Genomic DNA, 72,089 nt, shown 5'->3' with positions numbered 1-72,089 from the left:
AACAGCAATAACTGAGAGTTTCCAGTACTGTTCAAAGGAAGGGCCTTTTCATCAAAAGGTTAAACATACACACCCTTTAACAAGTATCTCTCTATTTTAAAGACAGTTATATCCATTGATACCCAGAACCATTAAGATACCTTAACTGCAGTAAGGAAACTCCAAATTTACTTGTCTTGCTGTTTCAGCAAGAAACAACTTCAGAAGACTCAAAGATCATATGCTGTGGGTACCCAGTGGTTGCATTAGTGTCTTCTAATTTATTCAGCCTGGACGCACATCATGAATAAACCAAATTTCCAGATGCAAAAACTCAAGGACCAGATCCCAGAGCCAGGAAACAAGCCACACATTGGTGTGACGACCCCAGAAGCCAGGGTCCTCAGACAACAACTCTTATCAACATTTCACAATACATCTACAAGGACAAGACTTGCCTTTGGGGGAGTTATGTTGAGCCAGTGATTATTGAAGCTTCATGGAACAATACCAGCTAAAAACAAAACATCACTGGGCTTTAAACTACTCAAGATATCAATGCTTCATTCAGTATCATAAGTACTACCAACAAGGAACCAACCAAGACATTTGCAAGTTCATGTGGAAGAGTAATTAAGTCCCTCTCAAGAAGTTGAAGAACTAATGTGGAAACTACTAACATCTGTTTAGACTTCCTCTGATATTGTTTGGAAAGTCACAGAAACTTTGGATTAAAAACAAACAAATGCAGGAACACCCAAATCTGTCATAACACAGTGAGGGTGAAAATGACTGCAGAACTACTATCTAATCCTTGAGACTTTTCAGGAGTTGAGAAGAAGTGGAGGTCTAGAAATGAAGGATTTTAAAGCCAAGCATAACTCCAGTCAACCAATGGTCCATCTGAATGATCATGGGCTACTTTCTTGGCCTCTCTGTGCTTTAGTCTCTTCAAATGCAAGACAAACTAATAGTGCTTACATTTCTTCATCGAGTGGTCAGTAAAAATCTTGAAATTGTAGGTGTTAAAAATGCTCTAGTTTTCTTTGACTAAATTAAAAGATCACCTGTTAATTTGATGTCCAGTCTGCCAAAGGCTGGTAAGATCTCATAAATTCCATTGACTGGCTGGCTGGCCATGGCTCAGAATTGGCAGGTCCCGTTACATATTTTAATGAAATCTTTATGCAAATTTTGACATAATATAATATAGCAAAACTCTTCTTTCCATTCCATGACATTAACCAATATATCTTAGGGTGATTACAATACCCAATCTGCTAACTAATTAGGGACTAATTAGTCAACTTGTATATTTATGAATGTTTCCAGTTTCTTAATTGCAGGTTTGTAGAGTCCTGGGAAATATCTGTGCCTGTCAACAGGTTGAAAAATACCAGAGCATTGGATTACAAAGCAGTAATATTAAAGATTGGATAATAATCATCCTTCATGTCTTAATAGCATGTCAAAATATACATATAGCCTTTCTATCTATATTAGCTTATTTGATTTTCACATCTCCTGGGATAAGCATATTGGGACTTTTTTAACCTGGCATTAATGCCTGGCATGTGGTATGCCCTCAAGAAGGGTTGGCTGAATGAATCGAATGAATGAATATTAAGTGAATGTTGGAATGATGGATGAATAGATGATGGACGGATGGATAGATGGATGAATATAATTTACTCAGGAGAAAAAGGTTATAAAGCTTAATCTGCTAGTACTATCTTCACTACCCAACTTGATGACTACCCTCTTTGCAAGGACAGATTGAACTTTATAGCCACTACGTATGCCACAATGCTTTGGTCTCAATAAACTGACAGGGCTAATGTGAGGGCATTTCCTTTTTTTTTTTTTTTAAGATTTTATTTACTTACTTGACAGAGAGAGACACAGTGAGAGAGGGAACACAAGCAGGGGGAGTGGGAGAGGGGGAAGCAGGCTTCCCGTGGAGCAAGGAGCCCGATGTGGGGCTCGATCCCAGGACCCCGGGAACATGACCTGAGCTGAAGGCAGACGCTTAATGACTGAGCCACCCAGGAACTCTGTGAGTGCATTTCTATACTCATTTCCCCAAATAATAATACTCACAGAAAATTTTAAGTTGGAATACTTTGTTCATCTTTTCCCCAATATTTCTGGAAATATGGGAAATGCACAGCATGCACTTTTATCCAAAATCACATAATTTTTAACACAAAACAATACTAACATGGTGACTGATATGTGAAAGCAAAAGACCTACTTTTCTTCTCTATGCTACCAATTTCCTGTGAGGATATCGTGGTTGTACTACATTGATTGAACATATAGAAAATCTCTTTTTTTGGTCTTTCTTGATGTCATAGGTCTCCTTGCTGCTCAGATTAGGATGGATTTCTGAGGGACCTACTTCCCACTTACCTGAAATGCATCACCTTTTTTTTTTTTAATTCAATTAGCCAACATATAGTATATCATTAGTCTCAGATGTAGTGTTCAACAATTTATCAGTGGCGTGTAACACCCAGTGCTCATCACATCACACATACACCAGCTGCCTCTGCTGAATTCAAGCTGTCTCTTTATGGCGAAACTGACTTGGGAATAGGGACTTCCTTCTCCTTTCTTCAGTGGTGGTGGCAGTGTTTTATTTTTCTTTTTCCCTGGAAGTTTCCTGCTCGACGCTTTTTCTGTCGAGTAGATGGTCTATCTCAGTGACCACCTTTATTCCTGGAGAATGACTTCTCTCCCACTAAGCAATGTTCTTCACTCACTCTCCTGGCTGCATTTGACAAGCCCCTGAAGAGTTCCTTAAAATGCCAGGGCATAGAACCTACACCCAGGGACTCTAATCCAATTGATTCAGAATGGAGACTGGGGATCCATGTTACACCAAACATACAGGCTTTCCTCAGATGATTCTAATGGGTAGCCAAGGTTAAGCACCACTACTATAATGGAGAGCACCCCACAGTGCACAGTCCCAAGTATTCTAAGAACTGTAGTAATAAATTATTGTTCTTGCTTAACTGAGCAAAAGAAAAGTCATAGGTCTAACCTACTGCATCAGTCAGCAATGTATAAGTCATGCAATAGGAACCAATAAGCCCCCAAATATCTCAGTGGCTTACAACAATAGATTTATTTCTTACCCAAACTGTATGCCCTTCACAGGTGAACTATGGCTCTGGTGTTTGCCTTCTTCCTTCTAGGACAAAGGCTGAAGGTGCATCCTCTACCTAAGACTTGATGGTCTAGGGACATAGAGAATAGGATATAGCAGAACCTCACTCAGGGCTGGTCTATGTGCTCTATCATGTTTCACTGGCCAAAGTAAAGCTAAGTCCAGCCTAGGGAGCAAGGAGGGGCAGTATCTCATAAGAAAACTTCAGACACTGAAGCCATAATTGCAACTTGACTGAATGAACATTTGGTTTTTCAAGAGAAAATGGATCTCTGCACTTCTGAAGGCAAAAAGCAGAGGGGAAGGTTGAGGAATAAACTTCTCTGCATCCATCATAGCCTCACAAAGATTAGTCACTCAAGTCATATTTCATGATGAATTTTCAAGAAGATGTCAAACAACTGAGGTTGTGGCAAGAGCTAAGTATGTGAAGCCCAGGCAAAAGTGGAAATTTATTCTCTTCTTTCCTCAGCCTTTTAAAAGTTGGAAGTCCTACATGGTTGCAGGCAGATTTCAATATGTCCATTTCTTCACGGATGCTGCTTAAATGGAGCGCCAGCATTCTTGCAGCAGGTAACATGTATGACAGAATGAAAGAACATGAACAAGAAAGATGAAAACTTTGGGAAGTTGATCCTACAAAATGAGAGGAGCACATGTTTGCTGCTAATACACCATTATCCCCCTGCAGGGAGAATCCTGTAGGGTTCACACAACACAGTGCTATGAACAGGGCATGGACACCCAGCTGATCACCTGCTCCTGTGCAGCTCGAGGAAAGCCTCAGAACATCTTTAAGCCTCAGTTTCCCCATCTGGAAAACAAGACCTGACCCACTTTACTGGATTGATAAAATACTCATAATAAGTGACAAAATATGTGTTAGTCTTCTCAATGGCAGCAATTCATTATTGCTGTTTTTGTTGACCCTCCCAATCCTGTAAGGTAGACAGGGTAGATATTATGTCATGTGCATTTTACAAAAGAAGGCACTGAAGCTTTAAGAGGAAAAGCAATTCACCCAAGGTCACATGTCTCTGCACTCTTTGCAAAAGGAATAAAATGACCCTTCTCCATCATCTGTTGAAGTAACTATGTTTGTTTTAAATTTTCTTATTTTTTCAAGGATAAGTGCTTGTGATAAAATAGTAACTCAAACAAAGCAAAAAATGGGATATACATTATAATTTTAACATTTATGCATGTAATATATATCCCTATCTTTAATTATATCTATCTACTGAGTACAATAATTCATTTAAAACACTTAATAGAGTTCCCAGCACGTTATAAGCATTAAATGAACCAGCCAGTATCTTTATCACTGTTATTATAACTATATGCATAGAAAAAGACTGAAAGGAAATATCCATGGTAACAAGTTAATAATGATTATTTCTCGATAGAGATTAGCCGTAATTATTTTTATGCTTTTCAGCATTTTCCAATATTTTAATAATGTGTATTTCTCTTATAATAAAAAATACAGGCATATCAGTTTTATAACATATATAAATTACCAAATTATTCCTATAAAACATGGAATGAGCACAGATAAGATGAAGGATATATATTTCACTTCAGGTTAAGAAATGACTTTCTGTCAGAGTGGTCCAGAGAGAAAAGGAATTGCTAAGAAGGCAGGAGTACCCAAGTTGGGTAAGGAGCCAAGAGCAGCTGCAAGGCTACTGGCAGGGAATTTATAAAAGGAAAGTTTGAGCTGATAACCCTGAGGTGGTATGATCTTATGAATTATATTTAGACATCAGGGTATTTATACTTCAGAGAAGGATCAGTTTCATAATTTGCAGGGCCCAGGGTAAAATAAAAATGTGGGTCCCTGTCCAAAAAATATCAGGAATTTCAAGACAGGGAGAGCAGAGCATTAAACCAAGTGCAGGACCCTTCTGAGAGCAGGGCAGTGAATGACCATATAGGTTGTACGCCCAGGAAGCTGGCCTTAGTGCAGAGTCCACAGAGTGAAAGGCTTGTTTACTCAGTATGATTTGGACAGGCCAGTTGTCTCCTAAAAGCTGATTAAGAGGAAAAATTCAGTATTTCAGGACTTAAAGAATCTAAAGCATATCCTAACCATCAAAAATTCTTTTTTATGATCTCCTTTACACTACACAAAGTAAATCAAAAGAAGATACTTTCCTGAGGGAGGCTTCTGGTGAAAAATGGTGAATAGACCACAGACATTTATCACTTAGATTCCACATAAAATCCAGCCAGAATGAAAGCAAAGGAATGACAAGGATACAGGACAAATCGATCAAGAGAGGAAACAACAGCGTATCAGCAATTTCGGCTACATTCTGGAAAAGTGAAAGTAGGTAGAGAGCTAGTATCTGACTCAGGAAGTTAGAACAAGTTACAACCTAAAGGTCTATAGATGAAAATACCACCAAGAAGTGACCCAAGTTGGCCGGCAGAATTCCTGAGTCTCAGCATTTAGGAGCACTAGGAATGATGGAAGGCCAGTACAGTTGGGTGCTGGTCTAAAGACAGTAATACTGGTGGGAAGGCAGAAAAGAGCGTGGTAGAACCTACACACCCCCTTTTTCACACCCAGGAAGACCAGAGGTTTATAACTGAACCAAAGAGGATCACTCTGGATTCAGGATCATCAGGTGCAGCCTGGGCTGGTTAAGGTGATTTTAAGTTAAAGTCTAAATACTCACCTGTGAAACTTTTACAGAATATCTGGAGAGAAAGCATAGAATATATACTGGCTCCTTGAAAAAAGAACAACCTGCCACTGAAAAGGAACACTCAGAAAATGATGAAGGGCCCTTAGGAATTAATAACATCATAGTCAAAATAAATAACTTAGTGGGAGACCATAAAATAAAACCAAATGAATGTACAGGACAAAAGGACAAAGACAAAGAATAAGAAATGGAAGAATTTTTTTTAAATAGAGGCTCTGTGAGAAAGTTCAGCACACCATGAAAATGAGTTCCAGAAACAAAGAAGAGAAAATTGTTCATAGGAAATGCTCTGAAACACAAGAAAACTCTCTGAAACTGAAGAACATGAGAATCTAGAGAAAAAAAGGCAACTCACACATAAAGATCAAGAATTAGAAAGCCACTGAATTTTTCCATAACAATACAATAAAATAGAAGATAGTGGAGAAATGATCAAAATTCTGTTTTTAACAGATATATACTGCAGACATTTAAGCTCTGAGTCAAGTATGAGGGAAAAGTAAAGATTTTTTCACATATGCAAGGTCTCAAAAATTTGACTCTCCAAACATCTATTTCTAGAAAGTTACTTGAGGATGCACTCCAGCTAAACTTTACATGGCTGCAAGAAAAGAAAGATGTGGGATCCACAAAACAGGAGATCCCACATGGGAGAAGAATAAAGAGAAACCTAAGGAAGGTGACTGTAGCCTAAAAAGAAATCATCCAAATTCTACTGCAAAGGCTGAAGGCTTTAGGGGAGAGATCCTGAGAAAATCTTTCAATAATTGATTGTTTGAGCTTAATAGTAGGCCTGGAGAAGAGATGTTCTAGCCTTCAGAAAAAAAAAATAATAAACACATCTCAAGATGTATATGTCTTAGTAAGACCATAGGAGAACCAAGGCAATGTGGGGAAATACCACAGAACCAGAGAGTTACTGACCAAGGAAACAGGAAAAGTCATATAAAGGAGGAGACAAGATTATTCTGCGCTACCTGGATTAGCAGTGAACAGTATTTGCAGAGTGATCACTGGAGGAAACATATGTTACCTAGGAAAAGGGAGATGGTGGAAAGGAGAAGTGTTCAGTCCTCAACCACCAGAAAGCATTTGTGGAGCAGAAGGTTATTGTTAAAATTTTTATTTGACCTCTATTATGTATATGCATTACTATGAGGAAAATTAAAATGGAGACATTAAAATATAAATAATTAAGAACAAATGTCATTCTAATACTCAGGGTATGCTAATTTCCATAATAAACAACTCCCAAATTTTGGTGATTTTAACACAAATGAAGGTTTCTTTCTCATTCAAGTCACAGCCCCATGGAGTCTGACCAGTGCTCTGCAACCTCCAGAGCTCCAGGAACCTAAGACTCTCCCTCCTCTTGGTGTCTCGATCTTTAAAACATGCACCCCAAGCCTGCTGCTGAGTGGAAAGAGAGCAAAATAGAATCACTCAGGGGGTTAGTGACTAGGCTGGAAGTGGTGGACATCACCTCTCATCTGAATCTGCCACACGATCCTAATCCACTTCAACAAGGTTGGGATGTGCAATCTTTCTCCATGCTCAAGGTTTGGTGAGCACTCCATACTTTGCTTGGGCATTTCAAAAAATAAATAAATAAATAAACGAAAATGCTGTTTAGGAATGCTCTAAGGCAATGGTTCACAACCAAGAGGTGATCTTGCCCTCCAGGCACAATAGACATAGTTGGCTGTGTCTGGAGACATTTTGGTTGTAATGACATGGAGAAGGGGGGATGTCCGGCATCTACTGGGTAAAGGCCAGGGCTGCTGCTAAACCTGCCAAATGCGCAAAATAGTCCCTCCCTCCGCAACAAAGAACTATTTGGGCCAAAATGTCAAAAGTGCTGAGGTTGAGAATTCCTGCTCTAGACCCCCTATTCTCTGGGATTTCTGATAAGTGGAGATTAAGAGCATCAGGAGTAAAGAGTTCTTGTCTAAGAGTCAGAAGTTCCTGCTTCTCCTCCCGGCTCCTCTGTATGACCTTGTCTGAGTCATCAACACTCTGACACTCACTTCCCTCCTTGTCCAGTTGTCCTCGTGCTTCTTGGAAGGGTCTCTTGTAGATGTCTGGAGGTTATTTAAAAAGGCAAGAATTCATTAATGCTGTAGTTTCAGGGGTCATAACTAAAAAAAATGTCTTTAATGGAAAATTCATCAACAACGATTATTCAATGGTGTTACTAAATAATAGAGTCACTGAAAACAAATGCTCAACAGTAAGCAAACAGAAGAAATTAGATCCAGCTAATATATATGATTACTACAACTGCATTTCTCAGATTTTCTGGGGTTGTCTCATGACACATGGCAATCCTTTATGTCATTCACATGTTCTGAAAATTACATTAATTCAGTTTACAAGCTAAAATCCCAAATGGCCTTTTGTACCAGACTTAGCCTAGAAGCCTTTTATCAAACCTGGGTCTCTATTTTTAGTTCAAGGCAGGATCAATCATAGATATGGGGAGAAATATGCTTGCCTTGTTTTTTATTCTACTCCTGGTTTCAAACAGAGTTACTGGTCTGGAGTTGGTGTTGAATAATTATTTGCTGGTTGCACAGCTGAATGAATATAAAAAGAAATACACAAATATGCTACAATTTAACTCAGCCATGTTGTGAGATCTTAGAAGAACCCTACATCCTTTTCTTTGTATATTTGCAATGACTAGCACATAAACGACACTCAAAAATGCTGAATTAACTAATGATAATTACTAAAATTAATTTCTTGAGCAAAATTTGTGCCAGACGTAATTTATGATAAATATAGGGAGGTATTTATGAGATCATTTAATGAGAAGCATAGGAAAAAGTACAGATTTCTTCAGGCTTGCATCAGACAATATTTAAGCACCTGAAGCACTAAAGAGGACAATGCACGAGCAAACATACAATTTATCAAAGTCATATCACTGGTCAAGCAGGGATACTGTGGCTTTCATAAACGGATGTGTTAAAGCTATCTGTGGTCATCCAGAATGTTGCATGGAAGAGGCAGGCCCTCGGCAAGGGTTCATAAGATTTGAAGAGATTATGGAGAGGTATGGGGATTTAGGGGAGCCAAACCCGAAGTTAGGGGTATGGTGGGAGCAAACTCATTCAAGTATCACTGCATTATTATAAGTCTACAATTCTCAAACAGACCAAAGAAACTGCATTCTGTTTTTTACTAAAATATTTCAAACAGAGAGAAAAAGCATAAAGAAAACACTTGGGAATCTTATAGCCCAGACATAGTATATAATTGAACATTTTCTATATTTGCTTCAGAATTGTAATATAAAGAACCAAAACAGGACACACACTGTTGAAACCCGTGTCTCTCCCAACTCCGAGCTGATGAGTCCTCCTCTTTCCAGGTTAGTATCTTGTAAGGTTAGTGTCTATCTTCAAGTCTGTGTTTGTATACTTTTATGACAGTTGTACATATTCAGAAATAAAATGTATAGAACTTTTTCCAGTTAAAAAATAATTAATGGCATCATACTGATCATATCCTTCTGCAATTTGTGTTCTCTCATTAAACATCATATTCCCAGGTTTCCATATTGATATATGTCATTCTAGTTCATTCATTTTTAGAGCTTCCTGGTATTCATCCCATAAATATGCTACAAATGCTTTATTCATTCTCCTGATAATGAATATTAAGGTTGTTTCCAAGTTTTGTTAGTTTGTTGTCTTCTGCTTTAACAAATAATGTTGCCAGGAACATTCTTGTGTGACAGTTACCGATGGTAAATTCTTAAAAGTGTAATTGATGATTTACAAAATGTGCGTATCCTCAAAGTTACAAGATACTGAGAAAACATAATTCAAAATGGTAATGCTAGTGAACATTCTCACCAGCGACTCTGAGTTTATGTTTGCTTCACATGTTTGTCAATACTAATATTATCAGCATTTTAATTTTGCCTATGGAATGGGTTCACAATCTCATTTTTCCCTACTGAGATTAATTTTTTCATGTCTACACTGGCTAGCCCAGTTTCCTCTTCTGCAAATCAATGGACCATATTCTCCAGTGCTCTTTTATTGATCTTCCTTTTTCTTGGTTCTTTGTATTGGACACAAATCTTTTATTATTTGTAGGGTAGATAACTTGACAGAATTTGTTCCCTTTTTATGTTCTTAAAGTACATCTTTTAAAGGTTTCATCTATTTGAGAAAGAGAGAGAGCATGAGCAGAGGTGAAGGGCAGAGAGAGAGGGAGAAGCAGACTCCCCACTGAGCATGGAGCCTGATGTGGGGCTTGATCGCAGGACCCTAAGATCATGACTTGAGCCAAAGTCAGATGCTTAATGGACTGAGCCACCCAAGCACTCCTAAAGTAAGTTTTATTTACTTGGGATTTTTTTAACTTTCTATTATTTAATCATAATTTTCCCAGTCAAAACAAATCTAGTTCTCAGAAGCAGTTGCTGGGAGAAAGGGATAGGACAAAAGAGTACGAAGTAACGACCTTTGCTGCAGATACCTAACAAGCTATCTCTGTCAGTTTCCCTAGGAGAGAGCCTGAGATGAATATTTTTAAGGTGATAATTTATTGGAGGAGTTCTTTCAGGAGATACAGAGGGAAAAGTCAGGTAAAGATGTGTTTTTGGTGAAGGTACAGCCTCTGCCTGATCCTATGGAGTAGTCTGAAGTATGAAGGACATAAGAGCGTTCTCCCACCTGAGAGCAAGAAGTGTTCTGAACACCCAAATCAGTTAGTCATTAGCTGCAGGCTACTGCTCACCTTCTCCAAACCCAGGAAGAGAGAATAGCATCCCAGAAATTTCCAGACAGGGCAGTTCCCATCAGCAGAGCACAAAGGGATGCAGTAACAAAGCTTTAGCAGCCAAAAGTCACAAGAGCTGAAGGATGGGAACCCGCCAACAGCATAAAGTGGAGCTCTGCAGGATACCAAACAGGATCTCCTACACGTGAGCTAAATCATTTAATGTCACTCCAACCATGTAGCACAGGAAACATCATCTGCAATTTAGGTCAATGTGAACGGATGCTGAGATGTGCTGACACACTTGCTCCAGGACCACACTAATAATCAAAGAATCTCAAAATTCAGACCTACTTGTTTCTGACTCCAGAGTCTGGACCCCACGTAATTTGCCAGACATTTCTGTTCAGGACCTTCATTGGTTAATAACAGACTAAGCCAGGGAAGCTTTATTTCTGCCTAATGGTGATTGCAGTGGCCTTCAATTGTCACCAGGGAAGGAACTGCAGTGTGAACAAACTGCCGGCGGGGGGGGGGGGAGGGGGTTGCACCACCAGGCTCACCTTCTTTGAGCACCCCATTTGCACCCCATGGCAGTGTCTTTTCCTGGAAAGTGACAAAGGATCTCACCTCCCTGCAAACAGGTTAGGTACCCGAAGGAATCCAGGCTTGCTTTAAGGAAATAAGTTGTGAAGAAATTCAATTTCATGACTTGATGTTTAGGAAATCCTCTGCTTTCCTATGTGACTCTTTTTTTCTAGTGTCGTAAAGACATGGCTAGGGGAAAATAGCACCTGTACTCCTTATAAATTAAAGGTCAATGGAGCTGAGGATTTAGCCCTGTCATCTTGCTACAAATCGAAATTGTCGCGGAACTTTGAACATGTATTGTTACAGCTGAAGGTCTGCACGGTTCATCAAGAAACTGTTCATCTTTGCGCTTAATATGACGAAGATTTAAAGGGGCCTCACCATGCATGCCACTGTGAATACCACTCCATGCTCTCTGCTGGGCTCACATGTGTTCTCTCGCTTACCAGAGCAAATGATCTAGGAGCATTCTGTGTTTGCTGTCAGCTGCTTTCTCTCATGACAATTTACTCATGAGCCAGCCTGCCATTTGTAAAAGCGAGAGACAAAAGATTTGCCAGATGGTTTGGGGATCCGAGAGTAGGAAATGTTTCTACACAATATGTTCTATTGGGTTACTGACGACACAGGGCACCAAAGCAAGAGGACTGAGATGTGAGCACTTGCAGGGCTGCGAAGAATTCCATTTGTTCACCACAAACAATGTCCCCCAAACCACCATGAAGACTGCAAGATTCTGAACTACCCTTCCTTCTCTAAACGACACTTGGGTCCCTGTATACCAAAACAGAGGCCATGGAGGCCACGTGGTATTTGTAAAGGGGGCCGTTTCATTGTACCCACGTGCTGCAGCGATCAGTCTTCAGCACTCCAATTAAACACTGCAAAGTTAAGTGGTAGTAAAATTAAAATGGAGTCACAGAATGGAAAGGAATCTCAAACCAGGTGCAATTACACTCATTTTTATATCAGTCTCTTAAATTTTAATGCTTTTTATGGGCCCCTGAATAAATGAATTATACAAGATTCATAACTTTTGAAATGAATTTCAGCTTTCTCCAAAATTCCCTAGTTTCCCAGAGATGGTACAGTGGACAATATAATTAAAGAATGGAGTTGAAAAGCCTATCAGTAGCTATTACACTGAAGAAACCTCTATGTAAAAATTGTTGCATGTAGAGCAGATCCATAAAAATCCAGGCTGAGGAAGAAGATGTTGAATGAAATTTGACACATCAGTTTTTCTGGCACCCTCAGGAACACCTCTGCTTCCAGGAATTCCCATCACTGGATCCCCATGCTCTCCGCTGAGGACCACATATGTTAAGTAACTCTTTATAACACGTATCGGTCCAGCTAATCAAGACTGCTTCATATTTTCAACCAACTTACACCTGCTGTCACAGTGGAAATAAATTCTTTACGTCTTCATTCACTTATTCCTTTGTTCCTTCATTCTGCCTTGGGCTGAGTGTGTGGACTCTGCATATTAGCATCAAGTTACTTAGCCTCTCTGTGCTTCAGTTTCTTCATCTGTAAAAGGTAGTCATGAATACACTAATTAATATGAATTCTGTATTCATAAGATTATTGTGAAGGTTAAATACATGAATCAACGTAAATCTATCCAGACAAGGTCTGCTATATAATGATCACACAAGGTAAGCCACTGTTATATTCATTCATTCAACAAATATTTTTTGAGCCTCCACCATGTGTCAGGCATGGCCGCCTAGGTGTAAAGTCCTAAGAACAACCGGAGGAAGCCCCATCTCTGACCTCAGAGGGCTCACCTGGGTCCCAGCTCTCTTTCCTGTTTCCACCCCTCAGAGATGCTAGAGAACAGAAAAGCAAGGGGCTAATAGTTTATGGACAAGTTTCATATCAAGTAAGTTAGCAGGGCAGAGTCTATGCATATGTTACTATTAGTAATAGTAGGCCTAATAATTATAATACTTTTCCCTTAATGAGCACTTACAGAAAAATATGTGACAATATTTACTTTTTATTTTAATTGTATCAGTGCTACTTTCATGATAGTTATTTTTTCTATCTTCATATTTTTACCCTTTCTCTCCTCAAATTTGGTATCCCAGTCTTTCTATCTATTCCATATTTATTTGAGGCAGCTTACAATAAAGACAGTCAGGCTGAAAACTTTCAAATAAGGCCACACACACACACACACACACACACACACACGAAGCGAAGAGGAAAAACTGTATCCAGAGAGTCAGTTAAGGAAGACACAATAGCTATGTGCAATACTTAAGAGTTCCACTATCTCTAGAAGCCAGGGAAAACGAAGAAAAAAATGGTGAGTCATCTGACTCATTATACAGATGAATACCCATATGAGTCATTGAGTGGAACAATCTCTCCTCTGTTATTTTATAGCCCTCAACTCTGAGATTAATTTAGCATTGGAGGTGGTCTTCATTGAAAAGGTTTGGGGTAACAAAGCAAACAATGTCCTCCACCCTACTCCATTAAGGGGCATTCCCCAAATGTCCACACTGTATCTCCCCTCTTGCTCCATCAAATCAATCCACCAGGGGTCTGATGGACATGAAGCAGGTAACCTGGTTTTTTGTGGTTTGGTTTTTTTTTCTTAGGTGACCTGGATTTTTAAAAAGATTTTTTTTTGCCTAGAAGATCTTGAGAAGAGGAGCGTGAATCAATCCCTCAAAGTTACCTTCCCCAATGGCAACATCTTAGCTATATTTATAACAGGAGCGGTTGGTGGTCAAATCAAGACTGATAATGCAAGAGAGAATTTAAAGTGCTTCTCTTCGACGCGATCCTTGTAAGAACAATGATCTAATCTCCATAGGCCAAGTACACAGAGGGCAAAGTGAAGGTGTAAATGAGTGACATTTACATCCAACCCTGGGCTAAGAATGCTGCACACATCATCTTTCATTCAATCATCCCTACAGGTTTTTTTTTTTTCCGTCTTTTCTGTTGACATAATCGTTATCAGTCCACTACAAGTAAGGAATACAGAGCAAAGGGAATTTAAGGAACATGCCCAGCGCCATATAGCTCATATATGGCAGAGCTAGGGTTCGAATCTTGCACTCAGATTCCAAAACTGATACTTTTTTCTACTGTTAAACTTTCCCCAGGATTTTATGGTGACCATTAAAAAAGTACACAAGTTTGTGATCATGGCCTTAGTGTGACCGCATCAGTACAGAGGAGCATGGGCTTGGAGGACCTGACTTCAAGCTACCGAGATCTTGAGTTTACTAGTTATCCTCTCCAAACATCATGTTAATTATCAATAAGGTGGAAAAATAATGAGTCTTCAATGATGTCATGAAGGTCGGAAATCATATAGAAAGTGCCTGGAATACAGTAGATATCCAACCAATGGGAGCAAGTACAGTTATGATTTAAGATGACTCGTGGTCCACATTGTAGGAGACATTACTATTCTCAGAAAGTAGCAATGAATCTACTTCGTGATGCAAAGACACATGAAAAGATGTGTAAAACATCCTGGATGAAGAGAAAAGGGGGAGCAGGAAGGGAAGGAAGCAGACATTTGTTGAACATCAAATATGATGCTAAAAGATTTACTGATACATCCTAGTTAGCCCTTCCAGCAACTTGATACACAAAATACTGTGCTTTGGAGGGGGGAGGCAGAAAAGTAAAGTAAAGCTTAGAGAAGTTCATCAGTTTGTTCAAACTCACCATATGGTAAATGGCAGACCTGAGATTTGAGTTCAGGTCCCTCAATCCCACGACCCTATGTGGCATCGCAATTAATCAGGAAATAAGCTCCCAGGCATGTCAGTGTATCTTTCCATCTCTTGCTAATATCACTGGCAATCCTGGAGAACTAGATTTTCCCCCATCTCTGCCACTAACTAGAGATGCAGCCACGGCCTCCTCCTGGTCTCAGTTACCCCATTTCTAAAATGAAGCTGTGAGTCTACAGGATTTCTGAGGCCCTTTCAGCTTTCACATTTTATGATGATTCTTTCCCCCAAAGAACTCTGCTGGCAATGCAGAGCGAAGACACAGCACATATGTATGAAAGTTACTCCGTTTATATTAAATTCCACATTCCTACAGGGATATGTAATGTCTGTTGCCCTTCAGTCGACTCTATACTCCAGTGTTTGTTTACAATCATTGGAGCATGAACAGCTATTTTTAAACCTGGCTTTTCATGTAAGAAGGTTAAAACTCAAACTGAATTTGATTTGTTGGAGAATTCAAATCCTCGGGATTATGGCAGGGAAAAAGAGAAATGTAAGTCACTTTAATTACCCTTTGACTGTCCTCCCCGCACACCCACCCCCCATAATTCCACTAACAAAGATGCCATTGGTTGAGCTGACTGTATCCAGGGCAGAAAAGTCTTTACATTGGCGACTGATGACCAAAGGTCTTGGGGGCTGTTTACTTTATATTTTTGTTCAAAACAACAGGAAGTAATGTTTAGGAGGCAGCTGGCTTGGGAGTCAGCAAATCCAGGGATTTGCACAGCTGGGCAAAGTGAAACAGAGTAGTCTTTTTCAACTGAGTATTTTATCTGTCACGCTCTTCTTTAAAGAATACAGGCTTTGAAGTTAGACAGATGCCTGTTCACCATGTCCTAGGAGAATGGCCCAGTAGAGAGCATGGCACGTAGTAGGAATAGAATACATATGTCTTCCTTCTCTCTTCTGTTACTAACATGGGTTTTGTTCTGCTTTGTTTTTGGTTTGGGCCCATCTGCAGACTTCAGTAAAGAACATAAGGTCCCTGAGAGCTGGGACTGCTTGCTTCTCTCTCTTGGTTGTCTCCCTATCACTACAGCCTGGAAAGAGTATCTCACTTAGAGTGGATTCAATAAATATTGGGTAACTTACTGATGGTTTACATTCCTGGAGCACTTTACAGAAAAATTAGAGAAGTATGTTACCAAGCTGTTGCATAAGATGGAGAGTGACTGCTAATGAGCATGGAGTTTCTTTTGGGGGTTGAAGATGTCCTAAAATTGATTGTGCTGATGGCTGCACAACTCCATGAGTATACTAAAATTCAATGAGTTATATACTTTAAATATGCGAATTATATGGTATGTGAATTATTTATCTCTATAAAGCTATTTTTAAGAGACTTTCTTTTTAAGTAGGCTCCACACCCAGCACGGAGCCCAATGCAGGGCTCGAGCTCACAACCATGAGATCAAGACCTGAGCCAAGATCCAGAGTTGGACACTTAACCCACTGAGCCACCGAGGCATCCCTAAGAGACTTTTTAAACGCCCCCAAACTGCACACGTTCATGACCATCCATATTTAGATGAGAAGTTGACACCAGTGATCTGAATAAACAGGAGCAGCTTGTAGCCAAATGAACTGGGAGAAATGGGTCAAGAAGGAGAAGAAATACAGCATTCCATTCAGGAAAGAGATGCCCCTACAGTTCTGTCCTAATGAGGACATGCTCTTTCCCTTGCTGCACTTAGACTCTTCTCAAGATGAGCCTGATAAAGATAACGAACACAGGTGGAACAGCCAGGAGTCAGAATTTCAAGCCTTTTCATTATATACTAACTCATTCCAAACAGTAACGTGACAAGCTGTCAGATGAAAATCTCTTGGCTTCCAACATGGCTCCCAAACTCATGAGTTTTCAGGATTGCCAGGAATTCTTGAGTCCTGATTATCTGATCAACTCTTTCGTATCAGAAATCACACACTTTGCATAAGGCACACACTCTCCAAGCATATTTTTAAATGATTCATTCATATTCATTTACTGCTTAGTATTCACCAGACATTGGGCTAAGTGCTGGAGACTGAAAGATAAAACCTAGGACTGAGAGTTAACACTGATTGAGCATGCCACATGCTTCATGAGGATTGACCTAGTCCATTATTCTAAAAACCGTTTAAGGCAAAGACTAATATCATCATGAACCCCGTTGAACAGATGAGAAAACTGACACCCAGGAAGGTTGAGTAACTTGCTTAAGGTCACACCACAAGGAAGTGAAGGATCTGACATTATGTCGAGGCGAGCTGTCTCCAAAGCCTGGGCTGCAAACCTCTATTCTTGCTGCCTCCCACACTGAAGCTGGGACATACCGAAGCAGGGAGCAAAAACCTAGGTACAATACAACACGCTGAGTGCCCTGTGTTAGGGAGGAACAAGGTATAGTCAGAGGGAGCATAGTGCTCACGTAGCAACTAAATCTCAGAATTTTAGAGCTGAACGCAACAGAGATAATTTTCTCCAACTCTTTTGTCTTTCAGATGAGGAAAATGAGGTCTGGACAGAAGCAAGGACTTACTCAGTGTCTCGCAGCTTATATTAGTCATTGAACTTGATCTCCTGCCTCTTAAGTTCCAATACAATATTCATTCATTCACTTATTCAAAAGTATTTGTGCCAGGCACTGTGCTATTTTCACTTCACCCTACTGCACGCACCAATTATAAAGCTGAGAAATTACTTTAAGCAACATTAAAAAACAGATATAATTTCGTATTTAATCATGCAAAGATCATATTATCTGATGACAACTTTGCAAATTCCTCAAATCACTCTTATGAGGCGTAAGAGTGGGGAAAAGAGAAAAAGAGAGAAGGGGGTAGATTACTACATGTTGGGCTGATTTATTCCCACTATTTCAAGTAGTCTTCCAGATAATCCTATTGGATGTCTAGATTTTGCCATTTTTTTTAAATGATGAAACAGGCTCCAAAAAAATCTAAATAATTTTGCACAAAGTTACAAGTCTAATAAGCAGGGGGGAAAATCTCCATTTGAGCCCAGCCCTTACTAACTGCAAAGCCCAAATTCTTTTCTCTCCCATGCTGACTTCCAAGCTCAATAACTAGGTAAGTCAAATCTCTCTGAATAGTATGGATTCTTTGCATTAATCATTAGATAAATTATATTAGGTTTGGAGTTCCATAAAGGCAGTAAAGTGGATGAAATGACCTTTCTTCCTTCCAGCCCTACTTGTCCACGAATATAGAATGTCATCTTCAAACTCTCTATTTCACTTCCCTCTCTCTCTCATTTTTTCTTAAACACGCAACTTTAAAATGTCTTCTCCTGCAAAGCCAGCTGCCATGCAGACTTGAAAGCAGATGACCTGGCCAAGAGATCTTATCAACTGATTTTTAATGGTTTCTTTCCTGAATGCCAAGTATAGGAGGTGAGTCGAAAATGGGCATTTCCAAATGTTAAAGAAAGCCACAGACATCCTAAGGCACTTAGATTTCTCAATCAGCCCTTTCTTTGTCCATGCCAAAGGTCACCCTGAGAAGCTGCCTGATGACAGACATTATTTTGCAGCGATTCAAGGCTTTCAATGGTCACATGTGTTCTTTTTCTCCTTTCCCAAGGGTTTTCTTAAGTCAGTGGCCAATGTAGTTTTGCTCACATCATATACAAAGGTGGTGAACTTACATTCTGTTCATAATTTTTGAACAATAATGTTCCGATTAAAACTGGCAGTCGATTTTTTATTTTTGGTCTACTTCTGTTATCATTTAGCTCAGTGGTTCCCTAGCTTGTCTGCACACTGGAATCGCTGGAGAGCTTCAGAAACTATCACTACCTGGGTCTCACTCCCATAGATTGTGAACTGAAATAGTCTGAGGGTGGCCTGGGCTTTCTAATTTTTTAAAGATACCCAGGTGATTCTAATGTGCAGACAAGTCTGGGAACACTGGACTCATCATTAATTAAGTAGCCAAGTCCAGGGAAGGATAATCTAACCTTCTCTCCCCAAACCGAACTTGCTCCTTTCATAGCTCCCTAAAGTTTAAGGCAGGAAAGGAGGGAGAGTCAATAAGCCATTTACTGAGCTGACCACCACCGGGTGTCTAGCACAACTGATGGATCTTTTGGGGCTATACTAAGAGAGGCTGTATGAACAACTATATCCCAGCACAGTGAATGGTTGGGGAAAGAATTTATCCTCCAGCTTTGTGTTCCATAGACCCTCAGTTTCAAAAAGGAACCCAGAGGCAGGAGGCTAGAGGGATGCAGGTGGGACATAAGGTGAGGTGCTGTTGGGTTGTGCCCTGTGGTGCTGGTAGGAACCCACACAGAACTGGTGGTTTCCGCAAGCGTGGCTTGGTTACATCCATGACCAAATACCCCAAAACAGGCAGAGCTGAGGGAGTCTCAAGTGGTCCATTTAGAGGGATCTAGCTCTGGCAAGAAAGTTTGGCTAACCTAAGCAGTGAATACTGGAGCCACTGATTGGTGAGCAACTGCAGTTATGTGGGATGACGGTTAAAATTACAGTAGTGAGGGGCCACTTTTCTTTTAGGCTCCTATTTCAGACCTAAGACACAGGGGCCACCAGTGGGTGGTTAGTTTTTTTCTCTCTTTTCCATTCATTCCACCTGCCCAGCTGGGTATTTGAACTCAGGGATCTTCTTGGGGCCTGGCCTCGGCCCTTTGGACACAGATGAATGCTCTAGACTCCACATTTGAACTTAGCGTGTGATTGGAGGTATGCAGGTGAGAGCAAGAGGTGCCAGACTGGCCTCGATTCTAGGTCACCTACTTCATTCCAGCGTTGGCCAGAGGACCCCTACTGAGGGCAATCAAGTGCTTATCCAGCTAAACACAGTAAGATTTCAATTTCTGTTTGTTACTTAGAGAGAATCCTGTGGGTGAAATGGTGATTGGTTGGCATGATTTGAAACTAGTTAGGTCACTGACCATAATAGGACTGGAATCTCACCCTTAAATTGTTCTGCAAACATGTGATAGCATCTACTATGTTTCCAGGGACTGTGCTGGTTGCCAGGGATTCAATAAGAACCAGGCCAAGTTCTTGCCTTTAATGAAATTAGAAAGTGATGGAGAAGACAGACATGTAAATAGATCATCAGAATATGAAGCCGGCTTTTTCTATCTGAAGAGAGCATGAGGTTTTGTGAAAGCACAGAAAGGATTTTTCATTTTCCTGGGAGAGTCACGGATAGTATCAGAGATCCAACATTTGAAGTGAATTGTGAGAGATATGTTCTAATAAAGGCTATATTGTAGGACATTCTAGAAAATATAAAGTACTTCTAGGCCCATCCTTTTAGAATATAAAAGCAAGGATGTGTCCATCTTATTCACCACTGAATTCCCAAAATATCCTGGAAACACTGAATCCATTATCAGTTTTGATCCCCATATCCTCCCATGCTTGGGAGAAGGTAGAAGGAACATATTCCAGAGAGAGAAAATAAATGCACAAAGGCAGCAAATTCATAGTCCATGACGTCATGGAATTCTGACCTGTAGACGTTCCAAGAAAAGAATCTCAGTAAGCTTTGCCAATGGCTATGTTGGACACACCAAGGGAAAAGGCAAGAGTCTGCCCTACATAATACCTCACAGTGTTACATTTAGTACCTTAGCAAATTCACCATAGCTCAGAGTCTGGTCCACATCTTTATAGGTTTATTTTTTTTAAAGCCTCCATCACTCAAGACTGTGCATTAACCTTGCTTGTGAGACTGCTAGAACAACAACCTGATTAATTTGGAATGAGAAACTACCATTACAAAAACCATAATACTCACCTTTTCATGACCAGCCTGTCCTACCTTTGCCAATTTAGTAAATTATAGTTATAAATAATTGTCGTGGTGACCAAAACACTCATGTCAGAAAACTTTCTTCTCCCTATGTAAGAGCAGAAATTATCACCAGATAGCTTACCCTGGACTCACAGGTAAAAGAGTTAGGGTCCTGATGCTTAGCAGAACTCAGTTATAATAGCCTAATACATTCCCCTCTCCACTGGGACAGTTGTACCAGTGGAAACAGACTTCACAACATTATTTGCCACTTTACCAATGGCCTCGTAGAAGGAACCAGAACAATCAGAGACCATTAGCCAAACTGGACAGTGTTTCCTCTTTGTTTCCAACTGTCATTCAAACCTGTTGCAATCAACTCCTGCAAGGCTGGAGGTCATTATATTTTTTTCAAGATGACAGTAACAACATTCTTTGAGAGCCCAATATGGGGTAAACACGTGCGTTTTCTCATTTAATCTTCACAATTAAGTGAGACAGTTTTTGCAGAGGCTTAAACTCAGGTTAAATGACTTGCTCCAGTGAATACAGCATTAGATGGCAAGGTGAGGATTCTTCTATCCGAGTCATTTTCAGTTCATTTCAGATTTCCATTGGAAGTCCACTTCCAACACCATCCATTTGGGGAGACAAAACATGCATGCCTGCCCAGATGACTAAAACACCTTAGAAAGCTGTGACAGAATGGGTCGGACAGTACATGCTGCAGGAATTCTGAGAAGAATGACATCATTGTGGGCCAAGAGGGCCAAAAGATTGGGAGTGGGGTGAATCTGAGTTGGGAAACATTTCTGGTCCTTAAGTGTTAGAACATGAAAGGCAAATAAATGGAGCATATAAGCCACACTTCCCTCTTCCCACAACCACAGAGGAACTGTTTTGCATTGATCCCAGATACAACCTTAGTATCTTTCAAAACAGAAATCCACTCGCAGCAGAACACAGCCTTTAGCATTCAGGTGCATTTGGCATACAAGACAGAAGGTACATTAGCCTCCAGGTTGTAGGCTGAAACTACAAGACACTAAAGGGGCTCAATGATTTGGTCTCTCTCGTGGAAAAATAAATGACAAATTATAAGTGTGTGTGTGTGTGTGTGTGTGTGTGTAAACTATCCAGAGATAGTCAAATAATCACAAAATCAATATGTGATGATCTTTGAACAAAAGAAGGAATCTTTTCAGACTCACTGCTTCATGGTTGGTGCTCCACTCTTGATTAAAGGTGACATTAGAGGATCAACAGTTTTAGATAGTATTGTTAGTGAATAAGATCTGCAAAAACTCATTTATGGTTCTTTAAAAAAAAAAATTCAGTGCTTGATTCAGCCTCCAGAAGAACAAGCAGACCCTAAGCAAAATGTAAAGGAGACATTCTTGCTAAATCATGTCTCTACCATACCATCAATCCTGAAAGAAGAAAGGAAGTCTAACAGAGGAACTAAGCCAGCTCATTTGACCCACTGGATGCCTCAACTCTGAACCCTGGGAAGGAGAAGTAAGATCTTGGCCTCATTTAGCCCTTCCGTTTTGGAGTTTGAGAAACCCAATGGAGTCATGACTCTTATTTGTTCATTCATTCAATACCCAACAAAAACACATGACTTTATCTTGTGAATATATTCATTCACACATTTAGCAATTTAGTAATTCATTAGCAAGCATTTGCCAAGAGCCTACACTTCTCCAGGCATTCTGCTAGCAACTAGGGATTTGGAGAGAAAGAAAACATAATTTCCACCCTCAAGGAGCTCACTGTACTGTTGAGCAGATGATGACTGAACAAATTATTTCAATATAGTGTCAAACACAGTATGCAAAATGGGTAGCAGGGGCACAATGAAAGAGCCCTCAGCTCTCTGACTGGCCAAGGTGTTTTTTGTATGCAGGACACTTTTCAAGGTATCCGAGCTTCACCAAACCATGAAACAATGTATTTCCAGGTTCCTGGAAGAAATCCCATGTGGTCTAGTTTTACAAGGATTCTCCCATATACATCACATCTCTCCCCACAGTTAAGTCAATTTGATGCTACTTCACCCCACTGCAGCTAGCTCTGCTCTGCTCCAAGATCACTGAACAGGACTGACTTAGGAAAGGAGGAGATTAAAAGCTCAGATTAAAAGAAGAGGCAAGATGAGCATTATTTATATGTATTACTACTACGTACCTGGAAAACCTAAAAGAATCAACTGAACAAGTCTTAGAGTCAGTAGGAAAATACAGTAAGATCGTTGAAGAGCTTTCTATTGTACAACCACCAGATAGAAAATATATTGTAAGTCTCCTTTAAAATATAGTTATAGTAAATTAACAAAATGTCAAGATTTATATGACAGAATTTCTGATGGGCCAAAGTTTAAAGTGGTGCCTCACAGACACTCTCAGTGAGAGGAATGGTCTTCTAAGAATCTGAAGAGCATTGACCCATAAAACCCAAGGTAGGGAGGGCCTGTCTCAAACACATATGGATATGATCTTTGTCTAAAAAAAAAATAACATAAAATAACATATATAAAAGAGTTGCCCCTCCCGGGACTGAATGGGACAGGGATCATTCAAGAAGAAAATAGAAGCTTTATGGGAACAGACCCAGCTGAGGAAACTAGCCCACAGCAAACACAGGATATTTCTTATGGAAAAGGAGGGATTGTTGTTATGCAACAATAAATATCCAAAACAGAGTGCAAAGAAGTATTATTCAAGGATGCTGACTGCAGGGGCGCCTGAGTGGCTCAGGTGGTTAAGCGACTGCCTTCGGCTCAGGTCATGATCCTGGAGTCCCGGGATCGAGTCCCGCATTGGGCTCCCTGCTCAGCAGGGAGTCTGCTTCTCCCTCTGACCCTCCCCCCTCTCATTAAGGGCAGTCGTTAAATAAATTGTAATACATAGGTCCAGTGGAATCCTATGTGGCTTTATACAACACATTTTTTTATCCACATGCCCTAATAGGGCAAGATCTCTGTGATGATATATTATTCTTACATTTTATTTTGAACTTTATACCTGGTGCAGGTGGCATGCTCTCAGACGTAGGCTCTATGGCGACAGGGGTACTGTCTCTTTTTCTTCACTGCTCTGTTCCCAGCACTCAGCACAATGCCTGGGACATAGTAGATGGGTTTAGTAAGTATATCTTCAATGAATGAATTCATTTAAAATGCTTCATAATCATCTGGCATCTAGTATGTTTTTAATAAATATCAGCCAGGACTGTTGTTCTTCAGAGAAATTCAGCCTTATAAAACTAACAAAAGAGATACCACCCCATGAGCTGTTACACCAGCCAGAGAAAGTTATTTTCAAATCCTGTGCTGCAATGTTTCCAGGCATCGGTTCGGTGAACTTCCTCACTCGGGAAGCTCTTTCCTGGAATATAGCTCTATTAAAAGATTACCCAGTCAGCATCAATGCTGACACCCCATTTCCTCTCTCTGCCCATTCCTGATGACTTTTTTAGATGTCAGTCCTCGCTGACTTCTTGTTTCCCATCCATATGTCACCATTCGGCTGTTCTTCCTCCATTACAAAGAGTGACCAGATCGGTTACACCATTGGCCTCCTGCCTTTCCTGGCAGCCCTGCAGCAGAGACAGATTCTGGTGTCTTCCTCTCTGGGACGCTGTTAGAGAGCGGGCTGGGCCCAAAGAAATTGCTCAGGCACTTCTCTGGAACGGGTGGAGAGGGTGTCTGCTTATTAAGTCAGAGGCATGAATCTGACATTCTACCGTGAATGCCGTACATTAATGCATTTGTGCTTCACAATGATCGCTAAAGCAGACACTGGGTAACTAACTAGCCTCTATTTCCAGATGCAGAACTGGAGGCCCAGAGAGTTCCAAGTCAGGGCAGGTAGGACTTGAATCCCAGGCCCCACCACTCCAAAGTTCATGCTTTAAGCCTGCACAGAATTTCTGCAGTGATCTCAACTTCACTCCAAATGCTTCCCCAAGGCTGCTTATAATACCTAGCATTCCCTTCCTGGAGAGGGCTGGAGGCGAGGAGAGAAAAAGTGTAAATAAGAAGCAGTGGGTATAACCTGTAATTCTGTGACAGAGAAAAACCAACAGCCTCCTTAGCACAGGCTGCTGGGGGATACGCGCTGTGGGTCTGATGCTGCTCTTCTGAGATATGTGAATCTTGACTGTCACTGTTGGGTTGGATCCAGTCAGTCCTACGATAGCAAAAGAGGCAGTTTCCTACATCTCTGGTGGAAATTTACACCAGTACAAACTCTTTTGGAATGCAATTATGCAGAATATGTTAAGAACCATATATTATGCACACCTATCAACATAGTTATTCTAATCACCATAGAAAACACTTCAAAATATGGAAAAAGCTTCCATTATCCATTCACTCAACAAATATCAGTTAAGCATCCTTTATTGAGACAGACATATTCTAGAACTAGGGAAGCAAAGCTAGCAAGAGAGACCAGAACCCTGTGCTCATGGAAATTATATATTATATATAATAACACCAACTATTTATAAGTGCTAAAATGAAAATGAGCCAGAGAAAAATGATAATGAATGGAGAGCCCAGGACAGGCTCATCAAAGCAGGTGATCATCTAACAAAGACATGAATGGAATGAGGAAACAAACAGAGCTCCCATATAATGGAGCAGACAGTTCCAGCCTAAGGAACATTAAGTGCAAAGCCCCTGAGGCAAGAGCTGAGCTTGATGTGTTTGAGGAACAGGAAGAAGATAATGTGGAACTGGAGGGGTAATCAAGGCAGAGATTAGCCCACCTCCCAAAAATATTTAGTCATTTGTCATAGGGTGTAACTGTAAACTAAATAACTGTCTAATATCCAGGCCTGGGTAAGTAAATTGCTATGTATCTACTTTGTAGACAAACAAATGGCGGCCCTAGAGTTAGCCCAATGAAGGTTTGAATCCTGATTCTGCCATTTTTACCTGTGTGACCTTGGAAATTTACATAGTTTATCCATTCCAGTTGATAAATAAAGACAATCATGGGCCCTCAAATATAGATAAAAGTAAATGAGACAGTGCAAGAAAAGCATTCTTCACAGTTCCTGGCAAACTTTGATGCAATAAAAAAATGTGGTAGTGGTGATGATGATCATATTTCATAACTGGAGGACATTTTTAACCTGTGATTTTATGAAGCCAGCAAAAGGTTGTATTATGCACAAATAAATTCTCACTCTGAAACTATCACTCTGAAATGTGCCATTTATTATCTTTTAATCTAAACATACCTGTAAATGACATACCACAGGCCATATATAAGACATACTGATCTTATTTCACTAATAGAAGACTGAGATGAACATTAATTAGGTAAGAATAGAAGATCTATCTTCATCCAAAGTTGGGTCAAATTTTTCTTCTCTTGTTTTCTGCTGACCAATCTCTGGATATTAGACTTGACTTATCCCAAAGGGATTCAGGGTGGATTATCACTGTTTTGCATCAAGATCTTACGCTCAATTTCTACCAGATTCCACTTAATTAAAGTCCTCACCAACTGATTCTTATGGAAGTTTTATTTCTCCGATGTGCTCAGGAAATTTTACAAATAAATTGCCTTTCAATTAGCACCATTTTTGGCTGCAGAAAAGGTGATGTCTCTTTTTTTAACTCTTTAGTGCTCATGATAAAGTAGATTATACAAGTTAAATCCCACCCTGGTGCACAGGTTCTTTCCATGTAAGATAGTAAAACAACGTCAGACTTGGAATCCAAAGATTTTAGCTTGACTTTTGATTATGCCCTTTACTACAGTCCTCCTTAATTGAACTGTGGGTATCTTAGGGAGAAGGGAAAGCTGCCTAATCTATGCTGAGCACAGAGATGTGCTCTAATGAAAAGAGCACAAACCTGAGAGTCAAGAATGATCTCTACCCTAATCTGGCCCCTTATGCAAAGATCTTGGGCAATTCCCTCTGAGCCTCCATTTTGCCATCTGTAGCATGAAAAGAATGGTATCTACCACAGGGTTATTGGAAGGGTTAAAGGTAGGGCACGAAGAGAGTCTGGAACAAAGTAAATGTGAGAGGGTGTAATTTTCTTAATAGAGAATTAAATCTTCTTAGTATTTCTTTCAATGAGTTAACCCTAGTTGAGCATATGTACATAAACTGAAAATGAAGGAGAAAACACTATGGTGCCAGGGAGCATTAAGATACATCATGCATATTCAAAATTTATTAATTAATTTCTTACTGTGTGACAGCACTCCATCTGAGTGAGAACTCGTAATTTTGTTCAAAGCACACATCATGCCCATTGACATGGATTTGTCCCACCTTTGATTCAGGGCTTCAGATGAAAACCCACAATGTCATGGTGGGTCTATTTGCCAGCTACTCATACAATAATGCTAAACAACAAACAGCTCCAAAACCTAGAGAAGTACAATATTCAGGCTTGTTGAGAGACAATTCCCCAAGGGTCTTTTGTGTTTCTGCTTATCTTGCAAGCAATCGTACTGACTGCCTTTTTTCCAGACTTTCTTCTCAAGGACGTTTGCAGAATGAACAGACTTCGATATAGAGACCATACCTCCCTTAGGAGTAAAGGGTGGGCATGCTTACTGTCTAGTATAACACAGATAATATCTGCCTTCAGAGCAAATGGGAAGACATGCTCACTGCCTAATATAAAAAACTTGAGTTCTTTAAGCTCAGGGATCCTCTCCTGTAGCACAACCCACTATATATGTAGCCGTCACCCACCCCTCTGTGTATCACCCTGTGGGAAATGAGGTGTACGGAACCAACACGGAGAAATGCTGATTATCTGATTATTGCTACCGCTCTGAGTAATTAAGTTTCTGTCTCTGACCTAGGAGCCTCATGTCTTCTGTCAGCATCCCTGAAACTGTAGCAGGTTAACTTGTTAGCTTGCAGTTATGTTAAAATCTCAGTTTTCTCACATTTTTTGACAGACTTTATTTCTCACTCATGGATCTGTAGGTAGACTCATCTAGATTCAGATGAGATTGGTTGAGCTGATCTAGGCTCTGAGTTTGGTCCATGTGAGTTGTCCATGTGTCTCCTCCTTCTCCTTAAACTGAAAGCTACCTGGAGCATGTTCCTTTCACAGTGTGCAGTAGATGTGAAAAGTTCAGACCAAACCACATAGATCTATCTAGAGCCCTCACTGCTTCACATTCATCCATATTCCATTGACCAAAGAAGTTATGTGGCTGAGACTAGTGGACAAGATGGGAATACATATTCCATCTACTCCTCTAGGAAACCCTATAAGCACATGTGGCAGAAAGGTGTGGACCATTAGAAAATGAAAGGCTATCAGATGCCCAAAATTCTACAGGAAGAAAATAGGCTTATGGGACTACTGAGCAGCAACATGTGCCACTCTCATGGAAGAAGAAAGATGGCACCAAGGAGGCAGTGGTGAGCACTGAGAGCAGAGCCACAAGCCACAGAGGTTATTCCCAGGCCTTGACACCATGGACTCCGCCAGGCTGAATTCTGGAATTGCTTGGGAGTGGTGCTTTCTTTTTTTCTCCTTTTTAGAATGGGAATGTCTATAACCATTTATCCTATCCTGTCCCATCATTATCTTTACCAATAACTTGGTTTCTGGTTTCATATATACACAAAGAGGAATTCTGCCCCAGAATGAAGCAAAAGAGACGTTGCCAATATGATTACGTTAAGGAACTAGAGATGGGGAGAATATCTTGAATGACCCAGGTGAACCTTAAAAGGGTAATCACAAGAGTCCTTAAAAGGTGGAAGAGGGAGGTGGTTGCAGTCAGAGAAGGGATGAGATGCAATGGAAGCAGAGGTCATTTGAAGATGCTCTGCTGTATCTTGGACCACAAATCAAAGGACCACAAACCAAAGCATGCAGCCTCTGGAAGCTGGAAAAGGCAAGGAAACAGATTCTCCCCCAGAGCTTCCAAAGGAATACAATCATGTCAGCACTTTGATTTTTGCCCAGTAAAAACTGTTTCAGACTTCTGACCTCCAGAACTATAATAAATGTGTGTTGTTTTGAGCTACTCATTTTGTGTGAATTTGTCACATCAGCAATAGTATAATAATGCAGTTCCAGAGTCCCAGCTCTATACCCCCGTACTTCCATCTCTAGGCACATTCATACTAGGATCTCAATATTGATCTCCTCTCACACTGAGCCTCATGAATTACATCAGAGGTGTGTACATTGATCCTCAGATACTCACCCCTAAAGGCCCTCAGAGCCAACAGATTGACCCTAGGACAAGTGTCCTGGGTATCAGTCACATTTGTAGGATGAGACACATCCTTCTGGGATAGGGGGAGGGAGTGAAACAATAACTGAGAAGGAACCTAGAGGTGTCTCTTAGGTTCAAACTGTGATGTCATAAGAAAGGGTCTTCCATTCTTTTCAGAGATATGACAACATGGTCCATTAATGAAGTACCAGTTTCAGACAAGATCACAGAAGGGAGAAACTTAGTGAGAAACAAGCAGATGGGAAGAAAGGAGTCCATCAAGGGCCTAAAAGCACTGGCCCAGGTTTTGGACATTAGAATGTAATTGCACTTAAAAATAAAATTAGTTTCTTTATAATTCTATTTCCTGTATTTTTAAAGTTATTTCAGAGAAACAAATTCTACACTATATGCTGGGGAAAAGTATTTATGTTAATATGAATAACAAAGTATTAATAGTCTCACTACATAAAAAGCAGGAAGAAACCAAGGCCTCAATAGTTAAATAGACATAAATAAAAAATTCACAAAATTTTATAGAAAACAACTGCAGTTGGCCAATATAATAATTTATTTTAATTTTTGTTATCTGGGGTGCCTGGGTGGCTCAGTTGATTAAATGTCTGCCTTCAGCTCAGGCCATGATCCCAGGGTTCTGCTCAGCAGGGAGCCTGCTTCTCCCTCTCCTCCCAGCTCATGCTGTCTTTCGCTGTCTCTGGCTTCTGTAATAAATAAAATATTTAAAAATATTTTTTTGTTATCAGGGAAATACTAGTTAAAATAGGAAAAATACTTTTTTTGCCTATTAAATTAGCTAGGAAGGAGGTAAAACAGACATCTACTGCTATTCAGAGTAACATATTAATAAAATAGTTAACATTTATTGAGTATTAAAGTAAATCTTACGAGTTGCCTAAGTGCTTTGCATATACTATCTCATTTTAATCTCATATCAACCCTATGATATAGCTACTATTCTAAACCTCACTTTAAGATGAAGGGGAAAAAAGTACCTAAGGGCTAAAAATATTCAGTAATTTACGTAGGGTGACACAGATGTAAAATGTCCAACACTATTATGGGGCAATTTGAAAATATGTATCAGAAGCTTGAAAATGTAAATGCCATTTGACTAATTCTAATTTTAATAATTATTCTGTACAGACATAAACTGTAGGAAACACTACTTGCACAAAAATGTTTATTAAGGTGTAATTTACAGAGGTAAATGTTTGGAAATAAAGTGTTTAAAATAGTTAGGTAAATTGTGTAATATTCAATAAAATTTTATTGTCTTTAAAATGTGACTAATGAAGAGTTTTTAATAACATGAGAAAATACTTCTACTATAAATCAGGGAGAAAAAATTAATACAAATTATATTTACATTATATTGAACATGTATACCAGCCACTGTTCAATTTTATATAAAATGTGTAAGATCTGGGGGGCAGAGCAAGATGGTGGAGGAGTAGGAGACCTGGATTTCGTCTGGTCCCAGGAATTCAGCTGGATAGGGATCAAACCATTCTGAACACCTACAAACTCAACAGGAGATTGAAGAAAAGAATAGCAACAACTCTCTGAACAGGAAAGTGACCACTTTCTGGAAGGTAGGACGGGCAGAGAAGTGAATCCGAGGCGATATTCGGGAGGACAAACGGCGGGGGAGGGGCCTCCATCAGCCGCTTCTGGCAAGTGATAGAACCACGGAGCACAAAATCGGAACTTTTAGAAGTCGGCTCCACTAAGGGACGTCACTCCGGTGGCTAAGCAGGGGTGGAACCCTCGCAGGACAGTGTCGTTTCAGGACCCTCGGGGTCACAGGAAGACTGGGGGTGCCTGAAAGCGGCAGAGCTCCCAGGTATCAGAGCGGGGAAGCCAGCTGAAGAGACGGAGCTGAGGAGTGGGCTCTCAGGTTGGGGTTGTCATAAACCGTGATCTGCGGCACAGTCGGGCCACTGCTCCTCCAGCAGGGACCCAACAATTGGCAGATCCGGGGAGACTCCCCTTCCTCCCCTGGGAGGAGAGGCACGGGAGCGCACCGCAGGGATCTGCTGGGTTTGGAGGCCACACGGGGTCAGGTGCCAGAGACAGAAACACCCGGTCACAGGCCAGGAGAGCACGGAGTGCGGCTGGAGACCGGGGAGATGGGAGTGATTGACTGCTTTTCTCTGGGGGTGCACTGAGGAGCGGGGCCTGAGTTCTCAGCTCCTCCGGGGCAGAGAGTGGGACGCAGCCATTTTCACTCTCGGCCTCCTAAGCTGTATGGAAAGCTCACAGGGAACAAAAGCTCCCGAGAGCAAACCCGAGCAGATTACTTAGCCCGGACCCAGCAAGGGCGGGGCAATTCCACCTCCAGCAAAGACTTTTAGGAACCACGGCAACAGGCTCCTCCCCCAGAAGATCAGGGAGAACAGCCAGCCAAGACCAAGTTTACCAATGAGAATGGCAGAACTCCAGCGCTAGGGGAATACTGCACATAGAATTCATGGCTTTTTCACCATGATTCTTTAGTCTTTCAAAGTTAATTTTTTTTTTAACTGTGTTTTCTTTTTTTTTTTTGAATTTTTCTTTTTCCCTTTTTCAACCAACATCTTATCAATCCTTTTTTTAAAAAATATTTTTCATTTTTAGAGTCATATTCTATCCCTTCATAGTAGTTACCCTTATTTTTGGTGTATATATATATACACATATATACACACACACACACACACATAGGTTGTTCTCTCTTTAAAATTTTGAGATACAGTTTTTACCAACAGATCAAAATATACCCTAAATCTCTAGTGTATGGCTTTGTTCTAGTCTCCTGCCTGATCACATTCTCTCCCTTTTTTTTAACCTCTCTTTCTTTTTTCAACCAACTTCTTATCAATTCCTTTTATAAAATCTTTTATAATTTTCATCTTTACAATCACATTTCATCCCTTCATTGTATTAACCCTTATTTTTGTACATATATGTTTTTCTTTCTTTAAAATTCTGAGAGGCACTTTCTTCTAGCAGAGCAAAATATGCTGAAAATCTAGTGGTGTGGCACTGATCTATGCACCAGCCTGATCATATTTGATCATACTCTGTTTTGTTTTGTTTTTGTTTGTTTTTATCTTTTTCCTTTTTTTTTTTTCTTTTTCTTTTTCTTCTTTCTTTCTTTCCCTTTCTTTTACCCTGGTTTCAGGTCTTTTCTGATTTGTTTAGTGTACATTTTCTGGGGATGTTGCTAACCTGTTAGCATTTTGTTCTCTCATTCATCTAGTCTCCTCTGGACAAAATGACAAGATGGAAAAAATCACCTCAACAAAAAGAACAAGAGGCAGTACCGACTGCCAGGGACCTACTCAATACAGACATTAGTACGATGTCAGAACTAGAGTTCTGAATGATGATTTTAAGGATACTAGCTGGGCTTGAAAAAAGCATGGAAGTTATTAGAGAAACCCTTTCTGACAAATAAAAGAACTAAAATCTAAGCAAGTCGAAATCAAAAAGGCTATTAATGAGGTGCAATCAAAAATGGAGGCTCTAATTGCGAGGATAAATGAGGCAGAAGAGAAAATCAGTGATATAGAAGATCAAATGATGGAAAATACAGAAGCTGAGAAAAAGAGAGATACACAACTACTGGATCACGAGGGCAGAATTCGAGAGATAAGTGATACCATAAGACAAAACAGCATTAGAATAATTGGGATCCCAGAAGAAGAAGAAAGAGAGAGAGGGGCAGAAGGTAAAATGGAGCAAATTATAGCAGAGAACTTCCCTAATTTGGGGAAGGAAACAGGCATCAAAATCCAGGAGGCACAGAGAACCCCTCTCAAAATCAATAAAAATAGGTCAACACCTGACATCTAATAGTAAAACTTATGAGTCTCAGAGCCAAAGAGAAAATCCTGAAAGCAGCTCGGGAGAAGAGATCTGTAACCTACAATGGTAGAAACATTAGACTGGCAACAGATCTATCCACAGAGACCTGGCAGGCCAGAAAGGACTGGCAGGATATCTTCAGAGCACTAAATGAGAAAAATATGCAGCCAAGAATACTATATCCAGCTAGGCTGTCATTGACAATAGAAGGAGAGATAAAAAGCTTCCAGGACAAACAAAAACTAAAGGAATTTGCAAACACAAAACAAGCCCTACAAGAAATATTGAAAGGGGTCCTCTAAGCAAAGAGAGAGCCTACAAGCAACATAGACCAGAAAGGAACACAGACAATATACGGTAACAGTCACCTTACAAGCAATACAATGGCACTAAATTCCTATCTTTCAATAGTTACCCTGAATGTAAATGGGCTAAATGCCCCAATCAAAAGACACAGGCTATCAGACTGGATTAAAAAACAAAACCCATCGATATGCTGTCTGCAAGAGACTCATTTTAGACCCAAAGACACCCCCAGATTGAAAGTGAGGGGGTGGAAAACCATTTACCATGCTAACGGACACCAAAAGAAAGCTGGGGTGGCAATCCTTATATCAGACAAATTAGATTTTAAACCAAAGACTGTAATAAGAGATGAGGAAGGACACTATATCCTACTTAAAGGGTCTATCCAACAAGAAGATCTAACAATTGTAAATATCTATGCCCCTAACATGGGAGCAGACAATTATATAAGGAAATTAATAACAAAAGCAAAGAAACACAATGACAACAATACAATAATAGTGGGGGACTTTAACACCCCCCTCACTGAAATGGACAGATCGTCTAAGCAAAAGATCAACAAGGAAATAAAGACTTTAAATGACACACTGGACCAAATGGACTTCACAGACATATTCAGAACATTCCATCCCAAAGCAATGGAATACACATTCTTCTCTAGTGCCCATGGAACATTCTCCAGAATAGATCACATCCTAGCTCACAAATCAGGTCTCAACCGGTACCAAAAGATTGGGATCATTCCCTGCCTATTTTCAGACCACAGTACTTTGAAACTAGAACTCAGTCACAAGAGGAAAGTCGGAAAGAACTCAAATACATGGAGGCTAAAGAGCATCCTACTAAAGAATGAATGGGTCAACCAGGAAATTAAAGAAGAATTTAAAAAATTCATGGAAACCAATGAAAATGAAAACACAACTGTTCAAAATCTTTGGGATACAGCAAAGGCAGTCCTAAGGGAAAGTATACAGCAATACCAGCCTTTCTCAAGAAACAAGAAAGGTCTCAAATACACAACCTAACCCTACACCTAAAGGAGCTGGAGAAAGAACAGCAAATAAAGCCTAAACCCAACAGGAGAAGAGAAATAATAAAAATCAGAGCAGAAGTCAATGAAATAGAAAGCAAAAGAACAGTAGAACAGATCAACGAAACTAGGAGCTGGTTCTTTGAAAGAATTAACAAGATTGATAAACCCCTGGCCAGACTTATCAAAAAGAAAAGAGAAATGACCCAAATCAACAAAATCATGAATGAAAGAGGAGAGATCACAACCAACACCAAAGAAATACAAACAATTATAAGAACATACTATGAGCAACTCTATGCCAGCAAATTAGATAATCTGGAAGAAATGGATGCATTCCTAGAGATGTATCAACTACCAAAACTGAACCAGGAAGAAATAGAAAACCTGAACAGACCTATAACCACTAAGGAAATTGAAGCAGTCATCAAAAATCTCCCAACAAACAAAAGCCCAGGGCCAGATGGCTTCCCAGGGGAATTCTACCAAACATTTAAAGAAGAATTAATAACTATTCTTCTGAAACTGTTCCAAAAAATAGAAATAGAAGGAAATCTTCCAAACTCGTTTTATGAGGCCACCATTACCTTGATCCCCAAACCAGACAAAGACCCCATGAAAAAGGAGAACTCATACAGGAATTCAGTAAAGTGGCAGGATATAAAATCAATGCACAGAAGTCAGTGGCATTCCTATACACCAACAACAAGACAGAAGAAAGAGAAATTAAGGAGTCGATCCCATTTACAATTGCACCCAAAACCATAAGATACCTAGGAATAAATCTAACCAAAGAGGCAAAGGATCTGTACTCAGAAAACTATAAAATACTCATGAAAGAAATCGAGGAAGACACAAAGAAATGGAAAAACGTTCCATGCTCATGGATTGGAAGAACAAATATTGTGAAGATGTCAATGCTACCTAGAGCAATCTACACACTCAATGCAATTCCCATCAAAATACCATCCACTTTTTTCAAAGAAATGGAACAAATCATCTTAAAATTTGTATGGAACCAGAAAAGACCCCGAATAGCCAGAGGAATGTTGAAAAAGCAAAGAAAAGCTGGCAGCATCACAATTCCGGACTTCCAGCTCTATTACAAAGCTGTCATCATCAAGACAGTATGGTATTGGCACAAAAACAGACACATAGATCAATGGAACAGAATAGAGAGCCCAGAAATGGACCCTCAACTCTATGGTCAACTCATCTTCGACAAAGCAGGAAAGAATGTCCAATGGAACAAAGACAGTCTCTTCAACAAATGGTGTTGGGAAAATTGGACAGCCACATGCAGAAGAATGAAACTGGACCATTTCCTTACACCACACACAAAAATAGACTCCAAATGCTTGAAAGACCTAAATGTGAGACAGGAGTCCATCAAAATCCTAAAGAAGAACTCAGGCAGCAACCTCTTTGACCTCAGCAGCAGCAACTTCTTCCTAGAAACATCGCCAAAGGCAAGGGAAGCAAGGGCAAAAATGAACTATTGGGACTTCATCAAGATAAAAAGCTTTTGCATAGCAAAAGAAACAGTCAACAAAACCAAAAGACAACTGACAGAATGGGAGAAGATATTTGCAAATGACATATCAGATAAAGGGCTAGTATCCAAAATCTATAAAGAACTTCTTAAACTCAACACCCAAAGAACAAATGATCCAATCAAGAAATGGGCAGAAGACATGAACAGACATTTTTCCAAAGAAGACACTTCCAAATGGCCAACAGACACATGAAAAAGTACTCAACATCGCTCGGCATCAGGGAAATCCAAATCAAAACCTCAATGAGATATCCCCTCACACCAGTCAGAATGGCTAAAATTAAAAAGTCAGGAAATGACAGATGTTGGCGGGGATGCGGAGAAAGGGGAACCCTCCTACACTGTTGGTGGGAATGCAAGCTGGTGCAGCCACTCTGGAAAACAGTATGGAGGTTCTTCAAAAAGTTGAAAATAGAGCTACCATATGATCCAGCAATTGCACTACTGGGTATTTACCCCAAAGATACAAATGTAGAGATCCGAAGGGGTACGTGTACCCCGATGTTTATAGCAGCAATGTCCACAATAGCCAAACTGTGGAAAGAGCCAAGATGTCCATTGACAGATGAATGGATAAAGAAGAGGTGGTATATATATACAATGGAATATTATGCAGCCATCAAAAGGCAATGAAATCTTGCCATTTGCAACGACGTGAATGGAACTGGAGGGTGTTATGCTGAGCGAAATAAGTCAAACAGAGAAAGACATGTATCATTATCATATGACCTCACTGATATGAGAAATTCTTAATCTCAGGAAATGAACTGAGGGTTGCTGGAGTGGTATGGGGTGGGAGGGACAGGGCAGCTGGGTGATAGTCATTGGGGAGGGTATGTGCTATGGTGAGTGGTGTGAATTGTGCAAGACTGTTGAATCTCAGATCTGAACCTCTGAAACAAATAATATGTTATATGTTAAAAAAAAAAAAAAGAAGAAGAAGATAGCAGGAGGGGAAGAATGAAGGGGGGGAATCAGAGGGGGAGATGAACCATGAGAGATGATGGACTCTGAAAAACAAACTGAGAGTTCTAGAGGGGAGGAGGGTGGAAGGATGGGTTAGCCTGGTGATGGGTATTAAAGAGGGCACGTTCTGCATGAAGCACTGGGTGTTATATGCAAATAATGAATCATGGAACACTACATCAAAAACTAATGATGTAATGTATGGTGATTAACATAACATAATAAAAAAAATCTAAAAAAAAAACACGTAAGATTTAATTATGTGTTTTGTGTCTATAGATCCATAATTCTCAATTCACTCCATGAGAAAGAGATAAAGGAGTTAAAACTCTGAAATGTAATTATCAACGCAAAACTATTAGTATGAGCCTGAACCTAAGTCTGTCTGACTCTAGGGCCAAACTCTCTCCACTACTGGAAATTTTTTAAATCTATGACTAAAAAACAGAGTGGATAAGCACTGACCCAAACTTAACAATGCAGTCCATAAATACTGAATTACAGGCAGGATGGCTTTATCTTGTTTATTTATTGAGGTATGAAATATTTCAAATGGCACCACGGACTCACCACTTGATTTTTATCACTTAATATTATGCTATATTTGTTCTTCATATTTTAAAATAAATTTAAATTTTAGCTGTACCTTTCTATATAACTTTTTCCCACTCAGTATTACATTTCTGATACTTACCCATGTTGATGGATATACCTCTATTTTATTTAACTGCTGCACAGTGATCCATTTGTATCACAATTTATGTATTCATTCCTCCATTCATGCACATTGAGTTTTCTTGTCTTTTATCCCATTCATATTCCTTTCACAAATATGTAAGGTTTTCCCTTGCGTGTATATACAGAAATGGAACTGTTGGGTTATAAGGTATAAACACCCTCAATTGTCTCGATGGTCTATTTTTCTTCTATCTGTACTAGTGAGAAAACACTAACTGCAAAAATGAACCACCTCAGAATTACAGTGACTTAACACATAATATGCTTCTCCTTCTCCTGCTCATTGTCTTTTTCTCAAAAAAGAATATAACTATTCCTCAGCATCTTTTTTTTTAAGATTTTATTTATTTATCTGACAAAGAGAGCACAAGCAGGGGGAGCTGCAGAGGGAGAGGGAGAAGCAGGCTCCCCACTGAGCAGGGAGCCAGATGTGGGGTTCGATCCCAGGATCACGACCTGAGCCACCCAGGCACCCCTGCCCCTCAGCAACTTCTATCAAGTGGCCAGCAGGGACTGACTGGCATTTTGACTCCCAAGGAGTACAAGTCTCCAAAGAAGAATACGTGGCAGGCCATCCCAAGTCAATCATCCAGCACTGATCCAGTCAGCGAGGGCGGGGTGAGTAGGTTTGCAGTTCACCATGGGCTATCGTGAACCCCCTTTTTATGGGGGCCTGGGGAGCGGGCAGTTCTCAGAGCATGGCAGCTGCAGCTCCCAAGAAGTCAACCCTCAAAGAGCATACACAGAAATCCTCTCTGTCCCCATCTCTGCCGAACATTACCAGCTTTCTTTTATGTGTGTTTTCTAGAGCTACAAATATAGAAATCCTTCATTTAGAGATTCTGCTTCTTGGTTATTATATCGTAAGTACTTTTCAGACTTTCATGGGATCATGAATTGTGACAAAGATCATTGAGTTTCAGATCTCGAGAAGAGAGAAAAAAATAAAAGTTCAAGTGGAATAAGAGTAATACATCTGACCTAAAAACCTCTTTCCCAAGCCTAAGCAATTTTAGACAGATGGCCTTTCCAGGGTGATATATAACTTGAAAGACTTTATCTTGGAATGGAGAAAAATAGGAAGTTGTTGACACGTGGCCTTTTCTCAGCCTGGTGCCCTAATGCTCTGGTTTCAACAGGGCCGTGTAACCATTATGGTACTTGTCACTTGCACTGCCAACCAGTCACAAACAGAAACCTCATTTGCTGAGTATATTGCAAAATCCAACATTCCCACCGAATTTTTATATACATATAGAGTTGAAAATAAATAGCATAATTCACAACCTCAGCATCTAGCCATTTCCCAGGTATGTGACCATAGGCAAGTTAATGTCTAGTGTCTCTCTCTGTAAAATGAGAGAAACTGTAACAGCATTTCTAGAGTCCCACAAAGATTACACACAATATGAATACAGAAGCTCACTGAGACACCTTCAATCCAATAATGACCATGATCATAACTAATGAGACAGGGGAGGAGGGAGAGGAAGAGGAAAAGAAAGAGTCAAAACAATGGGTAACACAGGCCGAGTGCTCCTTTCATGTCAGGTGTTAACTATAATCTCTTTATGTCTCATGAGCCCAACCAGCCACCATACAAGGAAAGTGCAGTATTGCCTTCACTTAGCAAATCAAGACATTGAGGCACAGAGAGTTGATAGTGGCAGATGAAAGATCGGGCATGTGCTAATAAGCCAGTTCCTCATTGTCTGGGGCTGCAGGACACAGCATACAAACCTTCTTTGTACGCGTCACCCTCTCACACGAGCCGGGTAGAAGACTTCTGATACAGATACTACCAACCTCCCTTTCAAAGCTGAGTAAAAGGAGGTTTTTAATGGTTTAAGAACCTTCCCACAGGGGTAATGAAGTCGACTCGGAATCAGGTAGATGTCTATCTATCTTTCTACCTATCTATTGGGGGGAAAAAAGAGTGGAGCAAAGAGAAAGAATGTCTTCCTCATTATAATATCGTGTGTAGCAGGTAGCATGGAGAGGGACAACAGCCCAGACTGTCCAGATGGAAGAATTCTGGGAATAAAATCCTAGTTCCATTACTTTAAAAATAATAATAAAAATAATAAAAATTTAAAAAATAAGAAGTTGCACACGGGCAAGTTATCTCATTCTGCTGAGTGGACTCAGAGAGGTGCTCAGTAAGTGGTAATTACATTCCCCTTTGCAAATAATCCCACAGTTCACTACAACATTTTGCTTTTGATGATCATTAATAACATGGACTCTGTCAAACAAACAAACAAAGGAGAAACAGACCCATAAATACTGAGCACAAACTGGTGGTTGCCCGAGGGGACGGGAGGCGGGGCGGGTAAATTGGGTGAAGGGAGAGGGAGGTACAGGCTCCTGGTTATGGGATGAATAAGTCACGGGGATGAAAAGTACAGGGTAGAGAATGTTGTCAATGGTGTGGTAACAGTGTTGCACGGGGACACATGGTGGCTACTTGCGGTGAGCACAGCATAACACACAGAGTTGTGGAATCACTAGGTGGTACACCTGAAACTAATGGAACACTGTGTGTCAACTATACTTCAATTAAAAAAATAATAAGACGGACTCTGTCATTTTTAAGTTCTAAGCCATTCAGGGTCTTATCTTGCTAGTTCATTTTAAAGTGTTTTCGTTCATTCTATCCAGCAGCTTAATTTTTTCTACAAAAACAAACAAGTAAAAAAACATGTTTCCAGATTGGCAGATTTATATTTTTTCTGGATTTTGTTTGTTTGTTTGTTTCTGAGGCTGACAACCTCACTCACGTATCTAACAGGTAGTCTGACTACTCGCAGAGGCTGTAGTCGTAATGTTCCCAAGAGCAGCAACATAGGGAAGGCCACAAGGCTCAAACACTTTACAAGGCTCTTCATACCTCACACTGGCCAAAGCAAATCGTGCCTTTTGTATCAGATGAAAAATTTGATGAGAAGATCTCTGTTCCCTTTCTTGGTTCATTCTTTTAAAAAAAATTACCAATTTGACAAACATCCTTTTCAATTCATATAATTATTTCCAATTGTCCAAGAAATAACCCTAATAAATGGACAGAGGAGTCATCGGTGGACACTGGAGTAGAAAAGAAACTAAAAGATGTTCTCACCAAACCTCTCACCCAAAGCAAAAGTCATCTTGACAGATCCCTCACGTAATCAAGCAAAGGCTTGAATATCTAGAGGAGGTAACTCAGTACCTCACAAAAGAGCTCTGAACTGTTCATTTACACAGCACTCAAACAACAAACATTTATTGAATACGTACTGCATGCACATCAGGACTATCAAAGGCATTATGGATAAGACAATAAATAAGATAAAGTTCCTACCCTTACAGAGATTATATTCCTGGGTAAGAGAGACAATAAAAAACCACGCCAATATGCATATAATAAAAACAAAGAAAAACAAAGCATGATAACAGAAGAGAGTACAGTAAGGGAGCTTTAATAGGGAGTCAAGGAAAGTCTCCCGGAGGAGGTAACATTGAGCAAAAATATCACCTAAAGTGAAGGAGTGAGTCATGTACAAATTTGGAGGGAAAAACATTTACATGGATTGGAAGGAAAAGAGAGAGAACATAAAATGTGAAGAAACCAAAAAGTGAACAAACTTGCATTGCTCCAGTAACAGAAAGAAAACCAATATGGCTAAAACAGAGAGGGAGAAATTTCTTCGGTAATATTTTTTAGTTGAATCCTTCTCATAACTTCTACCTAATAAATTTATTATCTGTTGATTCTCACTTAGTTCAGTAAGTAATTAAGCAAACAAACAGATGCATGGATACATTATCCCAAGGCAGGTAAGCTGAAAGGATTTTCACCCCAGAAGGTGAAACTCCGCAGACCAGAAGAAGGACACCTGAGCCCCACATTCGCACAAGCCCTAGATACTGAGACTAGGGAGACTTTCTCAAGCCTTGTAACCATGAGCCTTCATCCACTGTGCCTAATGCCCACCCTCCACAAAGAAGCCATCAAGAATAACTCCACCTTGCCTCTCGTATCAGTTTTCATGTGTAAAAGTTCTAAGTCAAAGCAATGCTTCTGACTTCCAACCCTAGCAACTACCCTAGGCCCAGCTCTTGATTTCTTGTTCCCCTCCATATATTTCTGCTTTGCCCTCTGGAAATGCAAGTCCATAATCGTCAAACTCCTCTATAATGTAGACTCCTTCTCAGGTCATTCACTCCAACTTCTTTCCTGAATGGAAATCTGGCTCTCCTCTAGACAACACTTCTTTTTACAGTTCTTACTAAAGCCACTGGTTTTAACACAGTCATGAAGTAGGACACTACCCTCTATCTCCCTTGGGATTTCCTGTCACTTTTCTGAAAACCCCTTTTGAGGCTCAAGATATCTGGTTGAGCACTATTCTCTACCAGCTTTGGCCTTCTACTGCACCCCTAGTTATTCCATCTTATTCACTAAAGAACTTGGCATCTGACTCAGAGCGTTCCCCTGAAACTCTATTCCTACCTTGTCGTTTCTGATGTCGGTGACAATACAGATGAGTTATCCAGTAAGCTGGCTTCTCGACAACCTGGACCTTCATCTCGAGGTACCTTCTACTTTCCCGACCTCTGCTACTAACTCCCAGGTTCTCCCCACCTGACACTGTTCTACTTCTGAAGTTACTAATTCAACCACTCAGATCTCAACTTCTGCCCCAGCTTCCTCATCACCTCCTCAAATTACTCTTAGTTTCCAACATTGAAACTCACTGTAAATTGACCTCACTGCTCTAAACCAGGAGCAGTTCACTTCCTGCCCTAAGCAGTTCATATGACCTATCAAATTTCAGTAAGTTTTGGATAAAAATATTCCAAATTCTTCTGTCCCTCTCTCTTCATCTGTCCCTTTTTCATATTTAACTACAAAAACCCTATTCTTGAACTTTTTTCTGTCTATATGCAAGCAGCCAAGCACTGCTGGAAAGAAAGATATAATAGGATATTTCAATCAAGGTCCTAGCAAGAAATATAGAGCAAATTCAAATTGGGGAATTCAGGAAAGTTTTAACAAGGGTACTATTTACAAAGCCATAAGCAGTGTACTGGGCAACTCAGAAAGGATCTTGCCGTACGGGGCTAGCAACAGCCAAGGTGAATTGATCACTCCAAGACCTAAGAGGGGATAAAGGAGGGGCAGCTTACCAAACCCAGAGACAAGGCTACTTGGCAGGATCTATGATTTTGGTTGAGAGGTGCATCTAGACTCCGGCAGCTCCTACGAAAGAGGAGTCGACAGAATAAACACCACAACCTTCCTCTTCTCCTTTCCTCTAATCTCCTGCTATTGCTTTCCATGGACAAAACTTCCTGAAGATAGAAGAGGTGGTGGATATAGCCATATAGGGCATCCCCTGGAGGGTTAGGGGTGCATTTTGAGGGGCAAGTGGAAATTGTCAAGCACAGTGAATATATGGGAATAATCCACAACTATACATTCATGATCATCACCCCAACTGGACTTTGAAAATATTTACACGTTTCTCTTGCTAACACTTTCTCCAACTTTTCACAATTATTTCAAAACTTCCATTCTCTTTAGAACTCCACACTTCACCCCGTGTCCCATTTCACTATTAGCAGATGACCTGGTGTCTAGTTTCTCAGAGAAAACAAAAGCCATCAGAACACTCTCAATTTCCTTGCTACAAATCTACAGAACCCATCCTCTCCAGCTCTCATCCTGCTATCACAGATGAGCAGTTTCTCTTATGCAAATCTACTCCCTCTTCTGCTGTGGATCCTATCCCCTCCCTCCTTCTCAGAAGACCTTATATTGTCCACATTTGTTTTCTCCCTACATAAAATCTCATTCTGCCAGAGCCTTTCCCATCAGCATTTGAACATACTTGATATAGCCCGTATTTAAGAAACTTATTCCAGCTCCTCATGCTCTTCTAGTAAGGACGCATTATCACTCTTCCCTTTTGTAGCCAAGTTTTCCCCCCTAAAACTGTGTATATTTTGTATGTTTACCAATAATAAATAACAAGTCATTCCCTTGAAATAGACTAGTCCAGGGAGGAGCAGAGGGTGAGCTAGATAGATAACCCATTCCCTTCGTTTTACAGATGAAGACCAGAGATGAGCAGTGACCTGCTCAAGGTCATACAGCAAGTTTTAGGATTGAAATTAAATCTGATGATCTAGGCTCACCAGCCCCAGTGCTTTCCCTGCAACAAGCAGCCTCCTTCATTTGACTCACCCCAATAGTAGTAAAAGTATTCACATTTAGAATGTATTCCTATCATAAATTACATTTAATAGCTTGTATAAAATGGAAAAAGTAGTCAGGAAAATGACCCAGGTACCATAAATCTGGCCACATCTCAACTGCCGAGGGCAGAGGAGGCAGGAAGGACCAGGAGGGACCAGAGAGCATAGACACCATTAAAGTTCAATTTTTAAAGGGCAGTGCTTGACTTCAAAAATCTTTAGGTTCCTCTCTTACTGCCTTGAGATCTGCCATCATTTAAAACATTTGTGTCTAAGAATCTTCAATCTTATTAAAATATTTGGCTATATTAAAGTCACATGACATTAGCTCATGATAAATATTTCTACTCCCCAACCCTGATTTATGAGAACCAGCTAGTAAATAGTCTCTGATTCAAACAGTGATTAACCATTATTCACAAAGCAAAATGAGCCTGCCCTGGCACATCAAAATTTAATGTAATCTCATCTTGCTTCACATTTTATCCATAGTTTTATTCTACTTTCCATCTTCTCCCATCTTGCCACAGACTCCAAGAGATGTGCACAAAGGAACGTCTGAAGAGACGTCTCCTGTCAAACCATATCCTGGGGAGATGGCAAGGAGGACTCAGGGAATCATAGTAACTGACTGTTACTATCAGAACACAATTGGAAGTGGTCTTCAGGGGAAGGTGTGAGATTTGCCATGAGTCCCCTATCTTGAATCAATTCAAGACTAGACGTTAAAAGGCAAACCCCAGCCTTCCTGGAAAAGAAGGAATTTGACTGTTGAGGACATAATATGGGCAGTATGTGTTTGGTAGATCAATGGTAATTTGTCAGGCTTTCCAACCATAGTGATGGTTAATCCAGGAAGTGAATCATTTCTCAGGGTGATTGCTCTTAAGAGAGCCATATAGTCAATTCCTCCCTCCACCATGGATTTCCAGTCACTAAAGTCATCGAGTTGCCCTGAACACCCCTCAAAATAATGTGCTGTTACTGTAAAGGGCCTCCTGTGGCTCACTACAGACCACATCTGGTCCATGCCTTCAGATTCCCTTTCCACCATGCCCTGCTCACCTTACGTTCAAAGTTCCTACCACGCCAGTTTCTCTCAGCATTGCTCTGTCTGCCGGGGTCCCAATCATCTCTCAAAATTCATCTCAACTGTCTTCTTTTGGGAAAATGTCCCTAAGTATATCCCTCCCCATGTCCTTTATAGCAACTCTTCTCAAACTTGAATGTGCAAATAAATTACCTAGGGATTTTGTTAATATGCACATTCTCATCCAGTGGGGCTATGGTACAGGGTCTGCCTTTCCAGCAAAGTCCTAGATGATGCTGATGCTGATGCTGATGCTCTATGGACACCCTGGGCACTAAGACTCTGTAGCATAAGAGCACCTCTCCCGAGCTCTGACAACACCCCGGGCACTAACCTCTTTCCTACAACTCTTTTGCAACCGTTCAATTGCAGTTTTATCTCTACCAGTCGACAGGGGCTCTTGAGGTCAGAAACTATGACTCTTTCAGGTGCAAGTGGCAAGAATCCAACTAAATGGAGAACAAGGGAAAAGGTAAGGGATGTTTTGGCTCAATCATCTGAAACAAAAAATCTAGAAACATCCAGGTTCAGACACAGCTAGATCCACATGTTCAAATGATATTGTCAGTACTCAGTTCTCTCCCTCTCTTGACTCTGCTTTATTTTGTTTGGCTTCTTTATTAGGAAGTGAAAGTGCTGAGCTTAGCAACTTCAAGAAGAAGAAATACACTCCTTTCCAGGTAATCAGAGACTAATGAAACAGAGAGGTTAGATAAGCAATATCTAATCAAAGATATTAAGTCCACTAACAGAGACATGTTCGGGGTACAACAAGACCTGAGGTGATAAGGGACCTACTCAACCTGGAGAATCCAATGAGGGTAGATGGGACAGGCCTTCCAGAAGAGATGATGTCAAATCTAGGTCTTATAGGTCCATTATTAGGGAAGAGCATCCAGGGAGAAGTCACCCTAAATGCTCCCCTTAGCAACTTCAGTAATAATGTACATCAAAATCAGGAAAGCCAGTCTGATACCCAGATAGCTGAGATTGACAATGCCATGTATTAGGGTGTTTGGAAATATCTAAATAGTCTGAGCAAGATCCTGAAATCAAAATGCTGGTAAGTTAAACGCCATGTAATCTTTATTTTACAGTAGAGAAAATAATTTGAAACTCAGAAATTTGAAATGACCAAACGTTTACTGACTATTTTGAAGACATTAATAATTCCACTGCTTATTCCCAAATACCCAGGTGCATGAAGTAATACTAATACAACCATAATTTCAGAGATCAATAAAATAAGTATTCCAAGGGAGACAAATTTCCGTCTAATCAAGCTTTTTACAAAGAAGAGAGAAGCAAAGAAGGTTTCTAAGAAATATATCCATGCACATGCTGAAAAGACTGTAAAGATGATAGTAGAAAAAAGTGTCATAAATTCACCTAGCAAATATTTCATGCACACAGAGTATGGGGCAGACACAGAGACAGGGAACCTAAGAAAGGTTACAAAAACAAGTAGTTGCCTCTGCCCTACGATGGGAACCATTATTGAGAAAATATCTTCAGGGATATTAAAAATTCCCAATGCTAGACAGGCACCTGGGTGGCTCAGTCAGTTAAAAGTCTGACTCTTGATTTTGGCCCAGGTCATGATCTCAGGATCATGAGATCAAGCACCATGTTGGGCTCCATGCTGGGTGCGGAGCCTGCTTGAGATTCTCTCCCTCTCCCTCTGTCCTTCCCCCCACTCACGCACTCTCTCTAAATAAATTTTTAAAACTTAAATCTTTAAAAAAAAATTCCCAGTGCTAGGGCTTCAAGAAAAAGAATAATAGGATTGAGGTAAAGGTCCATTATCAGTACATTAAACTTGTTTAATTCAAACATACCAGAGAACATTCAAACACACATGCATACATGTATGGGTACACCATATGAAGCTGCCAGGCTCATTGGTTATGCTTATTAACCCTGAATCCAGATTTTCTGGATGCAAATCCCAGCCCCACTGAGTGCTAATTGTATGCCATGTGGCAAATCATTTAACCTCTTTTGCCTTAATCCTCACATCTAAAAAATGGAAACAATTAAGTACATGCATTTGATAATTGCTGTGAAGATTAAAAGAGATCATGCATGTAATGTGTTTGGAGCAGGCCCTAGAATGCAGTTCTTCTAAGAGTTTGCTCTCATAATGGTAGATGGCTGTTCCCTCCACTCCCTTGAGTAAGGATGAGGTGGGCTCTGGGAATCTGTATATATAAGCCTTTCTCAGCTCCAGCTCTTCTCACTGAGGATGTCAAACCTCTCAGAGTATGTTCCTTTGGGGTCCAAGAATACATCATGCCCTTAAATGCAAACCATAGGGACCCAAGACTTTTTGAGTATACACGATATCCCCAATGAGGGCTCACTTTAGAATCTTACTACCTGCAAGGTGTAATTCTAATGTCTAGAGTTACATGCCAAGATGGAGTGTGCTTACTGGAAGGGCCAAGGACCAGGAGTCAGAGACTTCTGTTCTCGTTCCAACTTAGCCATGGCCATTTTCTGTGATCTGGATACATCACTCAACTCGGTCTCGTTTTCTTATGCAATAAAATGAGGATAATATCGAGGCTGTTGCCAAGATCAAACTAATGTAAATGTGCTTTGAAAATAAAGGAAGGAAATTAGAGAAGAATAAAGGAAAAAAGGAAGAGAAGAGGAAGGGAAGGAGGGAATGAACGCAAGTGTGGTCCAGGGCAGGGTTACAAATGCTGATGGGTTGATGGTACCCTGAATTCTCACTGCCTGTAAATAAACTCCAAACATGACTATTGTGATATAAAGAAAAGAGCAATGATGGGGAACATTGAAGAAACATTGGTAAGGGAAATTACAAATCCTCTTCTCTGGGGTTTCCTGCACTTAGAAGGGGGATCCACTGTGGGATATTCCTGGCCTCTCTCCTCTCTCTTTCACTTTCCCCTCTTCTCACCATCCCCCACCCCAAAAGAATGGTAAGTTTGGAAGGAGAAAGAGGGCCTACATAGCTGACCGTCCTCCATTCTTCCTCATGGAAGTCTTGCTTTTCTCTGCTTCGAAAGCACGTGGGGAGACACCTCTCTCCTGGTCCACAGTTCAAGGATCAGGTGAGTAAGTAGGCCTCAGTGTAAGGAAGCCCATTAGGCCTCACAGAAAGGCCACAGTTCCAGCCTTCTCATGTTTCTCTTTTAGGGTAAAATGCCTCAGCTAATGTGCATTCTGCTGTGCTCCCCCTGGTGCCAGAAACACCAGCCTGTAAAGGCTGCTTGCTTGGGAATGGGTAAGCCAGTCTCTGCTTTCTCTCTCGCCTGTTCAATAATTAATGGTTCATATTAGTCAACACTAATGATTATATTATTATTCCTTGTCTTTGACATTAAATAAGAATTGGTCTTATATATCTTCTATAACATTAATAAGAGCAAAAACAAAAATTCATTTTAGAATATCATTTTACAGTTATGAAACATTTCCCATTTATTAATTTATTCAGATCTCAAGTTGCCCTATTCGGTGGTCAGGGAAGTTATTATGATCCATATTTTAGATGAGGAAATTGAAGTTCAGAGAGATGATCTTTAAGAGCTATTCAGCTGAAAAAATACAAAGCAGGGCTAGAAGCCAGACCTTCAGACTCTTTTTTAATGTTCGTTCTCAAATGACAAGTCATTCCATTATCCCCTCCTGGACTGAACAAACTGCACCTCACCGTATGGAGTACAGGAATACCCACTAAAGCACTCTTAGACTATACAGTCCTAATTCACTGGCCTTTATAAGGATCACAGGGCATTTTCACATATATAAATATAAAGGGTATTTATAAACTGAAAAGTGCTGAACAAATGCAAGACATTATTGTCCCATTGTTCTTACTTCAGATGTCCCATGTTCCTAAGTCACTTCACAAGTCTTTACAATGCTGGTGGAGTTTGGGTTAACTGATCCATTGTTTGTCTGTGGATTTCACATTTGTCAAGTATGAGGGAAACCAGACTTCATGAAGCAATTAAGCAGTCCAAGCCAGATCAGAGAAGATGTTTTGCTAGAAGCGATGGGAGCCAGACACATCCAGCTCTGTGTAAATTATACATGTATCTGCTTCAGAGATTGTATCACCACTCTTTGTCTGTTCTGCTTGTCCCTAACCCCGAGGATTTCACTTAGCCTTGGGCCGATAGCCCTCACTTGTATCTTCCACAGTTCTGGCCAATATGGCAATTCCTCCTGCCTGTTAAGGAGTCTGGTCAACTTGACCTGGGCCAAGCAATTTATTGAATTTTATTTAAAGGTAGATCATTTGTTTTCCTCAATATGCAAGTCTAATTCATGGAAAACCTTCAACAAGAAGATTATACTCGACTCATTTTGGAAAACTAAGACAACAGGCATTGACCTTTAAGTTAGACCAAAAATAAGGTGATATGGTGGAAAGGGCATGGTGTTTTGAATCAGGGAGACCAAGGTTCCATTCTCTGTTCTGCATTATAAACTTTGAATTCAAGTATGCTGTATATGAGCTACTTTTTATGGAATGCTTACTATGTTCTAGGACCTATTATTACTCTTTTACCTAATTTCACAATGTCTCCATTTAACTATGCATAGTTGTTCAGTAAATACTTACTGAACAACTACTATGTGGTAAGCACTGGGCCAACAGCACTGAGCCTGGAATTTATATTCCATTTAGGAAGACACACACTGAACAAGAAATTTTAAGTGTGAGGAGTATCAGGAGGGAGAAGTTCAGAGTTTTGTGTGACCATATAAAAGAGGTACCCGAGCCATCTCCACAGTCAGGAAAGACTCAAGAATGAGTAGAAAGTTAGCCAGGCTAAAAGAAAAAAGGGGTGGGGGAGGGACAGAGCATTCCAGGTGAAGAGAAAAGAAAGTGTGAAGGTTATGTGATAGGAAAGAGTATGTGACTCACCTGAGGTACTGAAACAAAGCCTAGTATGGCTGAAGCATAGAAAAGATGAAACATAGCAGGAGATGGGGCGGGAGAGAGAGATACAAAGCTTTGTTGAGCATATAAAAATTTATTTCATCTTTAGAGCCATAGAAGTCACAAAAAGGTAAGTGGGGGATTATAGGATTAGATTTGGGGTTGAACAACTCCCTCTGGCTGCAAATAGAGAATGATTTTGAAGTAGGATAGGCAGAAGAAGATGCAGGGAGACCAGAAGTGAGCAGATGGACCATGGACTGAAATGACAGAGATAGTAGACAGATTTGAAAAGTATTCAGTACATAAGGAACAGAACTTGATTGATGACACAAAGAATGAGGAAGCTCTAGAAAAGAAACAAAAGTAATACCCAAGGATCAGGCTTGATCAATTGGGTGACTGGTGGTTCCATTTACTGAGGTAAGGTATACTAGACAAGCAACAGAGTGATTATGGAGGGAGCAGGGCGGACAATGGACATGAGGAAAGACAGCCGAAGCTAAGTTGAGAGTACATTACCCAGGGTCAGGTAGTTGGGGAGTGCTGAGATTTAGTCAGATAGTGGAACTTCAAAGCCCTAGAGTTTTGCCATGATGCACTGTTTCTGCTAAGCTCTCTGAACTTCAGTATCCTCATCTAGAACACGGATGTAATACCAGTCTTATGGGTGGTTATTAATGTTATTTATTTAAGTTATATTGTTTTTCTAGGATGGGCTTTCTAACTACCTGGGGCTGCTTTACTAGCTTCCCAACTTAATGACTCCCACCCACCAACACAGAGAAACATGTCCAAGAATATAAAAAAAATTGCAATTTGTGTGGAAAAGGAGGGCAGCAGCGTTTACCATGTACTTTCTGCCCATCCAGCCAGTACTCCCTCAAAAATTTTAAAATTTTCTGTGTATATTTTCTCTAACTTTCCTCTGCAGTGAGACATGGGGAGGAAACATTAGTTTGCTTTGCATTTGTAAATATGTGTCATAACTGGAAAAAAAGCCAAGCCACCAATAGCCCAGGAGACCAACTTCTATAATGATATGGGTTGTTTGCAGACACTTATGGATAAAAATGTTTGAGTAAAACTGATCTTGGATACTGTACTCCATGAAGTTTATGCCATGTGGCAAAGAATTAAAAAAAAGAAATCTCACATTGATTTCACCAACTGAGATCATTTGAGATGACACAGCGTAGAATCACTCATCAAAATGTTAGATAATTTGTCAGTAGGAAGTTTCCTCTATTTCCTGCCCACTCCTGGCCTATCCTAGCCAAATATTCCCATCAGGTTCCTATAATCTTAGCCAAGGGATTCACTCCTGTCCCATCCTCCTGGGACAGGAGCGAATCCTGAAGAAGCCTTGCTTCTTCAGGAATAAGGGCATGCTTCTTCAGAATAACATCCTAGAGATGCTGACACTGGAGTCGGCTAATTTTTAGATGGCTGCTTAGAGTTTTGTTCTCAGCACATGTTCTGTCTTTGTGGTCTCTAGACCCGGACATCGTGGCCCTTTACCCTCACTTCCTTCTCTTCTGTTCCTTGGCTGTAGTGCTTGAGTGCACCTGTCTCCACACTCCGACCAGCTCCCTGTGCATCCAGGTGTCTGTTCCCTTCCTCTGCTTGTGTCTACTTATCTGCTTCCACAGCCTTGCCCCAGCCTTCAGGTGCTCCCATGAGCCCTCAGGTGCTCCCCTTGACACTTATTCTATGGTGCTGAAAAGTCCCCTTTACAGGTCTGTCATCCTTACTGGGCTACTCAAGAGGAGTCCTGCTCCCCTCTGTATCTCCAAGGCCTACTACAGAAGTTGGCAAGTAGGAAACACATAATATGACTTTGTAAACTAAACCCCTCACTTATAGAGCTCCAGAATCTCTTCAAACAGCAGAGCTGATCTTGTGTCATATCACAATACATCGTACAGTATCATATCATATGTATTTTACAGAAGGCAGAGAAGTGAGGGTATGTCAATGAACACTAGGAATTGAGTTACTTGTCCTTCACATATCGTTCAGATTTTTAGATACTCATCTATCCTATTTTGGTATAAAGGAATCACTAAAAAGCTGTTAGAGGTAGCAAAGTCTCTTAAAGCAAAAGAGTAGACTGTTTTCAGAGCCTAATTCTCAGCTCCTCACTCCCACCCAAGGACAACCACTTCCAGGATTAGAGCAAACAGAACAAAAAGTGATTCTATTTTCAAACACATCAATCCATCTTGAACTTATCAAGTTCCAGAGCCAGAGCTTATGGATCTCACTTCAGGGTGAGAGGGGAGGAGTCACATGCCACTTGGAATATGGTAGGTTCTTGCTAATTATGTATTCAGTGGATGAATCATTAGATAATCCTACAGTTTCTCTCAACACTAATGTCACTGTAAGCAGGGAGATTCCATCAGACCCTGGACTGATGCCCACTTTGGACAAGCCCTGGGCTTTGTGTCTGGGTGTTCCAAACCCTACACCTTTCTACGCAATTTGACAGTAGCTAAGACTTGACTTCCAGCTTAGCTCGAATTCTTGACCATTTCTCTCTGTATTTCTATTTCTCTAACTTCCTCAAACATTAGCCTATGAAAAGCCATTGACTTTTCCCCCTTTCACTCTAGACACCTGGTTAGTTTAATGCTTTTTTACTTTTTTAAATCATGGTAAGAACCTTAACATGAGATCTACCCACTTAACGAAATTTTAAGTGTACAACGCAGTATTGCTAACTCTAGACATGATGCAGGTCTCTAGAACGTGGTCTTCACTTGATCTTAGCCAAAAGGCCAAGAAGCGATTCTAGAACGTGGTCTTACAGAACTTAAAGTTTATACCCATTGAACAATGTCAAAGAAAGTTATGTAATATAATGGGGACTGTGTTAGGCTGGAAGGATATGAGTCCCTTTTCCATCATGTGTGTCCCAGGACAGGTTTGCTAATTCCCTTGACCCTGGTTTCTTCAAGGACAATAGGAGTGTAAAGATCATTTTCCTGTCTGCCTCACTTGGTAATGATGAAAGTCACATGAGACCACATGTGGCTTCACAAATATTATTACTACATATTTAAACACTCTGAGGTGTTCCAATGGTAATGTGTTAGGAATATTTACATTTTGGGAGGAATAATAGGATAGATCAAAAATCAAAAACTGGTGACTCCTGGGAACCACCCAGCCACTAGAAGTGTTTTATCTGGCCTGCATGGTGTTTTGGGTTTTTTTTTTAAGATTTTATTTATTTGACAGAGAGAGACACCGCAAGAGAGGGAACACAAGCAGGGGGAGTGGGAGAGGGAGAAGCAGGCTTTCCACTGAGCAGAGAGCCCAATGCAGGGCTTGATCCCAGGACCCTGGGATCATGACCTGAGCAGAATGCTTAATGACTGAGCCACCCAGGCACCCCTGGCCTGCATGGTGTTTTTATGTACTGGGGCCAGTCCTAAAAAGTATGATTTGATATATATATAAAAAAAAAAAAAAACCAGAATCCTAATGTCTCTTTAAAACTGGAACTCTAGCAATACAGGGCCTGTTTCCCGGGGGGTGGGGTGGGGGGACATTTGGCTGGAGCTGAGTAACACCTGCCCTTTTGGATAAATCATGACCTCTACAATTCACTGCAGTTCCCACCTGTCACACAGGTATATGTACCTGAACACACACCTGTTTCACTCATTTCAGTTAATGGTCTGGATCCAGTAGTCATTTTTCTTGTGGCCCACTGGTGTAGCTGAAATAGAGCCAGAAAATCCTGGATTCAAATTCTGACTTTTCCATTTAGTACCTTTGTAACTATAGACAAGAGATTAACCCATCTGAAATTCTCCATCCTCTCACTTTTCATATGGACATAAAACTATTTAATATGTAAGGTTTTATGAGACTTAGATATGGTGTTTATACAGTGGTAGGCACATATTCATTAAAAGACATCATGTTATTTGAAATGAAAGTCATACTGGAAGAAAACTGTAGCAAAAGGAAGGTATCTCTAATGGTAGAAATTAAGGCATTGGGGAAAAGACGTTTTCATATAGAGAAATTTCTACACATAGGATTTGAACTTTATGAGACCACACAGCTGCTCCTAGAACTTCAATGATTAATATAAATAAATAATGGTCTGTCAGAATAGCCAGGCTGTCTTGAACAACCCCCAATTTTCAATCAGGGAATATTGTGTGTGTGTTCATTGCTCCCTTCCAGCTCTTCCATTTTTTCATATGTTGTGCTCTTCTCAATCTTGCCAAGCCTTCATGCATCTCAATCGTCAAGATCCAGCTTGCATGTCCATTTTCTGAGAAGTTCGTCCCTGCCACCTTCAGGTTAGATTAGCTGCCCCTTCCTCTGTACCTCCACAGCATCTGAAATTTCTTTCTATCATTAACAATAATTACACAGAGCAGTAAATTTTCTTACTTGTATACCTCACTCAATATTGTAAGGCCCCCAGGGGCAAGAATGATATCTGTGATTAATTTTATGTGTCAAATTAGCTGGGCCACAGTACCCATACATGATCAGACATTATTCTAGATGTTTCTATGAAGGTATGTTTTTGAAGACATACAAATGTTTAAATGAGTACATTTTGAGGAAAGCAGATTACCCTCCATAATATGGGTGGGCTTTGTACAATCACAGTTGGAGGTCTTAACAGAAAGAGACAGACCCCCTAAGCAAGAAAGAAGCCGGCCTTAGACTTGGACTACAAACCCCTCCCTGGATCTCTGGCCTGCCAGCCCACTCTGCCGAGCTGGGACTTGCCAGCTGCCACAATCTCAAGAGCCATTGCTTAAAACAAATCTCTCTATATGTACAGGGATGTGTCCTGTTGGTTCTGTTTCTCTGGAGAACCCTGACTAACAGGTGTCTTGTGAACCATTGTCTCTCCTCCATCTGTGGCAAACAGCAGGCATTGAGGAATTGTGGAAGGAGTAAGCACATACATTGAAATATGAACAAATGTTGCAGGAAAAGATTTTTCACTGCACGAAAGGTTAGGTGAATTTACCTCTAAGTTCTCTTCCAACTTTAAAAAACAATGATTCCTTTAAGTCTGGATGTATCTTCCATGCCAATGGACATCAAAAGAAAGCTGGGGTAGCGATTCTTATATCAGACAAATTAGATTTTAAGCTAAAGACTGTAGTTAGAGACACAGAAGACACTATACCATTCTTAAAGGGTCTATACAACAAGAAGATCTAACAATTGTAAATATCTACACCCCCCTAACATGGGAGCAGCCAACTGCTAACCAAAATAAAGAGTCATATTGATAATAATACACTAATTGTAGCAGACGTCAATACTCCACTCTCAGCAATGGACAGATCATCTAAGCAGAAAATCAACAAGGAAACAAGAGCTTTGAATGACACACTGGACCAGATGGACCTCACAGATATTTACAGAACATTCCACCATAAAACAACAGAACATTCATTCTTCTCGAGCGTATATGGAACTTTCTCCAGAATAGACCACACACTGGGTCACAAATCAAGTCTCAACCAATACCAAAAGATTTGGATTATTCCCTGCATATTCTCAGACCATAATGCTTTAAAACAGCAACTCAATCACAAGAAAAAATTTGGAAGAAATTCAAACACTTGGAAGCTAAAGACCACTCTGCTCAAGAATGTTTGGGTCAACCAGGAAATCAAAGGAGAACTTAAACAATTCATGGAAACCAATGAGAATGAACACACATCGGTCCAAAACCTATGGGATACTGCAAAGGCAGTCCTAAGGGGGAAATATATAGCCATCCAAGCCTCACTCAAAAATATAGTAAAATCCTGAATTCATCAACTAACTTTACACCTTAAAGAATTGGAGAAAAAGCAACAAGCGATGCCTAAGCCACACATCAGAAGAGAAATAATTAAGATTAGAGCAGAGATCAATCAATTAGAAACCAGAAATACAGCAGATCAGATCAACGAAACTAGAAGTTGGTTCTTTGAAAGAATTAATAAGATCAATAAACCACTGGCCAGACTTATCCAAAAGAAAAGAGAAAGGACCCAAAGTAATAAAATTATGAACGAAAGGGAGCGGTCACGACTAACACCAAGGAAATAGAAACAATTATTAGAAATTATTATCAACAACTATATGCCAAAAAATTAAGCAACCTGGAAGAAATGGATGGTTCCTGGAAACCTATAAACTACCAAGACTGAAACAGGAAGAAACTGACAACCTGAATAGGCCAATAACAAGTAACGAGATTGAAGCAGTGATCAAAAACCTCCCAAAAAACAAGAGTCCAGGGCCTGATGGATTCCCTGGGGAATTCTACCAAACATTCATAGAAGAAATAATAACCTTTCTCCTGAAGCTGTTCTAAAAAACAGAAAGAGAAGGAAAGCTTCCAGACTCATTCTATGAGGCCAGCATCACCTTAATCCCCAAGGCAGGCAAAGACCCCATCAAAAAGGAGAGTTTCAGACCAATATCCCTGATGAATATGGATTCCAAAATTCTCAACAAAATCCTAGCTAATAGGCTCCAACAATACATTAAAAGGATCATTCACCACGACCAAGTGGGATTTATCCCCGGGATGCAAGGGTGGTTCAACATTCACAAATCAATCAATGTGATAGAACACACTAATAAGAGGAAAGAGAAGAACCATATGGTTCTCTCAATTGATGCAGAAAAAGCATTTGACAAAATACAGCATCCTTTCCTGATTAAAACTCTTCAGAGTATAGGGATAGAGGGAACATTCCTCAAGCTCATAAAATCCATCTATGAAAAACCCACAGCGAATATCATCCTCAATGGGGAAAAGCTGAGAGCCTCTCCCTTAAGATCAGGAACACGTCAAGGATACCCACTCTGGCCACATAGTACTAGAAATCCTAGCGACAGCAATCAGACAACAAAAAGAAATAAAAGGTATTCAAACTGGCAAAGAAGAAGTCAAACTCTCTCTCTTCGCAGATGACATGGTACTTTATGTGGAAAATCCGAAAGACTCCACCCCCAAATTACTAGAACTCATACAGCAATTCAGTAATGTGGCAGGATACAAAATCAATGCACAGAAATCAGTTGCTTTCTTATACACTAACAATGCAACTGCAGAAAGAGAAATTAGAGAAACTATTCCATTTACAATAGCACCAAAAACCGTAAGATGCCTCGGAATAAACCTAACCAAAGAGGTAAAGGATATACACTCTAGGAACTACAGAAAACTCATGAAAGAAATTGAAAAAGACACAAAAAGATGGAAAAACATTCCATGCTCACGGATCCGAAGAATAAACATTGTTAAAATGTCTATGCTACCCAGAACAATCTATACCTTCAGTGCCATCCCGATCAAAATTCCAGTGACATTTTTCAAAGTGCCTGAACAAACAATCCTAAAATTTGTATGAAATCAGAAAAGACCCCGAATCGCCAAGGAAATGTTGAAAAAGAAAAACAAAGCTGGGGGTATCATGCTGCCTGATTTGAAGCTATATTACAAAGCAGTGCTCACCAAGACAGCATGGTACTGGCACAAAAACAGACATACAGACCAATGGAACAGAATAGAGAGCCTAGATATGGACCCTCAACTCTATGGTCAAATAATCTTCGACAAAGCAGGAAAAAACATGCAATGGAAAAAAGACAGTCTCTTCAATAAATGCTGCTGGGAAAATTGGACAGAATGAAACCCAACCATTCTCTAACACCATACACAAAGATAAACTCAAAATGGAGGAAAGACCTCAATGTGAGACAGGAATCCATCAAAATCCTAGAGGAGAACATAGGCACTAACCTCTTCGACATTGGCCACAGCAACTTCTTTCAAGATACATCTCCAAAGGCAAGTGAAACAAAAGCAAAAATGAACTTTTGGGACTTCATCAAGATAAAAAGCTTCTGCACAGCAAAGGAAACAGTCAACAAAACAAAGAGGCAACCCACAGAATGGGAGAAGAGATTTGCAAATGACACTACAGACAAAGCACTGATTTCCAAAATCAGTAAAGAACTTCTCAAACTCAATACCCCAAAAACAAATAATCAAGTCAAAAAATGGGCAGAAGACATGAACAGACACTTCTCCAAAGAAGACATACAAATGGCTAACAGACACATGAAAAAATGTTCATCATCATTAGCCATCAGGGAAATCCAAATCAAAACCACACTGAGATACCACCTCACACCAGTGAGAATGGCCAAAATTGACTAGGGAAGAAACAACAAATGTTGGAGAGGTTGTGGAGAAAGGGGAACCCTCTTACACTGTTGGTGAGAATGCAAGTTGGTACAGCCACTTTGGAAAACAGTGTGGAGGTGCCTCAGAAAATTAAAAATAGAGCTACCCTATGACCCAGCAATTGCACTACTGGGTATTTACACCAAAGACACAGATGTAGTGAAAAGAAGGGCCATATGCACCCCAATGTTCACAGCAGCAATGTCCGCAATAGCCAAACTGTGGGAAGAGCTGAGATGCCCTTCAACAGGCAAATGGATAAAGAAGATGTGGTCCATATATACAATGGAATATTACTCAGCCATCAGAAAAGATGAATACCCAACTTTTACATCAACATGGATGGGACTGGAGGAGATTATGCTAAGCAAAATAAGTCAAGCAGAGAAAGTCAATTATCATATGCTTTCACTTATTTGCAGAACAAAAGGAATAGCATGGAGTATATTAGGAGAAGGAAGGGAAAAATGAAGGGGGGGCATCAGAGATGGGAGATGAACCATGAGAGACTATGGACTCCGAGAAACAAACTGAAGGTTTTAGAGGGGAAAGGGGTGGGGGGATGGGTTAGCCCAGTGATGGGTATTAAGGAAGGCACATATTGCATGGAGTACTGGGTGTTATATGAAAACAGTGAATCATGGAACACTACATCAAAAACTAATGATGTACTGTATGAGGACCAGCATAACATAATAAAATTAAATTAAATTTTAAAAAATTAAAAATAGAAATACTATGTGATCCAATAATTCCACTACTGGATATTTACCCAAAGAAAATGAAAACATTAAAACGATATACGTGAAAAAAAAATTATTCCAAAAAACCCGAAAAATACAAAAAGCTGTTAAAAGATGTTTTAAATGTGTTGAAACTTTCACTCAGCTCTTCCTATATATTTTTAATGGGTATAAAATTTGATACAATTAACTTGGATAGTTTCATCAAGAATGTTAAAATTTAGGGTCACCTGGCTGGCTCAGTAGGAAGAGCATACAACTCCTGATCTTAAGAGTCATGAGTCTGAGCCCCAGGGTGGGTGTAGAGATTACTTAAATAAATAAATTTTTTTTAAAAATAATGTTAAAATTTATCTCTTTTGGTCCATTTATAAGGAAAGATACATATTACATCACTATTAATAGTTAAAAATTGAAAAAACAAATTTTCAAGAATTAGAAAAGATTATAATGACATTATAGTTAAATGTGCTATACTTAAATGTGCTACATAGCCAAACTTAAATGTGCTACACAGAAAGGCAGTCAATATCATTAGTCATTAGAGAAATAAAAATTAAAATCACAATGAGATACTCGTATAACCTATTAGAATGATTAAAATGAAAAAAAAAAAAAAACTTGACAACATCAAGTGCTGGTGAAGAAACAGAGAGACTAGAACTCCACACTTTTCAGGTGGGAATACAAAATGTACAACCACTTTGGAAAACCAATTTGTAGTTTCTTATAAACACACACTCACCATATGATGCAAGAGTCATGAACACTTAAGTTCACACAACAACCTGAACACAAAGGTTCATAGCAGCTTTATTCATCATCTCCCCAGACTGGAAACAACTCAAATTTCCTTCAGCTGAGGATATATAAACAAACTGTGGCACAGCCATTAACTGGAATACTATCTGCCAATAAAAAGAAAAGAATATTAATTACATGCAATGATGAGGATGAATCTGAAATTCTTCCCTAGGTTAAGTGAAAGAAGCCAGACTCAAAGGCTATATGCTCTAGGTTTCCATTTCCATGACATTCTGGAACATGCAAAGCTACAGGGACAACACACAGACCAGTGGTTTCCAGGGGCTGGGAGTAGGGGAAAGGTTGACTACAAAATGGCACAAAGGAAGGATCTGGTGATGGAACTGTTCTATATACTGACTGCAGTGATGGTCACATATATTTGTCATGTAGTTGCCATGTATAAATTTGTCAAAACTCACAGAATTATATACTACATAGGATGGCTTTACCTGTATATAAATCGTATCTCAATAAAAAGTTAAAAAAAAATACTATGATTCCATTCCCAGTCACTTCGTGGAAGATCTTTTCTTCTCTGAAATCACAGAAAATGTAGGCCACCTCTTATTCTGTCTTGTATGATAGTGACATATCTCCCCCCAAAACTGAGAATTCCTTGAGGGCAGAAAAGTTAAATGTGAACACCTCCTGTTCTGGTGCAGTACCCTTGGTAGATACTCTGTGAATAAATCAAATGAATTAGATTGGATTGCACTGAATTGCTCCTGAAGTCTCTCTCTAAGTGTTCCAAACAGGCCTTTCATACCCCTCAGGTCTATAATAAATAATGAGCTGTTCTGCTTATTTGTCATATTTTCCTAATTGTTTTAATGCATTGTATTGATTTTTGCATAATATCTTTAATAAAAATCCTTCTGAAGTCTCTCAATGCCAACTAGTAATAAATGTTAAAAGAAATCAGGGCCTATTTGGAGGTTATTTTTCTTTTAATTAATTCAATAGTGATTAAGTTAGTGGGAAAAAATCAGAATGTCCAAATAGAAAAGTTCAAATTTAAAAAAATTACATGGGCTAAATTAGTTTCCATTTGCTTAGGACATTACTATTCACAAGACACTGCTCTATTCCAGGACATTAAATCAACCTGAGCGACATAAGGTAAAACTGAGATCCAGAGTTAGCAATTACTATCACTTATGGTCACATTTACTATGCACTAGACACTGTTACATGTTTTAAATATGTGAATTCATTAATTTTCCTAACAATAAGAAGAGGTGGGTCCTATTACTTCCCTCCTTAAAGAAGGGGGAACAGAAGCCAAGGAAAGTAAGGCAATCTATAATGGTTAATTTTATACATCAACCTGAGCGGATCCCAGTGCTACCCAAGTATTACCATCCGGTGTGTCTGTAAAGGTGTTTCTGGATGAGATGATCATTTAAACCGCAGAGTAGAGCAGACTGCTCTGTGCAATATGGGTAGGCATCACTGAATCCTTCGAAGGCCTGAATAGAACAAAAAGGCAGAGGAAAGGAGAATCTGACCTTTTCTGCCTCACTACTTGAACTGGGACACTGGTCTTCTCCTGCCCTTGGACTGAGACTTACACCATTGGCTCCCATGATTCTCGGCCTCCGGAATTGGGCTGAATGACAACAGAAGATTTCCTGGACCTCCAGCTTGCAGATGGCAGACTACAGGACTTCTCTTAATAGGATCTAGATCTTTATGGTTCTGTTCTTCTGGAGAAGCCTGACTAACACACTATCTGAAGTCACACATAGCTTGGGGCCAGAACTCAAACCAGATTTGTTGAGTCCAAAATCTGTGTTTTGCCTGCACCAAGCTATCCCTAGATCACTCCGTCAAACATAAAACCGTTATGCAAACGTCTGTGGCTGTCAATGGGCTTGATTTGCATCTTCCATCAGACTAAATAGCTTGGAAGCATTAGCTCAGAGATCCCTTGCATGACTAAGTGGTATTAGAAATATAAAATATATAGAGTATATAGAAATATAGATTATATTATTATAATATATACATTATGTATTATATAAAAGATTATATATATATATGTATATATAAAGAAGACTATCTTCTTTCTTTTACTCGCCATGTTTGTGTAAGGATTATTGTTTTTACAGCCACAGATTGAGGGCCCTGAGCCCCAGTTAGCACAGCAACGATGAAAAGGGGAAAAGCAGAGGGAAACCAGTCCAGGGTCCTGAACAAGAGGACACCCACATGTGAGCTTCAGTGTTCTGTGCATTCAGGGCCTCAGTTACACTGGGGTCCGAGCAGCGTAACTTCAAATGATTTGGCAATTTTAATTGAAAGGCATGTTGGTCTTTTTGTTAAAAAATCCAAAAGGGAAGAAAAAAAAGGTTTTAGGTTCAAGGAATATTCCATCTCTATGAGACCAATGAAAGTCCAAAATATTTCCCAGCAAGATGCATTCGTTCAGCTATTAATAACTTTATTATTTTTCCACTATGGCAAGAACCTAGCTGTTCCTCTAGTTGATATTCTCTTAGATGGAAAAAAGAAATCATTATCATTTCAGGCATCAAAAATCCTATTTTCCCTCAAATGAACTGGAAATGGAAGCAAAAAAGCAGGCTTTGCTATGTGAAAAATTCAAACTGAGTATGTAGGCTTAGTCATGTCTCTGTTTTCCCACCTATAAAGTTGAATTAAAAATCAGAAAAGACAAATTTCTAAAACTACCCATTCAACTAACCCTGAATAAGAATGATATAAAGTACTTAGAGTAGGTGACCTTTGCTTAATCTTCGAGTTTCATTTTGACACTCAAATGAAGATTAAAAATTTTACATAATTAGGATTTAAAAAAAAAAAAAAAACCTCCCTAGCACTCAACGCCTGAGACGTGTTTTTTATTGCCATTCTCTCCCTGCTAGGAGGTTTCACGAGCCCAGTGAGGTCACTGCTAGTTCCACAGAATCTAGAAGTTTGACGGATGACCACTCAGAATTGAGCACAGCTCTCCATGGCCTGCTACCATCCCCACCCCTGGAAAGAGGCCCTTGGAGTGAGGGAACCCACAGTCTTACCAGTCAGGCACAGGAGCCTGCAAAATTCTACTCCAAGTGTCACTTTCTGAATCATCTGCCCTTTCTCCGAGCCTCTAGGCTTCATCTGCCCTTCGCTCCTCAGGCCCTTGGCTGGGACTTCAACCGGCTCACATGTCAGGGCGCCCTGACATCAAGGTCACCGTGGCACAGCAGGATGTTCGCCTGACCCATCTGGAAGCTTCTTGAAGCACCAGGCTGCTAACTCTCTGTGGGGCAAAGGAGAAATCTCACCCACAAAGTTTCAAGACAATGGGACAGTGTGACCCTGTTCTACAGGGGCCCTGACCCAACTGAAGCCACTCAGCCTCAGCACACACCTCTGGCCTAGCTCCTTGAGGAAAGCATCACCTCTACCGGCCAATCACAGGGTTCTTGTCCTTGCACGTGTGGAGGGGCCTAAGCCTAGAGATAAGACAGAAATGAAACAGACTAGGGGAAGAGGAACAGAAACATCTTTAAAAGAAAAGGAAGGGCGCCTGGGTGGCTCAGTTGGTTAGGCGACTGCCTTCGGCTCGGGTCATGATCCTGGAGTCCCTGGATAGAGTCCCGCATCGGGCTCCCTGCTTGGCAAGGAGCCTGTTTCTCCCTCTAACCCTCCCCCCTCTCATGTATTCTCTCTCTCATTCTCGCTTTCTCAAATAAATAAATCTTTAAAAAAAAAAAAGAAAGAAAGAAAGAAAAGGAAGACAGGGCACCTGGGTGGCTCAGTTAGTTAGGCAACCTTCTCTTGGTTTTGGCTCAGGTCATGATCTCAGGGTCATGAGATGGAGCCCAGAGTCAGGCTCCGCAGGGAGTCTGCTTGAGACTGTCTCTCCCTGTGCTTCTCGCCCTGCCTGCAGGCAAGCTCGTGCTCTCTCTCTCTCTCCCTCTCAAAATAAATCTTTAAAAGAAAAGGAAGAAAAAGAGAGACCCCACCCTGTGAGTTCCACCAGCAGATTCTATTTTCAGCTCTCCTCTCTATATATCTGTCTTTCTACAGTGCCTGCCCCGAGCACAGTAACCACCCCCTATCCCCTCCCCCACAGTCTCTTCCCCTTCCACTGCCAAGCTGCCTCTCTCTGCCAGCAAACCTGGCATAAGACGTGGCCTCTTTAAATGACAGCTCTATGCAGATGCCAGGTCCAGGCCTCGGGAGCACTTGCCCTAATAAGACCTGTTAGCAGGCAAAGGCACTTGCTCAATTAAGGGACAGCTTTTGTTCCAAGAAGGCCACCCTGGCACAGCCCCAAGTGCTCCCCACCCCCAGCTTTGATGCTCTGATTATCCTATTGTCAGATCAATAGCCCATCTGCTCCTTAGAGTAGTCTAAGCCATCCTGCGCTAAATTAAAACAGATAGGATCAATCCGCGGTTAATTTTTCCCAACCAAACAATTTATCTCTCTTTTGGATTCTCTTGGAGGGTGAATTATATAATCCTGACATACTATTAGGGCTCTCTGACCAAAGAAAGCCCTGCTACAATGCCTGCCTGCTCTCTTTATTAGCAGCTCCACAGTGTGACAAAGCCAGAGATTTATTGGAGAGTATTATGCAGACCTGGCTTGAACTCTGCACAGTCTCTGCCAGGGCACCCTGGAAGGGAAAAAGGATCTGAATACCAGTGCATGGTAGTAATCAAACCCAAATTTGATAAGCTGAGCATAAGCTTCTATTTCTGAACAATCAATTGCCATCATTGGTGAGTAATACTTTCTCTGCTTAAGATAAAAATCAGGATACCTTGAACCAAAATGTCAGTGGAAACATAGGATTTACACCCAAGCTGAAATAAGCTGGAGGTAAGGGATAGGAAAAAATATATTAATAGTAACAGGAATTGTTAGTCTAATATTATCACTGGGCACTTAACATCCGCTAGCCCACATAATGCTAGATACTGTGTAAACTGAGGCCTGGGAAGGGTTAAATGACCTCCAAGATGACAGATGAGCAGGTGGCACAGTCAGGACTTACTACCAGGAGGCATGCACAGAGAAAGCCCCACTGGTTGTTAGAATATTGGAGTAGTTCATACTAGTTGATAAACAGCAGCTGCCCCAAGCCCCAAGTGTTTTCCCCATGAAAGCCCAACAGATTCACGTACATGTAACTCCCCGTATCAGGACATCTGGCCTTTCCTATGTCATGGTCACTCAAGGGTTAACCTGGTACATCAGGGGGGTTCTCCAGGATGTGGCCCCATGGCTAGGGCCAACATCCGTAACAGTTGTTAATATTCTGATTATTTCTGGCATGCCCGGCTCAGTCGGTTAAGCATCTGACTCTTGATTTCAGCTCAGGTCATGATCTCAGGGTCATGAGATCAAGCCCTGCCTCAGGCGCTGTGCTCAGTGGGGAGTCTGCTTGAGATTCTCTCTCTCTCTCTCTCCTTCTGCCCCTCCCCCTGCTTGAGCATGTGCTCTCTCTCTCTCTCTAAAATAAATAAATAAATCTTAAAATACATATTTTTATTATTATTTCTAATAATGCCAGGATTTATTCCCAGGGATGCCAGACTTTCAAACTCATACTTTTAACCAGAATGTTCTTGCTCCCAAGAGAAAAGAAGACCAATAGGAGAAAGTCTAGAGGATGCCCAGGAAGAGAGAGAGGTGATCTGGTAAAGCATCCATGAGGTCAGCCTGGCTCAGTTCAGCTCTTTGGAAGGGGTTTCTGCAGTAGGGTGGGAATAATAAGAACTAATACCTGTTAATCACTTACCATATGTCTGGCATTGTTTGAGCACTTACAAATCTTCTTTTATCTTATCTTCTTGGGAAAGATACTACTGTAGTATCCAATGAAGAAAGGTAGATGAAGAGAGAAATGCAGAGAAGTGGTTGAAAAGTCATGGGAGGACTGACAAATCAAAAAATGGGGATGATAACACAATGAAGACAGGGCAGCAAGCAGCTGCACTGGGGCTAACTACAGGAAAGAAACTGGGGTTATCAGAAGCCAGAAGCTCAGAGAAATGGCTGCAGAGAACCAGGACCCAGACCCTCTGGGGCAGGGGCACTGCCTGGCTGCTTCTCTACCCCTAAAGGGAGCTTGTGGCAATGGCCCTATAGAACTGAATTTCAGTCCTAAAAGGAAGGATGCTGCCAGGTTTCCCTGACGAGCATAGTGAAACTGCAAAAATATACAAAGAAGCTGGGAACTGGACTTAACTGCTGCTGTGGGGATGAGGGGCTGCTGTAGTCGAGACAGCACCCAGAGGAACAGCAACCAACAGAAAGAACAAGTCCCTACTCCCTCCTCCTGCCCTCTGGCTTCTCTCCAGTGCCCCTGTTGGGAGAGACTAACAGGGAGCCAGCAGCGAAGGAGAAATGGAAGTTGCCAACTATAAACCCTAGCATCACAAAGCTGAATATGGAATTGTGGACTTGGAGCTTAATATTCAGCATATACCTGCGCCCCCTCCGAAAGTAGTCTGCCATGCAAGGTTGCAGTTCTGAAAGCCATTGTACCAGATCATAATATCGATGAGGGCTAACATTTATTGAGTATTTGGGTCTACATAAAGCCCTGTGCTAGGCACATAACACAGAATAGTTAATTAATCCTCACTAACCTAAGCATAGATACCATCATGATTCTGACTTTATGGACAAGAAAACTGAGGTCAGTAATGTTTTCAAGGTCACTCAGAATTCAAGCCTCTACCTCCTACCCTACATACTTAACCATTACTAGAAGCTAGTCTACTGTGCACTGTTGGTAGGAATGTAAATTGGTGCAGCCACTATGGAAAACAGTATGGAAGCTCCTCAAAAAAACTAAAAATAGAACTACCCTATGATCTAGCAATTCCACTCCTGGGAATATTCCCAAAGGAAACAAGATTACTATGCCAAAGAGACAGCTACACCCCCATGTTCATAGCAGCATTATTTACCATAGCCAATACATGGAAACAGCCTAAGTGAACAACAATGGACGAACAGATAAAGATGTGTGTACACACACACACACACACACACACACACACCAAAATGTCATTCAGCCACAAAACAGAAGGACATCCTGCCATTTGCAGCAACAGACATGGGACCTTGAGAGCATTATATTAAATAAGTCAGACAAAGAAAGACAAATACTGTATGATCTCACCAATAAGTGGAATCTTTGGGGAAAAAAAACTCACTCTTAGAAAAAGAGATCACATGTGTGGTTACCAGAGGTGGGGGAAGGGAATCAGATGAAGGTGGTCAAAAGGTACAAACTTCTGGTTATAAGATAAATAAGTACTAGGAATATAATATACAATATGATGACTAGTTAACACAGCTGTGTGGTATATATGAAAGTTAATGAATTGAGTAAATCCTAAGAGATCTCATCACAAGGGAAAGAAACATTTTTACTTTTCTTTTTAATCTATAGGAAATGATGGATATTAACTAAACTCACTGTGGTCATCATTTCATAATAGATATAAGTCACATCGTTATGCTGTACACTTTAAACTTACACAGTGCTGTATGTCAATTCACCTAAGAAGTCCTTCCAAAGTGTCATTGCTCACCAAAGTTAGTTTCTCCCTCCTCCATATTCCTCTTAACCCCTTGTAGATTACTGTGTCTCTCATTTGTTGAATTTAGTGGAATGAAGTTAGCACAGTCTTTGACTGAAAACCCAGGTCCTCTGGCTTTCTCTCAACTGAGAGGCTGCACATGTATATGCAGGCTCCTTGAGTAGTATTTTTGAAGTCTTTATTTCATGAAACTCATTCCTTGTCTCCATCTCTATTCACTATATTAAGTGATCTGAACTCTACATGGATTACAGCCAATGCACAAACATAATTAGTCTTAAAAATGTTCAAGAACCACTCATATCCCTACACTGGACATCAACAAAGCCGAAGATGACCTTGGGTTCTCTGGATCATTCTAAATGGAATGCTCTTGGATAGACTACAAGATGTGCCCAGTTATCTAAACCCTAGGTCAACTAGTCTTAGGTCAACTTTATCTAAACCCGAGGAGGAAAATATTGTTTGGCTAGGGGATTTGGGGGCAGGAGTGGCCAGTGTCAGATCAAGCAGCGGTATACAACATATTGGCTACTATTCACATGCTCCTGGAGACCTAGTTTAGCCTATGGCTTGGTTATTTCTTGTCCTCTGGACACCATAAGCAGATGTCCAACATGCAAGGTGAGCTGATCTCAGAACAAGCAATAAAATTACCATGGGAAAACCAAGCCAATAGATCTCCACAACCCATAACCAATTTATTCAAGGTCACAGAGACCAATACATCATTTAGACAAGCCATTGACCTCCATGTACCTCAGTGTGACCTTCTCCAACACAATGCCACTATTATTGATTATTGTTATGGTGAAAACCTAAGATAATGTTGGAATGAGGATCAGAAAGCTTGAGTTGTAGGCCTATATCCAAACCTACTCCATGACTCTGGGCAAGTCAACTCCCATCTCTGAACTTTCCTATGCATAAAAACGAAATCCTCAGACCAGTTCTAATTATTTGTGTTTCTTTGATTTCAACACCACAGGGGATATAAATATAAATGTGAATGCCTCCATCCCTTAAGAACAAAAAATCTCATTGCCTTTGACAAGAGTTATGCACATGGAACTGATGATGTTGGAATCATGGAATCTCAGAGCCTAAAGGAACTCTTATTCTGTGAGATAATCCAGGTTCCTCAAGTAGAAGTGTTCAACCCAAAGTCACACATGGCAGATTCTGGACTTCAAGTGAGCTCTTCAGAGTCCACTCGCTGCTCCTTGGCACACACATCAGCGTCCAATGATAATGTACTATCATTCACCATTCATTCTCATTAAAAAAATGCCTGGAACTGTAGAGCAACAGATTAGCAATATTCACTTATTCAACAAATATTTACTAAGTGCTGAACTGAATTTTGCTCTTAATATCAACAGCCAAAAATATAGCCTATGCTCAATTGAAATCTGTGTTTGGGGCACTGACCATCAGCTTAGCTCTCTTTGGTTGTATAATCATTTGCTTCCAAGAGTTGGAATTAAAATAACCACAAGGAACGTGGGCTTTTTGCTGCTGCCAGGCTAATATCCTTGGTGATACTGGAAAGGTAGTTAACTCTTCCTACTTCCTTTAATCCTTTTCAAAATTCAATTCCAAAAATCTTCCTGAAGCCCAAGCTAGGTAATGAGATCAAGTATTTGAAACTGACTGACAACAGCAGAGTTGTCCTCATCACTGGATCAAACCCACCCCCTTGCAGTAAGGATAGACCTGCCTATGGAAGCCATTGCTCTGGGGAGGAAGAGTCCCCACTTATCAGGTGCTAGAAAAGTTTGAGGCACTACACAGAAATGGCTGTCCTAACGTACTCCCCTCACCCCAAGTCAGTTATCTCTGTGTCCTTTTTCCAATTCACAGCTCAAAACCAGTCATTCAACAACGTGTTTTTGAGTGTCTAATATGTGCCAAAGTGCTAGTCTAGTGGGAGGAACACTGTGGTAAGCCAAAGAGACTAGCTCCCACTCCCTTGATCTTTATGTTCTGGTATCTCCTCTGGGAAGCCTTAGGATGCACTGTCTCTCATTAGAGCAAAGCCCATCTCTTTGCCCTTGGGTCTCCTGTGGCACTGTTACTCACTTTGGACAGCCCTTTTCATGTATTTTCATTAAGTGTGCCATGTCAGTGTCCTCTTCTAAACTTGCATCACCTCAAGGGCAAGTACTGAGATTAGTTTTTCTCCATATCCCCTGGTACCTAACATAAAATCTGTCCGGTAATAAGAACTCAATCCTTGCCTTAAGGATCTAATTTATTTATCTTGACTTCAAATCTCCCTGCTGTGATCAGACTGGCCATCACCCCATGCCACTCCACCTGCTAAGAGCACTATGAAGCAGACAACAGGTTAGTAATAATTTTATAGTCCTAGAAGCATACACTGCTTCAAAGTTAACGTGGCTAATTCACATTTATGATTTCGTCCCATCTTCTTGGAGCATAGAAAGGGCAACTGTACAGAGAGAAACACATGACTCAGGGGAGACAGGAAGCTACCCTTCCACCAAGGCCATAGCTGGGTAAAGAGTCACTTCCCCTCCCTCCAGTTGATTCTTGTAGTAGCTTGTTTACACAGAGGACATCAGCATCACATGGTCTGTGCCTTCTCAGAAGGCGGAAACTGAAAATATCACTGCTCTACATAGCCAGTTGGGAATGGAGATGACCACTGGTGGAGGCAAAGGTGAAAACTGCTAGTGTCAAAACTTTAGCAGAGGAGGACGGGGGAAAGCTCAATGAGCACACACTACCCATCCATTTCAGCCTCATGGTCCCACTGGGAAAAAGAAAAGTTCCGGGGTTGATGCTGAGAAGACTAAATGGACAGATGGGTTATCCAAGAGATTTCAAAGTGAAAACTGGATCTCATAATATTGAAGATACGGCTAATGAAAAATTCCTGATAAACTCTTGGTTATGTCATTAAGGTTTCTGTCTTTTATTTCAGATCATTCTAGCAGGGCTGCTGACGAGGTATTCTGGCCCCAGGGAACAGTTCATGAATTGTGTAAACTGGGAATGTGGTCAAAGAAGGCAGAGAGAGAGGTGCTAAATGTGAAACAACCCTATAAGCTAGGTATTAATTGTCCCAATTTAAAAAGGAGAAGAGTGAAACTCGCAGGTGTTAGTATCTTGCCCAAGGGCACCTAGCTTGTGAGAGACAAAGCCAGCAGATAGACCCAGGCCAACTAAAGTCAAATCTCACTCCCTTCTCCACCACAGTTCCAGAGCAATCTTCACCAACCTCAACAAACATTTATTATGGGAAGCTTTTATGGAACTTTGAGCTTAAAAGAAAAAGAAAACCATGGATGCCCCTTCCTTCCTGATCGGTTAATGCATCCAGGAGATTAACTTACACCCCCCTAATAGATTCAACTCCCCACGCATGGTCCTTCACAGACAGAAGAAGATTGATACGATACATCCAAAAAATAAAAAAGGCTTCAATTGGCTGTCAGAACTTTAATTAAAACACTTATAGATAAACTTCACTGCAGCAAATTGTCTGTGCCACTATTACTGTAGCAAGATGGATGTTCCCTGGGAAAACAGACAGAAGACTCTCCCCCAGACGAATGGGCAATTTCATAGCCATTGATTTTTTACTTTGAAAATTCTTCCCTGGCTCTTGGGAATTGGAACTTGTTCTGGGTGACCTGGCAGCAGTGTTACTTTTTTTTTTTTCTTTTATGGAAGTGGAAGACTTATTTCCTAAGCCCATTCATATTTTATCTTCATTGCTCTCAGAATCACACTGAAGCTGTAGGAGATTGTTGAGGGGCATGGATGGAAGCTTCAGAGGGCCAGGGTGGAGAGAAAGGGTCTGAAGAGTAGGGAAAAGGAAAATGAACAGAGAAAACAGAAAGACTGGGAAAATGAACTGGATAATGAGGGAGAGAACTGGGAAAGTGAGGTCAAATATTTTTGATAAGATTGTTACTAACATCTGAAAATAGACTCATGTAAGTTACAATTTCAAGTAAAAAATTACTACAAATAAATTGGAAAAAAATCATGCATCTAATTCAATGAACAACATTGCCTCAAGGTATTGGCTTATGGGTGATTCTCTTGTTGAGAAGCCCTGCTCTAGTCTAAGCAACCGTCACCTCTCAGCTGGGTTGGTGTCCTATCTGATTATCCCACCTCCATCTTTCTGCCCTTGTGTCTGTTCTGCACACAGCAGCCGGGAGGAAGTCAGGTCATGCCTCCACTTTCTGAAGACCTCTTCCATGGCTTCCCACCATACTTAGAACAGAAGCAAAGCCCTTTAACAATCTGCTTCTCTGACCACATCACCCATCACTGATCCCTGGCACCTTGCTCAAGTTGCCACCTGGCCACCCGATGTCTCCTGGACATGCCATGCACACACATCACTTGGAGGTCTGGGCTTGCTATCCTGTCTCCCAGGTCTTTACAAGGCTGGTTCTTGTTTCATTCAGACCTTTGTTCAAATGCCCGTCCATCTGAAAGTCCTCTCCAAATCCCCCTATCTCAAGTATCACTCACTTACCGTCTCATTCCTCTGCCTTGTCTTCATAGCATTTTAGTTGCACACACATAGACACTCACACATGTATATATGTATGTGTGTGTATTAATCAGAGTTCTCTAGAGAAGTACAACCAATATGATATATATATATATATTATAGGTATTCGATGGATTAGATAGATAGATAGATAGATAGATAGATAGATAGATAGATAGATGATAGATAGATGATAGAGATTTTAAGGAATTGGCTCATGCAATTATGAGGGCTGACAAATCCAAAATCTGCAGGGGAGGCTGGAGACCCAAGGAAGAGTTGATGCTACAGTCTTGAGTCTCGAGAGCAGAATTCCTTCTTTGTGAGACTTTATTCCTTTTACTTCAAGCCTTCAACTGACTGGATGAGGCCCACCCACATTATGGAAGATAATCTGCTTTATTGAAAGTCTACTCATTTAAAGGTTAATCAAAATACTTTCACAGAAACACTAGACTAGCCTATGACCAAAATCTGGGTACCATG

General features: G+C 40.4%; 1 long non-coding RNA gene across 1 annotated transcript; it reads right to left on the bottom strand.

Moving 5' to 3' along the window:
• Positions 1-12,202: 12,202 nt before the first annotated feature.
• On the bottom strand, positions 12,203-63,154 carry LOC129046412 (uncharacterized). Its single transcript, XR_010410391.1, has 3 exons — positions 62,525-63,154; positions 59,422-59,584; positions 12,203-12,729 (listed from the first exon to the last, which is right to left on the bottom strand). It is a non-coding gene; the product is annotated as an uncharacterized LOC129046412 (long non-coding RNA).
• Between the last annotated feature and the right edge of the window lie 8,935 nt (positions 63,155-72,089).

This window comes from Mirounga angustirostris, unplaced genomic scaffold, assembly GCF_029215605.1.
Source record: "Mirounga angustirostris isolate CCGP_5_RB_7025 unplaced genomic scaffold, mMirAng1.0.hap1 SCAF_4, whole genome shotgun sequence".
NCBI lineage: Eukaryota > Metazoa > Chordata > Mammalia > Carnivora > Phocidae > Mirounga > Mirounga angustirostris.
Note: the sequence above shows the minus strand (reverse complement) of the source record. Positions and strands in the feature narration are given on the sequence as shown.